The sequence below is a fragment of the Azolla caroliniana genome, unplaced genomic scaffold (genome assembly GCF_043228905.1).
Source record: "Azolla caroliniana isolate FFs.n. ecotype wild unplaced genomic scaffold, voAzoCaro1.0.p SCAF_10, whole genome shotgun sequence".
Lineage (NCBI taxonomy): Eukaryota > Viridiplantae > Streptophyta > Polypodiopsida > Salviniales > Salviniaceae > Azolla > Azolla caroliniana.
The window spans coordinates 10,931,615-11,003,703 of NW_028230445.1; the positions used below are offsets into that span (position 1 = coordinate 10,931,615).

The window sequence follows — 72,089 nt, forward strand, 5'->3', positions numbered from 1 at the left end:
AGATTTAGGTGGTGTCCAAATGAATTGAGTAGTGAAATATTAATCTTTGTCAAGTTATTTGAGTTAGTTGACACCAATTTCAAAGGAATGGTATGTAAAAGAAAGGATCTAGTTAGGAAGTTGCTTAAACCAAGTGATTTGGCGTCTCTATTTGTAGTATCTCTAGCAAAGTTCATTAAACACAACTTCATTTATTCATGGCAAGCCCATCAGTTTAAGACTTGCATATCTGATTTTCCAAATGATGTAGTAGTCTCAATAGTAGATTTCGTAGAGAATTATACTTTCAAGCAGCAGAATGAAATTCAATCTATGCATTGGTGTTCAACGCAGGTAACCATTTTTGTGCACATAACATATTTTCGAGTTTCAGGTGATGTTAAAAAAGTAATTCATTTTTTTATTTATGATGATAAGAAGCATGATACCTTGTTCGTCCAACATTGTTTTAACTTACATTGGCAATGGTTATTAGCTAAACATTTGGAGCTTACTCAACATTGGATCTGGTCTGATGGAGCTACATCACAATTCAAGGGTAGACGTCCATTTTATTTGTGGGGAGGTATCCTGTTATAACAGGTTTGGAGATGAGATGGAATTTTTTTGGGTCTGGCCATGGTAAAGGTGAACATGATGGTGCAAGTGTTGTTATAAAGCGGGCAGTTACCCATGAACAACTAAAGGCAAATGGTGTGCAGATGAATTGTGCAGCACATGTAGTTGAATTTTTAAGAGCTAATATGTCAACGAGTGCAACTAGTGTTTATTCCTCACAGGTCCGAGATATCAAACGTGAATTTTGGGAAGTGAAGATAGATGAAGTAAATAGGGAGAAGACCTGGGAGTGCCAAGGAATTCCCGAATTGCGATCTCTCCATGTTGTTCGCAGTTATTCTAGGTTGGATGGTCATTGTATTGTGGTTAGAGAATTAACTTGTTTTTGCTTCCATTGTGTGCAAGGAAATTGGAGGTATTGTTTAAACAAAGCATATATTCAGAATTGGGAGTATCATACATTGAAAGATAAGGAAGCAGTTGATGGAGAAATAGAAAACAATGTTGATTTCACATATCAAGGACGTGGAGATACTCTAAGTGATGTCTTAAATGTTGGGGATAATTTCACTGTAAATGTAGAAGAAGGCAATTCAGAGTGTGTTGATTTCTATATATTGAAGTGCACGGTTAGTAAACAGTGTGCAATGCAAAATATATTAGATGCTTGGGGAAATGTTGTATCTACCGGGATATTCTACATCGAAGGTATTTTTTATGAAAGACTAGATGATTACGATTATGTGTATAGGCTATTAGAAGACAAACCAGTGGCGTACATGTACTCTCATTTGGTCAGGTGCATCAATGTCCCAATGTTGCAATACAATAGCTGCTCCGGTTTATACACAGTTAGTGCTAATGTGTATGAATGTATTTACAACAGTATGTCATGGAATCTATAGTTACAAGTAGCAATTACCAGTTTTCTTGTAAAACAAACAAAGCACATGTATTGCAAATAAACAGTTTAATGGACCTGTTTGGGAGTTTTTTTTTTGATATACAGTCTACTTTTTGTGCTTCTTTCTCAACAAAATCATGTGTCATTTTTATATACAGTCTTCTTTCTGATATACAGTTTAATAATATCTTTTAGGGTTCTTCTTTTTGAGATACAGATTTACTCAAGTGAACCATGTACAAGTTAAAATAGTTTGCATATAAGAAAAAGCACTATCATGAAATCAGAAATTTAATTACACAATAGATAAGTTACTCAAAACAAGCAATTTAATTCTTCATTGATTAAGTGGTAGCAAATTACATATTTATAACATCCCATTGCCAATGTCTTCAAATCGCCTATAAACAGCTAAGCTCTTGCTAGTCAGTGGAACTTCTCTACATATATGATCTGCATACCGAGCTCGGTATGGACTCCACAACCATGTAGTTAGTTGGCAGGTCAATGTTTTCACCAAATAGTGTTCAAGCATTTCATCGGGTAGAATGAGACAGCATCTGCGAACGTTGAAGTAATGTTGGAAATGTTCTGTATCTAGAATCAACGTATTGTCGGCATTATAATCTGGCCAAGTGTCCCAAAAATCAGAAAGTCTTTTGAATCTTGCAACATCCTTCTACTCACAATTCTCTCGTGTCCATTGACCCTTGAAATGTTGTCACCACTTCGAGAAGAATCTTTCTACACACTTCCACACATCTGTACGTGGTTTTTCGCTCCAAATAAACAAATCAAAGTATTGCACAGCCCACTCCAGAAATTGATTTATGTCCCCCCTTGGTGTCTTATATCGCACACTCATCGAGACTTTATCAAGCTCCAAGATCAAGGCTCTTCTTTCGACTTCTAATGGTTTAGGTTTCCATTCCTGTAATTAACCCTCTGATACACCAATTATTGGTAGCACACGATCAATTTCAATCAACTCAGGTTTTGTCGACACAATTGGTGTCCTTTTCCTCTTCAATCCCCTGGTCGACTGTGTTGGGCCTGGCTTCACATTCTAGTGCTCTTGTGTTGTCGACTTAGTCATTAGCTCGGTGCATGTAGATACTGATCTGGTCGATATCAGCCCACTGGTATCACATGTTGCATCTACCTACAAAATCAGATCATCTGTGCAACATGCTTGATCAACTTGCATGAACAAATCATTTATGTCAGTTGTTACATCTACTTTCAAGATGTGGCCCTCTAAACATGCAACAACATCAACAGTTTCCACACTGCCATCGGCCTTAGGAGCAATAGATTCAAACCCTTTAGACTCTGGAACATCAGAAAACACCAACATATTCACACTCACAAAGTAACTAACAGTCTCACAAAACAACATAATGAACATGAAATATTTTCCATCATAGAACAACATGAACATAATTATCTTGGAGAAACATCATAGAGTTCCATTATATAATGTGCTTAGAGAAACAACCAATCTGAGGTTTTACTTGTCCAAATAGATCATAGTAAAACTTCATAAAACCCTAGGAAAATCGCTAACAATCATATCCCACTAATAAGTATTTCGCTCCAATTCAAGAGCCCCTTGACCAAGTAATTGTTGGGAGACAAGTCCCTCCGGATGGGAAGGGAGAAGAACTGTGCCGATGAACAAACTCGGCCGAGGCCGAAACCGTATGAGGACCCGGCTACGGAGAGCCGGATGGTGCAGACCCGGTATGAACCGGATGAGGAGTACTCGGCTACGGAGAGCCGGATGGTGCAGACCCGGTATGAACCGGATGAGGAGTACCCAGCTACGGAGAGCCGGATGATACAGACCCGGTGAAGACCGGATGAAGAGTACCCGGCTACGGAGAGCCGGATGGTGCAGACCCGGTATGAACCGGATGAGGAGTACCCAGCTACGGAGAGTTGGATGATACAGACCCGGTGAAGACTGGATGAAGAGTACCCGGCTACGGAGAACCGGATGAAGAGACATATTCGTAAATATGTTTCTGAGAGTCCATCGAGGCTATATTTGTAAATAGCCGAAAAGTCATATTAGTATAAATATGACTTAGGGCAAACTTTTAGGTGTTGTCGTCATTTTTTGTTGGTGCAAGAAGAAGAGAGAGCACGTAACAGTGTACCTATGGCGAAGATAGTGAGCACGAGGTCGTTGCCTCCGTGAACTCACTGTTTTTGTACATTCCAACGTAGTGATAGTTTGCAGCCTGTGGGCTGCCGTGGCTTTTCCCTTAGTGTGGGTTTTCCATGTAAAGATCCTGTGCACTCGTTTCTTCTTCGTGTAGTGCTTTATTTCTTGTTTTCTATGTATGATTCTAAGCTCGGTTGTGGCCGAGCGTTGCACATAAGGAGTGTTGAGTTCCCGTCAAGTGGTATTAGAGCGAAACAACACAGAAATATGGACGAATCGTTTGGCGGCATGTTCAAGCTCACCGGCTCCAACTATTCGGTATGGAAGTCGAAGATGAGGGACATGCTCGTGGTTAAAGACCTCTGGCTGCCGGTTCAGTTCGGGGACAAGAGACCGGAAAAAATCGACGCCGCGATATGGGAGGTGATGCACATGAAGACAACGGCGTACATACGGTGCTTCATCGACATGAGCCTGTACAACAACTTCAATGAAGAGAGCCAGGCTCATGAGCTCTGGGAGAAGATCGGCATAATGTTTCAAAACAAAAATGTTGTTAATCAGGTTTTGGTATTCCGGAAGCTAGTAAGACTCCGGTACCAAGATGGCTCCAGCATGGCGGAGCACATGAATGCCTTCCAGGGGGGCTGATACACCAGGCAACATCATTGGAAGTACCTCTCGCCGACGAGGTACTAGCACTACTCCTGCTCGGTTCCCTCCCGGATAGCTGGGAGACGTTGGTCGTCACTTTGGGCAACGCCGGGCCGGAAGGAAAACGGTTATCCCTAGCAAGAGTGAAGTCGAGCTTGCTGGATGAGGAGGCGCGTCGGAAAGATAAGGATACGAGCTCTGACTCCAAAGCGCTCCTTACCGAATCGGAACGCGGAAGACATAGAAACTGTAGTCCCTAGAACCGGGAGAAGTCGGGGACATGGTCAAAGTCAAGGGGGAGGCCTACTTGCTTCTATTGCGGCAAGCCGGGACACTTCCAAAAGAACTGTCGGCATTTCCGAAAAGATAAGGAGACTGATGGTACCGATTCGAAGCGGACCCCGGACCAGAACGGTAAAGACCGGAGGGGGCCGGACCGGAAGGGGACGACGGCAATCGCGGCAAGTGAAGAAGAGTTGATGCTCATCATCGAGGAGAGTGAGATAAACCTTGCCGGCGACGAGATGACCTGGGTGGTAGACTCCGGAGCGTCGTTCCACCTTACCCCGGACCGGAAATGCTTCTCATCCTACTCAACCGGTGATCACGGCTGTGTCCGGATGGGGAATGAAGGTACATGCCGAATTGTCGGCATAGGAGACGTGTGGCTGTCGACACCAACCGGATGCAAGTTGCTGCTGAGGGATGTCCGACATGTTCCGGAGGTTCGACTGAACCTGATATCAGCCGGTTGGCTAGATGATGAGGGCTACACGGGTAGCATCCGGAACGGTGTCATGAAGTTCAGCAAAGGGAGCCTGATTGTGGCTCGGGCCCGGAAGGTAAACACACTATACCTGATGAATGCCCGGTTATGCCCGGAAGAAGTGAACATGGCATCCGACACTGCCGGTGAGCTGTGGCACAAGAGGCTGTGTCATATGAGCGAGAAGGGGATGAAGAGGCTTGCAGACGAAAACCTCATTCTAGTGAAGAACGTGCACTTAGAGAAGTGCACTGATTGTTTGGCCGGTAAGCAGAACCGGACCTCCTTCCGACCAAGGCCACCGATGAGACGTAATGCACCACTGGAGTTGGTGCATACGGATGTGTGTCAAGTAGACACGAAGTCACATGCCGGAGCGCAGTACTTCGTGACGTTCATAGATGACCACAGCCGGAAGCTGTGGGCCACACCGTTGAAGACGAAGGATCAGGTGTTATCCGTCTTCAAAGAGCTCCACGCGAGAGTGGAAAGAGAAACCAGTCGGAAACTGAAGCAGATAACGGAGGAGAGTACCGGGGGCAGTTCGAGGAGTACTGCCGCTCGAAGGGAATCCGGCTCGAATTTATCGTGCCGAAGACGCCGGAACTAAACGGACTGGCCGAGAGGATGAACCGGACCATAATGGAGAGGGTCCGGAGTATGCTAGCGCATGCAAAACTACCCAATAAGTTTTGGGCTGAGGCACTGTCGACGGCGACATATGTGATAAATAGATCACCCTCAGTACCCTTGGACGAAGGCACACCACAGAGAGTGTGGACCGGTAAGGAAGTATCCTACTGGCATCTGAAGGTGTTCGGGTGTCTCGCGTACGTGCATGTAGCTAAGGACTGGAGAGGAAAGTTAGATCCAAAGACCCGGCCATGCATATTCCTCGGTTACGGTGACGATGAGTTCGGCTACCGAGTGTGGGACCTGGTCGACAAGAAGGTATTCTGAAGTCGAGATATTATCTTCATGGAGAACAAGACGCTCGCCGACTGGGAGTCGGAGAAGAAGATAATGAACTCTGAGTCGACCTGTAAGGATCAACTCTACGATGAGCAGACCCAACCGGCAAGAGACTGGTTAGCACTCGAGGGACCAGCCGATTACGGTGAGGATACCGAACAGGCTGAAGAAGAAGTAGAGGAAGCTGAAACCGGAACCGGCCAAGACCCCGAATCGGATTCGGATGAAGAACAGATGGATGAGCCGGTCACCAAAGCCCAGAGACGGAGATATCCTCTCAGAGAGAGAAGGGCCCCCCAGAGATTTCCGAATGCAGATCATGTTCTGCTAACCGATGAGGGGGAGCCGGAAAGCTTCGAAGAAGCGAAGGAAGACACCCACAGCCGAAAATGGTTAAGTGGGTGTCTACATCCGGGTATGTAATGACATATGCAGGGGGAGCTGTTTCATGGCAATCGAGGCTGCAGAAGACGGTTGCATTGTCAACCACAGAGGCGGAGTACATGGCGGCTGTGGAAGCCGGCAAGGAAATATTATGGATGAAGGACTTCATCGGAGAGCTCGGTATCCGGCAAGATGAATACCGACTCTATTGCGACAGTCAAAGTGCCATCCACCTTGCTAAGAATGCGGCCTACCATTCCCGGACGAAGCATATCTAGCGGAGGTATCACTGGATCCGAGAAAGAGTAGATGACCAGGAGTTCGCGCTGATGAAGATCCACACGGCCGAGAACGGGTCAGATATGCTGACCAAAGTGCTGATACCCGACAAGCTAGATGCATGCCGGAAGAGAATCGGACTGGTAAGACACCCCATGCCAGAGTGAAGGGGGAGTTTGTTGGGAGACAAGTCCCTCCGGATGGGAAGGGAGAAGAACAGTGCCGATGAACAAACTCGGCCGAGGCCGAAACCGTATGAGGAAGACCCGGCTACGGAGAGCCGGATGGTGCAGACCCGGTATGAACCGGATGAGGAGTACCCGGCTACGGAGAGCCGGATGGTGCAGACCCGGTATGAACCGGATGAGGAGTACCCAGCTACGGAGAGCCGGATGATACAAACCCGGTGAAGACCGGATGAAGAGTACCCGGCTACGGAGAGCCGGATGGTGCAGACCCGGTATGAACCGGATGAGGAGTACCCAGCTACGGAGAGCCGGATGATACAGACCCGGTGAAGACCGGATGAAGAGTACCCGGCTACGGAGAGCCGGATGGTGCAGACCCGGTATGAACCGGATGAGGAGTACCCAGCTACGGAGAGCCGGATGATACAGACCCGGTGAAGACCGGATGAAGAGTACCCGGCTACGGAGAACCTGATGAAGAGACATATTCATAAATATGTTTCTGAGAGTCCATCGAGGCTATATTTGTAAATAGCCGAAAAGTCATATTAGTATAAATATGACTTAGGGCAAACTTTTAGGTGTTGTCGTCATTTTTTGTTGGTGCAAGAAGAAGAGAGAGCACGTAACAGTGTACAGAGAGAGAGAGAGAGAAATAGTTTGATGCCTCTGTTGTAACCGCCGCCTGTGGCGAAGATAGTGAGCACGAGGTCGTTGCCTCCGTGAACTCACTGTTTGTACATTCCAACATAGTGATAGTTTGCAGCCTGTGGGCTGCCGTGGTTTTTCCCTTTGTGTGGGTTTTCCACGTAAACATCCTGTGCACTCGTTTCTTCTTCGTGTAGTGCTTTATTTCTTGTTTTCTGTGTATGATTCTAAGCTCGGTTGTGGCCGAGCGTTGCGCATAAGGAGCGTTGAGTTCCCGTCAGTAACTGCCCCGATCGTGGCCCCTTCTTCAGCCTTTTTCTAGCTGGTTGCCTATTTAGCCTTGCTTCTTTGACCCATTGCGCAAGTGTGTCCTCCTCCGACAACCTTTCCATCACCTCAGTAGCGGCTTGCAGGTCAGACGCGTCTTGCACTAGCTTTTCTAGTACAGTGGGATCTGTTTGGACATTATCAGTAGTTGGGCTCAATGGGGTGGAATCAAGGTTTTGGGATTCGAAGAAATGTTGCGTCAAGTGTTCAAAAATACTATTGTTGTGAACCTTAGATTTACATGTTGTTTCCAATATTTCATGGCTTTTCACATCGTTGCCTAATTAGCTACCACATAGCTAATTAGCTATTGTACTAAACTATGGTAGTAGCTAATTAGCTATTGTACTAAACTATGGTAGTAGCTAATTAGCTTCCACTTAGCTAATTAGCTACTCAGCTGAAGTATGGTAGTAGCTAATTAGCAATTACTTCGCTAATTACCTATTGTACTAAACTATGATAGTAGCTAATTAGCTACCATTTAGCTAATTATCTACCATTTAGCTAATTAGCTATTGTATTAAACTATGGTAGTAGCTAATTAGTTACCACTTAGCTAATTAACTACTCAACTACTTAGCTAACGTATGGTAGTAGCTAATTAGCTACCACTTGGCTAATTAGCTATTGTACTAAACTATGGTAGTAGCTAATTAGCTACTCAACTGAAGTATGGTAGTAGCTAATTAGCTACTACTTAGCTAATTAGCTACTGTACTAAACTATGATAATAGTTAATTAGCTACCACTTAGCTAATTAGCTATTGTACTAAACTATGTTAGTAGCTAATTAGCTACTGAGGTAAAGTATTGTAGTAGCTAATTAGCTACCACTTAGCTAATTAGTTATTGAACTAAACTGTGGTAGTAGATAATTAGCTACTATATTCAACTATGGTAGTAGCTAATTAGCTACCACTTAGCTACTTAGTTACTCAACTAAACTATGGTAGTAGCTAATTAACTACCACTTAGCTAATTAGTTATTGTACTAAACTATGGTAGTAGTTAATTGGCTACCACTTAGCTAATTAGGTACTCAGTTAAAGTATGTTAGTAGGTAATTAGCTACCTCTTAGCTAATTAACTACATGTTAGGTAATTAGCTACTACACTACAACCATACTAGCTAAATAGTTTCCACACTGTATACAGCTTACCTAATTAGCAAAGATGGAATTAATTAGCTACACTATGGTCAAAAGCAGCAATTTTACCTGTGTGCTTTCTCCACTCAACTGGGAGAGCTGTACTACAATCCCCCAAACAGAATGTGACAGGCATATTGAAAACAAATGATATGGTATGTGTGCTGGCATGGTTGTAGGTGAACCAATAAAGTAGCAGATCTGTCCTCTACACATAATCCACAAGCGATGCAACATGCTTGAACAGTCAATATATTGTTTCCTGGTTCTCCTTCATTTGGTAAGGAAGCAAGAATGTTCAGGTCCAATTCTTGTCTGCTCCTTACCATCCCCTCCATAAAATGTAGCTGCTTCTTAAGGCAGCTAACTACCTGTTCTTGATGGGAGTATTGTTCCTTCAACGTAGCTGAGAAATTTACCGATTAATTATTCCTTAATGAGGAAGATACAACAACAAGAAACAAGAATCATTAACTTACTTGTAGCTTTTCCAAATTGTAATCAGCGACAGTATTTACACCTAGAAGGTCCAGGTTCATTGAAAGAACCTGGATCTCTGTCTGCAGTTGAATTTTCCGTTGGGGATCCAGCGACCCCTCAATTTCAAGTTTATGTTGAGCAACCTGTTCCAGATAATGCCTTATTAGCACATTTTCATGTACAAGTTATTTCTTGACAGATCTGTTTCTTCGGTTCTCCTCCTCTCTTTTTCCACTAATACCTTGGGAGTGTTCACCCTTGTTATCTTGGCAGTCGTTGTCAAGGAATCTACTAGGTCATTCCACCCAGTACTACTCTTCATCGGCACTCCGAATACATATGGTTGGATTCTCTTTTCACTAGTTGACTTGATCACATTTTCCTAGAATCTTGATACAATTGCGATCACCACTCTTACAAGAGGAAGATTGGTTTGCCAAAAGGATTCTTTGGGTGGACTTGAAGTCACATTCTTTCCTTGAGAAGAAGGGCTTTTGCAATAAACCACTTTAACATCTTTTTTTCACTCATGTTTGCAAAAAAAAAGTGAAAAAGAAGTGTGTGGTAGAACTCAAACTCACAATACCTCTTTGGAAATGATTGTTCAAGGTAAACCACTTCGATACTCCTCTTTTTCTTTTCTTTATTTTCCATTGTTTTATGTAGGCAAAATGTCTCTTGCACAAACCATCTTCACGACTTTCCTTCTCTCATGGCCTCCTTGATGTCGCGCCTTCTTCATGCTTGTGAGCTCCTCCTTTCCTCAATTTCCATTCACTTGCTTTTCGTGCATGTTCCCACCATGGGAGATGGGCTTTATGGGGGGGCAAACCTCCTCTTCTCCCTTTGTTACCCTCCTTGAGGCAGCTTGCTCACCACCTGTACGGATAGGTAGTTGAGAGGTTGTGTCTTGGGCTTCTAGACTCTGATTCACGAACAATAAAGTCATACAAACTCCTTGTCTCAAGAACTACCTAGTGCGTAATCTTGTTTTTAGCTTTTTGATATCGTGAAGCTAAGGCTTCACGACATCAGTTTGTGTCAGCTTCCTCCATTATCTAGGAGCCAAGTGTCTCGTGATGCATGCACACTTGAAGACACTTCATTGAGGCTTGGAAATCCAACATTATTCACTTCCTCCATTAGCCACTAAACAAGGTTTAATATAACAAGAGAAATATTCCTTGTGCTCCAACATGGGCATATATAGGTATAATTCAACTGGTGAAGTGAGGGATTAACCTTAGATTCCATTAATGTCACCTTTCCCTTTCATAGAATAGGTTGATCTACCCGATAGGGCTTATTCACACCTAATCGTGCTGACATCTTGTCCATGCTACATCTAAGACTCTTGCAACCCAAACCTTTTCAACAATAACAACTACTACTTGATCATCAATGAGAACTTTTTTCTTTCCATTCACATTGAACATTTGGATAATACTCAACTTATTGAAATGGAGTAGTAATACAATGAATATCATGTTCAATAAGACATGTTTTAAACATAAAACATCAATGTCAATATTTAGCTTTGACTTGAATTCCCTCATACAAGTATCAAAATTCAATTACTTCATGCTCGTTTCAAAACTATTACGGCATCATATTCTAAAGGAACTGAACGATCCATCATCCATTATGATTCTTCAATATTCTCCATAAGGTAAATTTGGTGCTTAAAAAACTTATTTACCTAGAAAGCAATTTCTTGGTCTAATATCACTATGATGACTTTATTCACCATCCCTAGAGAACATAAAGACATGATACAAACTTACCTCTTAACCATCATAGTGTTATTTCTAGTATTTCACACACAAACACTTTATGTTGAGCCAGAAGCCTTGATACAAATGCGTGTTTGGCATGTCGGTAGTATTATAGTTTGTGCATCGATGTATCAATTCATGTGGAATACACGATGCTTAACGTCACTAAAGCAAAGCATATGGATTCAACAACATGGACTATAGTGAATAGTTGAAGAATTATAGAATTGCTCATAACTATGACCTAAGAGGGCTTCTTTCTAAACAGAGCTACTTTTGTTGTTGTCTATGGATATGGACACCTTGCAATGTGTCTAGGGAATAGATTGTAATTATTGGATTGTTTTTTCTATGTTGGAGTACATAGATTTGTTTCCTCAGCCATTATCTTACACAAGACGGGTTTGGGAAAAAATACTTTTTATGTTGAATCGTTATGACCTTTCTATATAACTAATGGAAGGATATTTTGTTTTGGAAAAAAAAACATGAACTATAGTGAAACGTTAGAACAAGATGTCATGTTGGGAGTACCATAATCCACATGACAATGTAAAAATGTGAAGGACAATGTGATGTTTGGATAACCTTCTTGAGGAATGAAGGAAGCCATTGAATGATCACCCAACAATAGTGAGTATACATACATACATATATATATATGCATGCATGCATGCATGCATCTTTAATAACATAATAAACATACATAAAGTTATTTCCAAACTTTCCACCATATGATCACCTACGTTTTTAAAGTAGCATGTTTTGTGCATGCGATAGAGACAATACATGTTTCAAAGGAGAATGGTTTCTCAATTATGAATTTTACATAAGAAAGATTTTAAAGGTCGTGGAATTTTGGATATTTGTTGAACCTACTGGACACGCGTCTTTCATTTTTTAATAAATCCTAGTTCTTTAGGGTTAGTAAAACAATAATTATTTTAATTGTCTATGTTAAATGACATCAACATCATAATCTATTTACTCTATATATACCTACAAAATATATTTCATAAAGAGGAGTCAATATTATAAAAACATGTATTTGGAGAACTTATTACCAAAAGGAAGTTTGAGAAAATGTGTACTCATATGTATCGATAAACATGATTGATTGATATATTTCCTATTTCCCTCCATAGGTGGGAGGTGTGTGTGTGTGTGGTGTCACGTGTGTATGTGTATGTGTTTGGGGGATGGGGTGGTGTCGCAGTGTTGCAGTGTGGCAATGTGACAATGTGACAATGTGGCAATGTAGCAATGTGGCATGGGGGAGTGGGCGCGATGGGGGGTCTTTCTTAGAAATGTGTTGGAGAGAAAAGAACATTGTATCCAAAAACACCTCCTCAAACTTGAATATGATGCTCAAACTTGGTCATTTCATGGGGTTCTAATGCAATAAGGAGATTCACTCCACCCTCATCATCTTCATTGCAATTAGAGACAATGAGAACAATTTCCACGGTACTACCCATGACAGGTCCCGCATAGATTGGATTCCCCCAGCCAAAGTCAAGCTTGTGAAAAGGGAGCTTCCACCATGCAGATAAGTAAAAGTTCCCATTAACTCCTGCAGATGGGATACCCTTGTGAACCTCTAGCCAATCAATTGAAGACGATACGTAGTCCGCTGTTATCCTATCTATGCCTTCTTGAACCTTCTCCACACAAAATGAGAGGGGCTTAGAAACTATCTCATAAGCTAAAGCTTCAGCATGAGCCGAAACCACTCCATTTCCGGTATAGTATTTAGACAAAGGAGGATCTACACGTTGGCGTATATCCATTGCAAACAACACTAAAGTTGGTTTATCCATCTCAATCGATTCAATAGACTTCACGCGTGCTTGCCAAACATGTGCCAACATTGCCTCAAAGGTTGAGCACTTTTTCACTCCCTCCTCTAAAGCCCTCTCTTTTAGCTTTTGCAACATGTGTGACTGAAAAGGGAATGAACGATAAGCATGGTGAGGGGATATTTCAGAAGCATAGGGCGTTGTAATTTGTTCTCTTTGAGTAAAGGATGTACGAAAGATCGGTATCTCCACTAACTCTGGATGTGGGTATTTGATTATAGGAGGATTGCGTGCCTTTAAACGTGTACGATCAAAAGTAGGATGATAAAGTATACTTTCTCCCTTTGTTAATGCGGCCAGATTGTGAAGAAAATGCACCGAGGAGGTGCCATCCAACATTATGTGACTTGTGCAAAGTCCAAGTACAAACCCTCCACATTTAAATGTTGTCACCTATCAAGGAATAGCTTCTAGAAATTAAATCATATAAAATTTAAAAGGGCTTCAATTATGTATTCTTGTAAAAGGTACATTACGAATATGAGACTGAATGGGAACCAAACCCATTCAATAGGAACAATCATTCTCAAAATGATAAGAGAGTTACTCTATTCTTGAGCATGTGTGTGCATAAAATTGATTTTATATGCTAAAGCAAATAAATGCAATGGATAGGTGTCATGTTAATGTGTTTCTCAGTAGCAATAGAGGACATTCATATTCATAGTTAAAAAGGGACTTGGTAAATGTATCAATATTACAAAGTGAGTTTGAACCAATGCAAACAAATTATTAATATGTGTCTCATTAAGTTGTGATCTATCCTATGCTACTAGTTTCCTAATAATAAGTTAAGTTTATTCGTTCCAGCTAGCATGAAACATTTTGTCCCAAAAAATGACCCAAATGAGAGTTGTCATAGCCTCAATATACACCTACCTCGAGGGGGCTAAATGAGACATGCCCCAAAAAGCATACCATGCTAGTATGGTTGGAAAGATCTTAGTGGGAATATTGTAGAACGCCAATGATCATTCCTTGTGAAGGTGTATAGTGAAAGTTGTTCCTTAAATCAACCCCAAAATTTCCAAAATAATAGCATCTTTCCAAGTGGTGGAGAGATTCCAGTTTTCCCAAAAACATATTGCCTATAGATTTATAAAGTTAGTTTTATGCTATTGAAATTTCAATTTCCAATATAAAAAATGCAGTTACCACGACATTGTTGAAAATGAATATAATACAAATTTTATCAACATGTCTACAAAATAAAATTGATAGCAAAGATAAGAGGTAAACCTGTAGAGTAACAATTGGTGGGTCTACTTCATTTGTCGGTGTTAAAACGAAGCTCTTGTATCCAGGATTTACAAAACTTATTTCACCCAAGTCATCTAATGAATGTTCTGAAGTGGCTGAAGCTAGAAATACTCCTTTTGCATTGCAATCAATTTCCATTCTATCTTCATCTACATTGAATTTTACCCTACCAGCCAATGGATAATATGTCACTAAGAGTTCACTCAATGCATCACGTAGTCTACCAACTAAAGACTTAGGATCCATACATGGTTTAGCTCTATAGAAATAGGCAGTTTCAACTGGGAAAGCTACTGTTTGATCTATATTTGATAGAAAGAGGGGTTCTTGTGGTGTAGGAAATGAAGGAATGATTGTCAGAACCTCATCAATCGTAACCTTAAGATCCGTCAAAGGAGTTTCGTATAATGTTTCATCCATTTTGTCAAAAATGAAATGCCTACAATCTCATTTAATGAGCTTCAATTTTCTTTATACAAGTTGAAGGATGTAGACTTTGTGTGCTTATCTTGCATAGATCATACATGATCATTATAAATATTACTCACACATAACATGCTTTAGGAAAAGTGTGTAAAATTATTAGTTAGGCATGTTCTTATGCGAGTGCAAGTGAATTGTAGACTTTCTTAGGTCATACTCTTTCCAAGATGAAATATTCATAAAACATCATGCAAACAATATGATATAAGACATCCAACCAACTTGCCATCAGGCCTACGTCATGTTTACGGCATGATGCAACATTGCTTACGAGCTCCAACATGGATCATGTTATTTCAATGAGCTTGTCTAGAGTTATTGAAGAGCTTGGTAATAACATAACCCTCCTCGAAAAAATATTAGTATTAACAATATGAATTTTCTTGCTTTGAAAGTTCAAGTGAGCATAAATTTTAATATCCAATACACTTTGCTAATCCTTTGTATTCATAATACTTTAATGTTTGACAAACATATTAGCTATCAGTTATCAAATTTAACATTATAGCAATAAATCGAATCGACACCCTTGATATATTGACACAAGAAAATTATATTTCATATTACATACCTTAGTAGAATAAATTATTTCTTTGTATTGCACTTCATATTTTCATAATTCCTTCATCACATTGATGAAGTTTTTGTATGATACTTTCAGCATTGGTGATACTCTCATTGAAGGACAAGAAATTGACTAGCCTTCAAGAGTTTGGTGAAAGAAAGGTTGGTAAACTTAATATTATGAATTTTGTATATTAAAGAAACTAAAAGTTTTGACCCATAATACATAAATACTTTATGCATATATCCCCTATGAAAGAACATGCTAGTCATTTTAATCATAGTTATCCAAAAAGGATGCAAGAATGTTGAATGAAACATTTCGTCATGTTGTCAAAAAGGCTCCCAAAGATATGGTCCATGATCATCCTTTTTGTAACAACAGTTCAAATAAAATATAATCCATGGGCATACTTTTTGATCCTAATCAAACAAGTATTCCTATAGCACACAAAATAAGATCACCATTAGATTCATAGTTATTTATTAAACATATTAGTCAAAATAAATGCCAAATATATCTTGTCAACAATTGTCCTTGTGTACCGCATGTAAAGCAAGTGTTTCTATAGTATTGAAAACAAACTTTAAACCCCTTGTTTTATTTATGTTCTTGTTAAAGACTAGAATTTATTGCTTTTCTTTGTACTTTTTTTGTGCATTTGCACATGTTAACGTCTAAATGGAGCTCCAACAATGCTTTCATGATATCATATCAAAGACTATGAAGTAATGATAGGTTGGCCATTGGTTCCCTTTTTACATTGGAGTTATTTTACTTACAACAATGTCTCTTACTAACAATGATGCTACCGTTCTTTGGCAAGTTTCAAAGGTTACCCATACATACCTCCTCCACCCCATCTAAAAACGTTTCTAGTATGTCAAACAAGTTAACATTTATTCAATATGTGAAAACCTCTCTTAAATGGTACCCTTTGTATGCAAGAAATGTATCAAATACATCTGGATTTAGAAAAGCCTTTCTATTGAACCCATGTGTTGTGATGACATACTAATAGGCATTGATGCCCCCTATGAACAGTTGAGATGTATCTTATAACTAAACTAGAATCTATGCCATCATGACTTTCTTAGGGTATCTAGAGAAGTTAGGAACATTGTCTCTTCCTTCATATTTTGGCACAAAGTAATCTATCCTAGTGCTTGCAACTTCTTCTCTTGTATCCTTTTCGTACAGCTCTTCCAACTTGTTCCGTAGCACCATTTCGTTTCCTAATTTTCTAGTTTCTTAAGTTAAGCACACTCTTCCATTGTACATCTCATTCCTTACAAGTAATTGAACATCCTTGAGACCATATTCTTGCATAATTAAGCATTCCTTTTCGTACAGCTCTTCCAACTTGTTCCGTAGCACCATTTCGTTTCCTAATTTTCTAGTTTCTTAAGTTAAGCGCACTCTTCCATTGTACATCTCATTCCTTACAAGTAATTGAACATCCTTGAGACCATATTCTTCCCTCAACATTGTTTTAACGGATAGGATCATTTAAGTTTGATATAACATATTTCATTATAAGCATAATAAGATCAGCATGTTTAGTATACAACTAGTTATTCTATCGCATCCCATTTATTACAACTTGTTTTCTTTCCACTTTTGACTATTTTGGTATTTACTTGAGTACAAATTGGAACTCATTTGGATTTTGCATGATAATAATACATGTATGAAAATGTATCCCAAATTCTTTTTTTCTATTCAAAAGATCAAAGCCATCTAACTTAAGGAAAACTAGAGTTGTACATAAACATGTACTAGTCTTACAATATATTTGCGTGATTTGTACACACATAACCAATTCGACTCACGACTCAAATTTTCTTGTAAGGACTTTAATTTGTTAGCATCCTTGTAAAAAACAACACTACCATTTTCACTCTTTGTATATTGTTCATGAACTCAAGCTATAAATTATAAGTAAAAACAAGATAAGAGGGCTTCTCATTTTGCAACATCAAATAGGTGCTCAACATTTGAAACCCATGAACTTAAGCTAGAAATGAAAAGTGCATGGCTTTTCATCACCATCATGTTGCTGCATTCATACCTTAGAATTTGAATATTTCAATGCATATAAGTGATTCTCTACAAGAATGTCTTACATTACGTAATTGCATGAATATTAATGTTTTCACCATTTTTTGTTCTTCCATAATTTCTCATTACAAACACATATTTCCTTAATGGTTTTTGGCTTCTCATTACTAAGACCTATAAAAACACATGTGAAAGAATGTAGCAATATCAGTTGTTTATTTGTTGGTTTATTTTTTCTTTGGTATGAAAGGAAAAGTGACCTAATGATATCTAGAAATAGCTGTAAAAAGACATTACCAATGCTAAAAATATCAAAATGTTATACCACTAGATATTAGTTTTTGACTTGAGAGATACATTAGGTCATCTGTTCAACTTGCTTTTTCAATTAGAAAAAGACGAGGCATACAGTCTTATATTGATTACCTTCACCATTTCTCTATTGGATCACTGTCATTAGATTACAATTTCTCCACTCCTTTTTCCAACACTTCACCTAGAACTCTAATCTTCGCCAATGCTTTCTGACACCTCTTAGAGGGCCTTGAAGGAAGAAGTGGGAGGAAGCTGACTTATTATTATGTATAATGATTCGATCCACTGCAACCAATGAAGTGGATTTGGTGTAATGCCTAGAATGAAGTCAATGTCAATGTGATACGAGAACAATAATGTGTTATAAATGTGCATAAACACAATAAATCCTGGGAACAAATGGTGACAGACATCCCAAACGAAGGCCATTGTTGGTATTCTTTTCCTTGCTATTTAGCCAATGTACACATCCCTTGAAAATGTCAATCAGCTAAATTATCCTAAACATGATATGAATCTCTCTAATGAGGGTGCAGATGATGACCTTTCACATCATCATGCCTTCAAAGAATGAGCAAAATGGTTTTCATATAAAACAAGACAGCCTACAGTTAAATCTCCAGAAACTCAAGTCCAAAAATGCAACCACAAAAATGTGTCCGCACCCAGGCCTACAACCTTCAGAATGACTTCTATAAATTGCTCTCTAGCATATAAGAGAGATTATTAGGCATCAAACTTCACGATAAGTTATAATACCTCATGCATACAAAACAAATATGCAATAAAATGTTCAAGAGGATCTCATCCTTTTCAATCTACAAAAAAGGAAGAAAACATTTGTTTTTATACTGTAATCGATGGGTTTTATATTTTATTGTATGTCATCGGCAATCAGCACCAATTGCATCTCGAATAGATTTGAAGCCATCCCTTTGAAGACACGCTGCCAATTCTTCCTGTAACGATTGAAGGTGACTCTATTGCATTAGATTGAACATGATAAGTATAATTTTTTGATGCTTAGTGTGTCTGCTTTGTACATATAGTGAAACAAATTAACCTTTACAAGAGGGATGCAAGAATCAAATGAAAGCCAAACTACTTTAGCAGAAGAAAAGTTAGAAAAAATTCCACTTACATTTACATATTCTGCCTTGACAATAGACAGTGTTCTAACAAACAAAGCAGAAAATACCTTTATCCGAGGAATTACTGAGGGGCCTTCATAAACCAAGGCAGTGTAAAGCTGTACAAGTGTCGCCCCAGATCTTATCTTTCGATATGCATCTTCGCCACTAAAAGAACAAACATGTCACATGATCTCAGCCACCCTAACACATCGAGTTAATACATTTTTTGCATATAATACTATTTAGTTATTTTCGTTATATAAATTTGTTAGTATGAATTATATGCATGAAATAGATTCATCCCCTATAAATGTGATACCTGCTAACACCTCCACATCCAATAAGAGGAATTTTGCCCTAAAATTGAACAGTACAGTTAGCAGAGCAGAATTCTATGCCATGCCGGAAAGCAAGTTATTGGGATGATGAGATGTATTAAAACCTTCGTCAATTGGTACATGTGCCGTAAAACCTCTGTGGAAAGCTGAAATAGTGGTTTCCCACTTAGTCCACCGATTTCATCTGCATGGGGAAGACCCACAACCGAATCTGGCCGGGATATTGTGGTATTAGAGATTATCTGCAAAACTAGTTCAAATTCCTAATTAGGTGGGTAAATGTTGGCAGTAGACATCAATCAAGGATGGATAAAAACAAGTAAGAAAATGTCATTGCAAACAGTATACTGTTACCATCAAAAATATCGAGAATGTAAAATTCACAGAGGCAAACATGGTCATTGACGTCAAAGGCACTGAAAAATGGGTAGGTTTTTCAATTAACAATGCCATGAAGGTATTTAAACCAAAGAGGCATTCAGCAACATCATCAATTTAGTATAACATCTGCTAAAAGACAGGGAAACAAATCTGAGATTATGCCTGTGCATCAAACTCCCAGTAATCCATAAATTCCGAGATTCTCATTGAACATGTTTGTCATCAACATCCAAGGTACACGAAAATGGGCATGTTTTCAATTAACAATGCGAAGAAGGTAAATAACCAAATAGCTATTCAGCAACATCATCAATTTAGTACAGCATCTGCTATAGACACTGAAACAAATCTAAGATTCCGGCTGTGCATCAAACTCACTGTAATCCCCAGATTCTGACAGAGAGAGAGAAGCAGAACAAATTTACTCACCAAGGAAAGAGAAAAAGAAGTAGTGGGCCTGATATATACAATGTCAATAAATTCCCACATTTCTTTCAGGTACAGACTTTACACTCCATGGTGCCTTCGAGAAGAAAATGGCAAGACAGACATTCACAAGCCATGCTTTTGTGCTTTGCATCGAAGAAGTAGTGGGCCTGATATACAATGTCAATAAATTCCCAGTATTTCTTTCAGGTACACAGTTTACACTCCATAGTACCTTAGGGAAAAAAATGCCAAGGTGGACATTCACAAGCCATGCTTTTCAGCTATGCATCGAAGAAGTAGTGGGCCTGATATACAATGTCAATAAATTCCCACATTTCTTTCAGGCACAGAAGTTTACGCTCCATAGTGCCTTAGAGAAAAAATGGCAAGGTGGATACTCACAAGCCATATATGCATGTCCATATAAGGTGACCTGATGATGAATGCATCCGCCGATGTGTGTAAGAAGTGTGTCTTATAGTGGGCCATCTTCGTACCAAGTGATATTTTGGGGTTGATCCATGCTATCTTGTTTTCCAAGTTAATAATATCAGTTTGGATCACTCTATTCTTTTCCACTTTGGTCATATTTAGATGGGGACAGTCCAAGCTATATTGGAACGGGGGTAGTGCATCGATACTCATGCCATGTGACTTGAACCATTGCTGCATTTCAGCATACCAACATTGAATGTCTCCATTTTTAGCCAGTTGTCTTGACGACATAAGTGCCAACCTTGGGTAACTTTGTTTAGGGAGCTCCCAAAGACGTTGGATAAATGTCACTAATCAGAACAATGCCTCGGTGATTATAGGTGCTGCTCCCATCTCTGCCCGGATTATATTGTGGTGCACCGATGTTTTGCTCCTTATCATGCAGGCAATCATTGACACTAAAGGTCTCTCTAAGTCTTTCCAATGATTTTCCTTGTTAAGATTCGGTCCCCATGTTTCTACTCCATAGAGAAGAGTTGGCGTGATAAGTGTATCAAATAACCATAGCTTAGTGCGTGGTTCTTGGAACTGCAAATGTGCACATTGTCTCTAGAGAGCACCAAGGGCTGCATATCCACAAGAAAATCAGGCACAAGCAGCGCCCCATAAGGAGAACCTAGGCCCTATAAATGTTACTCCTAGGTATGTGTAGGGGCGTGTGTATTCCACCTTTTCCTCTCCCAAGAAGAATTCCAGTTCTGATCTTGTTAGCCATGCTTGAGTGGTGTTAAACACCATCACTTTAGTTTTATCCATGTTGATTGACAAACCTTAAATCCGTACAAAATAGTCTTAAATCATTTAGATTTCTTTGTAGTCCCTCCGGAGAGTAGAAAATCATCACAATATCAACAGCATATAATAATATTTGTATAGTTATACCTGCTAGGCATGCTCCCGAACCCCCGAATCTCTCTATGTAATGTGATACCTCTGTTAGGGTAAAGGCCCTAAATGACCCCCTTATAGTGTGTACATGTGTATAGGCCTATTTATAAAGGCCGAAAGTCACTCATCACTTTTTTGTTACTTTTTAGCCAACCCTAAATGGGTCTTATAAAACATAAGTTAAAAACTTTTGGATCTCACTTCAAAAGGTGAGCTCCTCCAACTACTGCTCTCTCTCTATCTTTTCCACCATAGCTCCACTGTTGCATCTAAAGAGACTGTACTAGGGTGAATCCTGAGTATTCCTCCGGCCCGGCCTATTGACATCATTCCTAACCTTTACAACTGGTACCACAGCAATTTAGGGTTTTTGAACTTCTGCGCAGGTGCTGTACAACAAAGAACATGATTGTGAGCTATGGTGTCATCCTCCTCAGAAGTGAAGAATCTTTTTGAGATTCGATGATTTGAGGCAACAGGTTTCAACTTGTGGAAGGAAAGAATGCAAGGAATTCTTTTTTTGAAGGATTGTCACATGGCGTTGGAGGCAAAAAAACTAGAGAACATGTCAGAAGATGCATAGCAGATTTTAAACAAAAAGGCTGTCATATATATTAAGATGGCTGTTTCTGATGAGATTTTGGTAGATCTCAAAGGGTTGGTATCTGCTTCTAAAATATGGGCAAAGCTGAAGGCTACATATGAAAACAGTACGCCTGTTAATCAAGTACACCTAATGTGAAAGCTTGTTGGCATGCAACTCAATGAGTTCAAGAGTGCAGCTGAACACTTGTCCTTGTTTACAGGTACCTTATCACAGCTGCAAGACTCAAGAATGGCTCCTTTTGATGATAAGCTCAAAGCCATTTTCCTACTAATAACATTACCTAACTCATGGGAGACATTGGTAGTCTCATTGTCTAATAGCCCCAACTTGACCTTTGATGGTGTTAGGGGCTCTATACTCAATGAAGAGATCAAGAGAAAAGCAAGTGGAGAAGGTGGCAGCTCAGCCAACATGGTTAGAGGTAGGTCAGATAAGAGAAGTAACTATGCACACAGGAGCAAAAGTAAAAGCTAGGAAAGGGGAAATAGCAAAGTTAAAAGCAATGATGTAACATGCTATTAGTGTGGCAGGAAAGGCCACAACAAACCTGATTGCTGCTATTACAAAGCAAAACTTGAAAGAAAAAAGAATTCTGGAGATAAGAAAAAGGACATGAATAATGCACATGACAGCCAAAAGGACGAAGAGAAGGTCAATTTGGCCTCTAATGTAATCATAGAGGAGCTGTCAGATGTCGAGGACATTTTATGTGCTACTTTTTCAGCTGATGATACTTATGCATATGATGCCTCTCTAAATATTCATTCACAAGGCATGTGCATCACTAAGAATGATCTTATTGATGCTTTGTTGACTGTCAATGATGCATTGGCCCAAACATGGATAGTTGACTCTGGTGCTTCATTTCATGTGACTCCTATCAAGGAGTGTTTTTCTACTTTTACTGCAGGCAGCCATGGCCATGTATACCTTGGAAACAATCATGCATCTTCTATTAAGTGTATTGGCATTGTGCATTTTTCTACAAATGGCACTAATGAGCTGGTTTTGCATAATGTGCGTTATGTACCAAGGATCAAGAAGATCTTGCTTTCTGTGGGGCAAATGGATATGCATGGTTATAGCATTCTCTTTGAGAGAGGATCGTGGAAAACGACAAAAGGTTCAAGGCTGATTGTGAAAGGCACAAAGAAGGGAACTCTTTATTGCTTACATGGAAATGCTATATCGGGCAAATTTATTGCTTTGGCTGAAGTTCACTCCCATATGGAGTTGTGGCATAAGAGACTTGGCCATATGAGCCGAAAGGGTCTCACTAGGCTTTGTAATCTAAAGAAGCTTGATGGTGAAGGCACGAAGCTTGATTTTTGTAATGAATGCCAATATGGAAAGCAAGTGAAGCGTTCCTTTTTCTCTAGTGTGTCTCGTAAGTCTTGTGTACTTGATCTTGTTCATTCTGATGTGTGTAGGATGCCCACCAAATCTATGGGGGGTGCAATGTATTTTATCTCATTTGTCGATGATTTCTCTAGAAAAATTTGGGTTCAATTGCTTTAATCTTAAGGATGAATCCTTAGCTACATTTAAGCGTTTTCATGCATTTGTAACCACCCAAACCGGCAGAAAACTGAAATGTTTGCGTACAAACAATGGTGGTGAGTATACAAGTGCTGAATTCAAGAAATTTTGTAAAATTTTGGGTATTCAGAGGCAGCTTACCGTTCCATACACCCCACCCCCTCTTCTAATGGTGTGGCTGAACAATATAACAGGACATTTTGTGAGAGAGTGAGATGCATGTTGTCCACCGCTAACCTCCCTCATGGATTTTGGGGAGAGGCATTCAAAACTGCAGTACATGTATGCAATAGATCCCCTCACACGTCTTTAAAAGGCGACATCCCTAAAGAGGTTTGGTCTGGCAAACCTGCTTCATATGATCACTTACGTGTCTGTGGCTGCGAGGCTTTTGTACATATAAGGCCTGAGCTGAGAAACAAACTTGATGCCAAGTCCATTACGGGCCTCTTCATGGGATATGGTGAAGAAGGCAAAATGGGTTACAGGATTTGGATACCCCAGCTCAAGAAGGTTATACGCAGCCGAGATGTTGTTTTCAATGAGGCAAGGCTGCTTCAAAACAATTGTGCCTCAAAAGATGACCATAAAAGGGTTAGAACCTCTTACATATAAAGAGGCAAAAGCATGTGAGCACAGCAATAAGTGGGAGCTTGCTATACAAGAAGCGATTAAGGCTTTGCATTCAAATAATACTGCTGAATTGCCCAAAGGAAAACTATTCCTAACAAATGGGTATATAAAATCAAGACCGTTGATGACAAAACCAAGTATAAAGCAAGGCTGGTGGCAAAAGGATATGCTCAAACTAAGGGCATAGATTTTCAGGAAGCGTTTTCTCCTGTGGTAAAAATGACCACTTTGCGAGTGCTTTTTGTATAGTGGCTGCACTTGATTTGGAATTAGACCAAATGGATGTACATACAGCTTTTTTGCATGGTGACATTGACAAAGAGCTTTACATGAAACAGCCTGAGGGCTTTGTTATTCGTGGAAAGGAACATTTGGTATGTAAGCTCAATAGAAGCTTGAATGGGCAAACATGCTTCTAGACAATGGTACAAAAAGTTTGACGCTTTATGCTCAAACATGGGTACAAAAGAAGCCATGCTGATCACTGTTTGTATACTAAAAGAGATGAAAGTGGCAGCCCAATCATTCTTGTACTATATGTAGATGATATGCTCATTGCTGCCAAGAAAAGGAGCACTGTTGATGTCCTTAAAAAGCAGCTGAAATCTGCATTTTCAATGAAAGACCTTGGGGGAGCAGAACATGTACTTGGAGTAAGAATTAGGAGACAAAGGGAGCAGCACACATTGTATTTATCTCAAGGAAAATACATTGACAAGGTGCTGGACAGATTTTGTATGGCTGAAAAGCCTCTTGGAGTGACATTACAGCCATATGATAAAGTCTCTACAAAAGATTGTCCTAAGACACAAGAAGCAATCAATGACATGCAAAGAGTACCTTATGTTTCAGCTTGTGGTTCACTTATGTATGATATGGTTGCTACTAGACCTGATATTGCCTATGCAGCGGGAGTTGTAAGCCGATTCATGGCTAATCCAAGCAAGGCACATTGGAATGCAGTAAAGTCTATTATGAGGTACTTAAATGGAACTAAAAATAAATGCCTCTGTTATGGAAAAGACCCATTAGAGCTGAAGGGTTTCTGTGACTCTGACATGGCAAGTGATGTGGATACAGGGAAATCCACAAGTGGCTATGTATTCACACTTGCAAGTGGTGCTGTATCATGGTGCAGTAGGCTGCAAAAGGTTGTTGCTTTGTCCACTACCGAGGCAGAATATATCTCAGCCACCGAGGCTTCCAAGGAAGCAATATGGTTAGCACGTCTATGCAGTGAGTTTGGTTTGCTTGAAAAGGCGCCCGTTCTTGGTTGTGATAGCCAGAGTGCCATCTGTTTGGCAGAGAATGCTATGTTTCATGCACGCACAAAACATATTGATGTGCGATATCACTTCATTCGAGAAGTGCTTGAAGATGGCCTTATCACATTGATAAAGGTCCACACATCACAGAACCCTGCAAATGTACTGACCAAGTGCTTACCCAAAGCACAACATCAGATATGTATACAAATGTTGGGAGTCACGTAGCTTAAAGGAGTCATTTATGCCTTTAAGTGGGAGGTTGTTGGGGTAAAGGCCCTAAATGACCCCCTTATAGTGTGTACATGTGTATAGGCCTATTTATAAAGGCCAAAATACACTCATCACCTTTTCATTATTTTTGGGCCAAGTTCAGTGTGAACTTGGACAACCCTAAATGGGTCTTATAAAACATAAGTTAAACACTTTTGGATCTCACTTCAAAAGGTGAGCTCCTCCAACTACTGCTCTCTCTCTATCTTTTCCACCATAGCTCCACTGTTGCATCTAAAGATGCATGTACTAGGGTGAATCCTGAGTATTCCTCAGCCCTATTGACATCATTCCTAACCTTTACAACCTCATTTATATAGAGACCGAAGAGAGTGGGTGATAGTGGGCATCTTTGCTTCACTCCGATTGTGCTAGCCACCGCCCCTGACAACCCCTTGGAAGACCACACTTTTCCTGACATGGATCCATAGAGTGCATAGCTTCCCCATTGCATATCTATAGGAACACCAAGGTCTTCTAGCCGCTACGTGGCACAGTGTCAAAGGCTTTTCGAAAATCCACAAAGCAGCAATAAATCCTCTTATTATAGGCTCTACCCTCCTCAATAAGGACCCGGCGGGTCAATATGTGATCCAAAGTTGTGAACCCCTTCCGAAAGCCTGCCTGTCCAACCAAACGGCAGCCATTCAGCTCTACCCATATACTCAATTCTGATTCTAGAAACGAGCCATATAGTTTAGCCAAATAATGACAAACATGATTGTCCTATAGTTGCTTGGCATCATGGGGCCTTCAAATCTTGAGGATTGGCACAATGGTATGCTAAGTCCATCTAGTAGAGAAACCTTCACACATGGCTCTATTAAATATGTGTGCTAGCAATGGATAAAGTGCTCACCCACCAATCCATCATGATCCTGGGATTGGCACAATGGTATGCTGAGTCCATCTAGTAGAGAAACCTTCACACATGGCTCTATTAAATATGTGTGCTAGCAATGGATAAAGTGCTCACCCACCAATCCATCATGATCCTGGGCCTTCCCAAATTGTAGCCGATCAATGGCATTTCTTACATTTTGTGGAGTAAAAAAGGTTGATTCATGTGGGCGTGAGCCATGTGGGTGGGGAAGAGGAGGTTGCCCCGGGATACCATATAGGACCTTTGCATATTCATGCCACACCTGAGGTGAGGTCAGTTGTGTGGTAGGTTGCATCTCATTAAACATTTTCCATGCTCTTTTACTTTCTTGTCCTAGAAACAAGCGATACAAATTATATTCAAATTTAGCCAAATACAATCACTTCTTCCTTACAAGGCGTTGGAAGGTTGTTCTTGCTTGTTTGTGTGTATAAATGCTTGCAAGCATCTCCTTGTATCACGACATTCCTCATCATACCAACTATTTTTGTATTACTATACCAAGTTTGGGGGGATTGGCCGTTGTGTGAGGAAAGGCATTTGTGGCTACTTTATGCAATGATTTTGACAATCCTTGGATAAGTTCATCGAGGGGTGCGAAAGGATCCAAATCTAGCATGCCATTGTATACTCCACAACTATACACATCAATTGTCTCGCGAGTAAATAGATACTTAGCTAGCCCCCTCTCCTTAGCATATACATCCATTGTGCATCCATCCTTTACCTCGAAGCGCAGGTATGCATGATTTACTGCCAAGCCAATAGGTCTACCCGATATAGTGAACTCTTTTATTTCAAGTATAAGAGATGGGGATCCCATTAGATAATCCACTATGCTTGCACCTCCTTTTGGGTGATAACATGGCCATTGTGACAATCCATTATATATCACAAATCCATGTGCACTTCGCAAGGCTAGAAAATGTTTTCCATATTCAGTTATCGCACTCATATCTTGAGCTTGTCTCTTTAGACCAACCTCTTCTGCCATAACTTCTCTATAAACAGCCGTGTTGGTGTCAAACATAGTTGTTTGTTCATCCTTGGTTCGTGCATTAAAATCTCCTAATAGTATTATGTCCCCCATAGTAGTAAATCTTATGATATCATCATATAATGGTAGATATGGTGATTCACCTAAAGGTGCAAACCTTGAATAGGTAGGTGGAAAGTAGCAAATTGCAATATATAGCTCCCTAAGATCCCTTCTTTTGATTCATATCCACATGTAGCGTGCATCGACATCCTTATGGACAACATGCACTCATGGAGCTCCTTTTTGTATAGCATAACCACTCTCGAAGCTCGAGTGCTTCCTGGTGTCCGAGGTTGGGGATGACAAATTGACTCCCATCTATATCCTTGTACCTCAAAGACTTTCCTAGCCATGCACTGGTGGGTCTCTGTATACAGAGCAATATCTGTGTTTTCGAAGGTATCTTCAAAATATCCAACATCTGTCCGTAGAGAGACATTGCAATTCCATATATCGTCATGCGGTTCTCTTCTCTGTAATAATGACCTTACCATCTCTATATACACCCATTTTCCTTCCTTTCTTGCATCAAGCACTCCTGGCATGTTTTCTTTGCAGTGTGCCACTTGGGTTGGAGTGAGATCGTCATCTAAGTATATTTTCTCACCCTTGAATGCCTTTCTTTTAGAGAGGAAAGCTTTTTTCTTGTCAATATCCATGAAACGGAAAATAAGGGCTTTAGCTCTAGACTCATCTCTTCCCACCCTCCATGCTGAAGCAAATGGAATCTCTGATGCTCCAATCTTTGTTCCGAGAATCTTGGCATCTTCTTGTGGGCTTCCTTTGTCGGCCCAACCAACCACTTGTACATGCAGCGCACGAGCTTTACTCTTGGCTTCTTCTTCTAATGTAGCATTCATGATTTCCATCCTATCCATTGATGTTCCATTTTGCTTTTTCACTACCTCTATCCAAGCAGCATTTGCTTTAACTTCTTTTTGGGTGTGCTCAGCGTGAGCTTTGGTATCTTTGGCCATGTCTGCCCATGTTTGCATTTCCTTAGTGACATTGGCTTTCATTGTAGAGATGCATTTTTCCATTGCTTCTTGTCCTTTTTCTAAATCCACTTTTATAGCTCCTAACTCAACCTTATTTGAAGATATTTCATCCTTAAAGTATTGTGTCATGTCATCCTTGAGCTCCCTAAACAAAGGTACCCAAGGTTGGCACGCACTTATGTCATCAAGACAATTGGCTGAAAATAGACACTCATTGTTGGTATGCTAAAATGCAGCAATGGTTCGAGTCACATAGCATGAGTATAAATGCACTACCCAACAAAAGTATAAATGCATGAGTATAAATGCACTACCCAGACCAAGACATAACAAAAGGTTTACAATTGATTGGGCAATAGCAATTTACAGTGCACGTAAGCCCCAGCCCCATGGACCACAACCTCAACACCCTTGTCATCGACAGATAAAAGCCATTAGCTCTTGCCATCGTAGATGCTTCAATCACTTCGGAGACATTTCCATTCTGGGTCGACCTATGCTAGAGATCTTTCGAAGACAAAAGCTACAATATATCTAACTTGAGAATCTCACATGTGCCAAAAACCAGATTCCCTCATTTCTTCTCATCTTATTTACTGTGTAATATTTATTTTATTTTATTTTGATTTGTTCTCAAAGACAAGACAATGCTTAAAGATGTAATCTCTAGTTTGGTCTTATAGGCCATTTTGGCCTCTTAAAAGACGTTAATATATCTTTCTTTCTTTCTTTCTTCTATCTCCTTTTTCATTTCTTCTTTTAGTGCTCTTTCTATATCCTCTCTTATAAGATTGATCTCTTGCGCAATCAAATGGCGTAATAGATCATGTTTCCCATTTTCAACATCAAATGGAATGTCGAATGGGGCTTGTGTTCTAGGTGCCTTGTGCGCCCTTCTAATGCTATTCGGGGTGCTTCCTTTCCATCCTTTTCGTCTATGGTATCTTCTTGGGGTCTTCCATGGATCTAGGCCTTCTTCGTGCGTGTTAAGATCCATATTTTCATTTTCTATCCATTCAGACCCATGGTGTCTTAGGAAGCAGGTATAGGGTATGAAATGCAAAGGGCAAAGGGGACAATATAGATTCCAGGAATTCCTGCTTGGCAGAAAACAGAGGATCTGACTTGGCAGAAAATGCAGAGGACAGACATTGCCATTGTTCAACGCAGTGGATCAGACATTGCAGAAAATGTAGACAGATATGGCCATTGTTCAACACAGAAGATCAGAGACAGACACAGAGAAGAGTAAAGCTTAAGCAGATCCTTAGTCGTGTTGAAACCTAATGACAGCCTTACCTATTGTCATCATCACAATGTATCAACAATACCTACATATTTGGTTATAACTATATGAGAAATATATGCTAATAAAAAATAGCAAAACATAGTTATATGGGCAATAAAAAACAGTATTAAATCCCAACCAATCCATTATCCAGCTCAACTAGAGCTGCATCAAAGTTTTTCTAGCAGCAATATGGTGAATTTATAGTCAAACTTCTCTGATGCACCTCAGAGTGACCTAAACAAACAACTTCATGTATGATGATAACGAGAATAATAGCACAAAGAAATTATTTGTTACAGAGTGATTTCAACTCACCAGGCCATCCAACTGAAGAGTAAGTGCCACCTGAAACACCAAAAGGGCAGAGTTGAGGCAAGCATAAAAGAACTCCATGCAAAGGATTTGTTCTATAATGACTCAGCTTACCGCAGCAATATCAGCTAGATCTTGCCTTGATAAATCTGGAGCTATCTTAACAAGCAGTGGAGGAGGACCTTTTTCACCCCATTGCATTTCATCTCGAGCTTCTAGAACCTAGCCACGGTATTAGTGTTAGTTCGGGACACAAATTCTATCTGCACAATTAGATAAGGAAGTTCTATATGGCATATACCTTCTTGATCAAATTTTTAAGCTGCTTTCTCCCTTGCAGCTTCCTTAAACCAGGTGTGTTGGGTGAAGACACATTAATAACCTGTCATAGGAATGATTCGTTGCTTAGAAACAAACAAGATTCTCAAGATAAGCTCATCAGTGAGTGAGATAGACAAGGAAGCCTAAACAAAATATGTATACCAGATAATCTGCATATGTAGATAACGTGTGTACACCCTTCACATAGTCTGAAGCTGCATCCTCTGTAGTTTTGTTCTTCCCAAGATTTACACCCAAGAGTCCATAGTTAGTTTTCGTTTGAGGTTTACCATGATCTCCTTGACCCCATGAGAATGGCGATGCTGAAACTGACTCCGCAAGCCTCTTCTTCCCATGTAACGCTCCTAGGTTCTTGGCCACATTCATTATTCCTTGGCTGTTGAATCCATATCTATTGATAATAGCTCTGGTAGATCGAAAAGACAAACATATTAGAAACAGTTCACAATGAATAAGTGCCCTCCTACTAGGTGTAACAACACCTTTGAGAATGTTCATTCAATGACTTCTGCATTGTAAATACTTCTAAACTGTAAGCTAATATGTTGGGACTCTTTTTCAGTTTTTTCTAGCTGTAAAATATTCATTCTCATGAGCAATTTGTCCAATTTAATATTCCATGTAAAAAAGCAATGATGCTCCTGGGCAATAGCATTAGAATGCAAGCCCTTCAGCTAATATTGGATGTAGTGATGATGAACCTGCATCATTAATCCAGACTTAGGGAATATGTTATCATGTTACTAGAATATAAAGACATGAAAGCACACCCATAATATACGCTCATTGTTCATAACTGTGCATATGCAGTGCAACGAAAAACTATAACCAGAAGACATTTCCAAGAGGCAAATGCAAGAAAAATTTAAAGAACCAAAATTCATATACTACATAAAACCATGTATGGGTGACGCACAACCAATTAAAAAATAATTAGTCAATTCTTAAAGCTTATGAACATCATCAGACAAAAGAACTCAGGAAAACATACATACATACATGCTTACCCTTGCTCCTGTAGCCTAAACACGCGTGGCTTTGGATTGCCTTCCTGTGGAAGAGGGGTGATAGATCCAACCTCTACAAACCCAAAACCCATACCAAGCAATCCTTCCATAGCTTCTGCATCCTTATCAAAACCAGCTGCCAGGCCAATCGGATTGGTGAATTCTCTCCCCCAAACCTCCACATGAAGGATAGTGGGATCTGGCCTATTCTCACGAGGTACAAAACCATGCCTCGCAGCAAATATCGCCACTTTATGTGCATCCTCAGGATCTAACAATCTAAATAGTGGATTCAAGTACTTTGAACCTTCGAAAGACCACGAACTGCCCATACAAAGCATATGCCAGAACAATATAAATATCTCATGCATACATATGAAATTTACTGACAAAATAGAAATGACAAAATGCATTGAAACAAAGCACTCTGAGATGCATACAAAATAAAATGTGATGAGGGTAATCAAATGGGTGAATCACAGTCAGTGGGTTTACCTGATCGTGGCCTCATCTAATGTGCCTACATAGGCTCCTGCCGCAATGATTGATCCAAGAAATGCTCCAGTTAGGGCTCGTCTCTGCCAAACACAAGATTGCAAATCTCAATCTCTCTCTCTCTCTCTCTCTCTCTCTCTCTCTCTCTCTCTCTCTCTCTCTCTCTCTCTCTCTCTCTCTCCTTACCAACTGAGCTATATCTCTCTCCCTCTCTCCCTCTCTCTCTCTCATAAATAGTAATCACAAAAGTTGAAGTACAAGCTATGGAATAAAATATCTTACCAATTCCCTACAAAATTAGCCTCATCACTCCTACTCAGGCTACCATTCAATCAAGGGCTACACGAATTGGCTCCCAACCAGGACATCTCAAAGAGATTACAACAGATTAGGCAATGGAAAATTTTCGTGCACGTAGGACCCAGCCTCCTGGACCACGTTTTCACCATCCATATCATCGACAAATAAAGGCCAATATCTCCCACCTTCTAGGCGCTTCCCTCGCTTCAGACACCTCTCCATTTTGAATGGACCTATTCTAGAGATCTTTCAAAGAAAATGTTGCTTGAGAATCTTACATGTATAGATAACAAGATTCTTTACTAACATCTTATTCTAACTCTATTTACTTTTTTACTTAGTTACATTTATTTTAGTTTGTTTTTCTCAAAGACAAGACAATATTTTAAGATGTAATCTTGTGTTTGGTCATATATGCCATTTTGGCCTCTTAAAAGGCATTAAAAAATCATGACTAGCAGCAATGAAAGTACCCACCTTATGCACATCAAGAAGCTTGAGGGTGCACATAACTTTGTGGTTTGGAAAAAGCAATGCTACAACATCCTGTTGCAAAAGAAGCATGCAAAGCCTATAAAAGTCAAAGGGGTAAAGCCTATAGATATGGACCAAGATGATTGGCAAGAGTTGAACGAGCTTACACACTCGACTATTGAGTTGTCAATCTCTGATGCCTTGCTTTTTAATATCGAAGGTTTGGACTCCACCTATTCTATATGGACTAGACTAGAGGAACTGTATGCCCAAAAGACGGCAACTAGCAAAGTTTATTGGCTTAAGAAACTTATGGATTTGCGTATGACAGAGGGCACATCCATGTCAACTCACCTGAGTGAGTTCAATTCCATTTTCAGCCAGCTGGTTTCCTTGAAATATATCATTGATGATGAGTTTAAGGCCTCATTTTTACTTTGCACCTTGCCAAAAAGTTGGGATACTTTCAAGATTGCTATGAGCAATTCAAATGCGATGCTTCTTTATGTCGTTGTAAAGAGTTCTCTACTCATGGAAGAGATGAGTCAACAAAACAATGCATCCAATAAGTCCTCTAGTGTGTTGCATATGAGGGGTAGGTCACAACAAAGAGGCAAATCTGATAGTTATGGCCGTAGTAAATCACGTGGTAAAGATGTAGAATGCCATCACTGTGGCAAAAAGGGTCACTTTAAAAGTGATTGTTTCAAATGGAAGAAAGAGAAAGGAAAGGGCAAGAAGATAGATGATTTTATAGAAGAAAAGAGAGACATTCAACCAAGGAAAGGAAATACTAAAAATGAAGAGGTGAATGTAGTCATTCATGATAGTGATAGTGGAAATAATGTACTCTTTGTCTCATCATGCCATAGAGAACATGCTTTACTTGCAGATACGGATGGTGACATGCACACTTGGATACTCGATTCCGGTGCTTCTTTTCACGTCACCCCTCATCGTGAGTGGTTTTCAAATTACACAGAGGGTCGACATGGTGTTGTCCATCTTGGGGACAACTATGCATGTGAAATTGCGGGTATTGGCACTGTGCAATTACAGTTTCAGCATGGTTCTGCTTTCACACTTCAGCATGTACGGCATGGACCTTAGCTCAAGAAGAGCTTGATTAGCACAGGACAGCTAGATGATGATGGATTTCACACAACCTTTGGTGATGGGAAATGGAAGATTTGTAAGGGATCTAAAGTTATTGCCAAGGGTAGTAAAAGTGATACTTTGTATCCTCTCCATGTATCTAGTGTGAGTGAACACATTGTTGCCATAACCGAGCAGCCCAGTGTTTCTTTGTGGCATGGCCGGTTGGGACACATGAGTGAAACTGGTATGAAAGTATTGTCTCGTTTGGGTTACTTGCCATATCTTCGTTATGCTGATTTTGAACATTGTGATCATTGCATTTATGGTAAACATGTACAAACATCTCATAAAACGTCTCTTTCGCAGAAGTCGTCCCCACTTGAGTTAGTACATTCAGATGTATGTCAGATGCCAGGGCTATCATTAGGCGGAAAGAACTACTTAGTCACTTTGTCGATGATGCTACAAGGAAGGTATGGGTTTACCCTATTCATAGCAAGGATGAAGTGCTCGACAAGTTTCGAACATTTTTGGCATTAGTTGAGAATCTAATTGATAAGACACTTAAGTGTCTTCGCTCTGACAATGGTGGGGAATATGTGTCCAAGGCTTTTCAAGCATTTTGTGACAGCAAAGGGATAAAGAGGGAACTCACTGCCCCTTATAATCCACCCCAAAATGGAGTTGCAGAGCATATGAATCGGACTATTCAAGCTAAGGTCCGTACTATGCTGTCTCATGCTGCGTTACCCCATGGTTTTTGGGCAGAGGCTGTTATGACAGCTGTTCACTTGATTAATCGGTCACCTAACAGGTCTTTGGGAGGGGGAATACCCCAAGAAGCGTGGTCGGGTAAGCCACCTTCATATGCTCACTTGAGAGTGTTTGGCTATGAGGATTTTGTGCACATTCGTAAAGAAGAACGCAACAAACTTGAGCCAAAGTCCTGCAAATGTATTTTCCTAGGATATGGTGACGAGGGTGAAATGGGGTATAGATTGTGGGATCCTGAGAAAAGAAAAATAGTACGCACCAATGATGTTATCATCCGGGAAAATCGCATGCATAAACAATCCGAAAAGACTGAGGAAGTACGTAGGGTTGTATTCCGAGAAGAAATGCCTTTTAGACAGGAAAATGTGCCCACTGTACAGCAGCATACACCTGCTGTAAACTTACCTGCAAATGCAGAAAATGAGGTTGGAAATGACCAGCCAGCCTTTGCCAATAATGATGAGCCACCAAATGTGCAGGAACAGCTAGAACAGCAAGCTGTGAATGCTGATTTGCAGGCTGAAATGCCTGGACTGCAAATTGAAAATAATGAGCATTGGGTTAGGAGATCGTCTAGAGTTACTAGACAGCCTGACAGATTTGTTCCTGATGCAAACAGTGTGGATGATTATGACATGGTGACTGATTGTGGCGAACCGTCTTGCTTCAAGGAAGCAATGGACAGACAGGACAACAAGAAATGGAATAAAGCCATGTTGTCAGAGATGGAATCTCTTGAGAAAAATGACACTTGGGATTTGGTGCAGTTGCCTAAAGGGCAGAAAACACTTCCATGCAAATGGGTTTATAAAATGAAGGTCATTTATGATTCCTCGCCAAAGTACAAAGCAAGATTGGTTGCAAAAGGATACAAGCAGGAATATGGAGTTGATTTTGATGAGATCTTCTCGCCTGTAGTCAAGATTACTACATTAAGAATCATTTTGGGCTTAGTTGCAGCTGAAGATATGGAGCACATACAGATGGATGTGAAGACCGCCTTTTTACATGGCGATTTACATGAAGACATATATATGCAGCAGCCTGAAGGTTTTGTGGCTAAAGGCAAAGAGAAGATGGTTTGTAAGCTCAAAAGGAGTTTGTATGGGTTGAAACAAGCACCAAGAGAATGGTATCATAAATTTGATGCATTTATGCAGTCTCAAGGTTTTCGTAGAAGTCAAGTGGACCATTGCCTGTACACCAAGAAGGCAGGAGATGGCAGCCTGATTATCTTGGTTTTGTATGTTGATGATATGTTGATTGCTGGCAAGGATATTCATGCCTTGGATTCATTGAAGCAAAGCCTTCATGGCAGCTTTGATATGAAGGATCTTGGTGATGCAAATCACATCCTTGGCATGCGAATACTCCGAAACCGATCGAAAGGGGTACTCTTTCTATCTCAGCAGGAGTATATCTCTAAGGTTTTGCAGCGTTTCAATATGGAGGGGGGGAAACAATTGGGGTTCCATTGCCTCCATATTTGAAACTCAGTGCAGAAGACAGCCCTACACCTGATGATGAGAAGGCTGAAATGGCTAAGGTTCCATATGCTTCAGCCGTTGGCAGTTTCATATATGCGATGGTTGCTACACGCCCTGATATTGCCTTTGCAATGGGAGTGGTTAGTAGGTATATGGCAAATCCTGGCAAAAAGCATTGGGAAGCGGTGAAAGGTATTATGAGATACCTCAAAGGCACAAAGGACTTGTGTATTTGCTTTGGAAAGCAAAAGGCATCTGTCGTTGGTTTTACGGATGCGGACTATGCTGGTCACGCAGACTGCAGGAAGTCTACTTCTGGGTATGTGTTTACTTTCACAGGAGGAGCGGTCTTTTGGATCTCCATACTACAGAAGTGTGTTGCATTATCTACTACAGAGGCAGAGTATGTTGCTGCCACTGAGGCATGCAAAGAGGCTGTATGGCTTTCATATCTAGTGAGAGATCTTGGCATTACAGAGTTACCTATTCTTCATTGTGACAGCTAGAGTGCTATCATGCTAGCTCGGAATCTCGTCTTTCATGCAAAGACGAAGCACATAGAGGTGAAGTATCACTTGATCAGAGATGTACTTGACAGCAAGAACATTGAGCTTGTCAAAGTACATACAAATAATAATCTTGCAGATCTTCTCACGAAGGGTCTTCCAGCTGAGCGATTTGCTCATTGCCGACAGATGATGGGAGTTGGATAGATGTATGTAGTTCAGCTTTGTACATACTTGGACTTAGCTGACTTTTTCTTTTTTCTTCTCACGGCACATTGCCTTTAGGTGGGAGGTTGTTGGGAATAAAGGGCCATCGTGCCTTTTATTAGTGCACGAGTGTGAACGCACTCGTAGCACACTTTTGACTTGTATATACATAATATCTAAAAACCAAAAACGAGGTACCCTCTTTGTACCCAAGACAACGTGCATCTCTCTCTCCCTTTGTCTCTCACTTAGACTCTCTCCCTCTCTGTTTTTTACCTAAACCCTAATCCTCGTGCTGCCTTCAATCTGTATTTTCTCCCTCCTATTGTGACATACCAATGTATATTACTGAACAGATGTTCCTTCTCATTTTTCTTTATGGCATCAGAGCATAGATCCGCCCCTCTGCAAAACCCTAGATCCACCCTTCTACTGGCATGACAGCGATTGGAACAGCATTGTCCTAGCATCCAAGAGAGGAAAGGGGTTTTTTTTCCATTTGGGATGACATTGCTATGTGAATGAGAGGTGACTTGAGAAAAGAAGTCAAAAGAGGAGAGCAGAGATAGGCCCAGTTGAGAAGATGGATGAGGTGTTCTCAAAATTGAACGAGGATGAGGTGAAAACATTGGTGAAATACATGAAGCAGGCTGAGATTGTAGCATCTGGAGGTGTGACAGGAACACAACCACCACCCCAACTTGAACTCCTCCCAGTTGAGTTCAAACTCGATGGACCAGCCACATAATTGAGCTGGTCACGTCGGATTATAGGTGCCTTGGCAGGGAGAAGCCTTGACGGTTATCTAATGGGAGAAGACAAAGAACCTCCTATCATAACGAGCAATGAATGGAAAGCATGGAGAGCTACCCACATGTCTTTGTACACGTGGCTCCTCAACTCCATGATTCCATCAATTGCCACAACAGTTGATGGAATTTTAAGTGTGAAGGAGATATGGGAGAAATTGCAAAAGACGTATGCTGGGAGGGGAAACAACATGAGAGTATTTCAAATTGAGCAAGAGATAAATGTTGTTTGGCAGGGAGATAGGATGATTCAGGAATATGCCATAGAGTTGGAGCGTCTATGGGCAGAATACAATCATTTCTCACCTATGACAGTTTGCAATGATCCTCAATGTAAGAGCAAGGAAATTTCTGCTCAAAGAAGAACCATGCAATTTTTTGAAACATCTCAACCCGTCGTTTGATCAAAGAAGGGCAGTTCTTCTAGCCAAGGTTGAAATTCCCACACTTGATGAGGCAATTGCGACTATGATACAAGAGGAGAGTAGAATGAAGTTGCTCTCAGACACTACCGGACTTCGAAGGGTACGATCAGCACTAATGGTGTCAAATTCAAGTGAAAATGAAAATCGAAAATGCTACAATTGTGGTGAAGCTGGTCATTTAAAGAATGTTTGCCCTAAACCATCTAAGGAGAGAGAATATGGAGGACATGGACAAACTAGAGGTCGTGGTCGAGGGGGCCGAAGAGGTGCATGAGGAGGTCACCAAGCAAACTTGATGGTAGCAAAAGAAGAGGAAGGAACTAAGGTGGTGTTCACCAAAGAGGATCAAGCTCTCTTAGAAATACTTAGGAGGAAGCAAAGAGCCACACATGATACTTCATTAATGTCAAGAGGTAACATTGCCACCTATGCTTATTCAGCCACAAGTACTAGCAACACAAATACTCTTGCCTCTACACCAGAATGGATAATTGATTCTGGTGCATCTAGGCATGTGACAGGTAATGCTAGTGAGTTCTCCTCGTATACTCACTTATCAATACCAGAAAGCATTCAAATTGCTGACGGTACAACACAACTTGCAGTGGGTATAGGTACAGTAAAATGTACCGACTCTGTGACATTGTCTAATGTGTTGCATGCTCCTTCTTTCCCAGTAAACTTATTATCCATAAGTTCTATCATGCACCAACTAAAATGTGTTGTTTCTTTTTATATTCCCAAGGTGATATTCCAGAAGAAAGGGACAGGGTTTAGCATTAGCATCTATGGTAGAGGGAACAGATGTAAGGGGATCTAAAATGAGTTATGAGGAGTTGTTGATACTTTACCACCAACGTATGGGACATACCTCTTATGGTGTTTTGAGTCGGGTGTATCCACACCTTTTTGAAAAGGCTAATAAAACAAAACTTGTTTGTGATGCATGTGAATTTGGTAAGCTTACTAAAAGCTCATATGCTAGTTCAAGTCATAGGAGTACCCATGCATTTGATGTAATACACTCCGATGTTTGGGGACCATGTTCCACAAGTTCTATTAATGGATATCAATATTTCGTCTCTTTCATTGATTGCTTCTCTCGTGTGACTTGGTTATATTTGATGAGGAAAAAGAATGAAGTATTTGCTTGTTTTAAAGATTTTCATAGAGCAGTTCAAACTCAATATGGTGCAATAGTAAAAGTGTTGAGGTCTGATAATGGAACAAAGTATGCTAACATGACATTTAGGGCATACATCAAGGAATACAACATCAAACTACATGCCCATATACACCAGAACAAAATGGAGTAGCAAAGAGGAAGAATAGACATCTTCTAGAGGTAACGAGAAGCATGATGATCTCTATGAATATCCCAAAGCAGTTGTGGGGACAGGCAGTTTTGACGGCTGCCACATTGATCAATAGAATACCCTCTAGAGTATTGGAGTGGAAGTCTCCACGTGAGTTGTTGCAAGGCAATAACTCTGGAATCCTTCCTTTGAAGGTGTTTGGATGTGTGTGTTTTGTAAAGGACAATAGACCATCTGTAAGAAAACTTGATCCTAAAGTTGTAAAAAATGTGTATTTGTGGGATACTCTGCCACACAAAAAGGCTATGTTTGTTGGAGTCCAATAGAGAAGAGATTATTTGTGAGCATGGATGTGAATTTCAGAGAGTCAGAGCCATATTATAAACAAGGGGTAACTTCATCCTTTGATGACTTAATTGAGATTGAAAATATGAGGGAAGGAGATAATGGTGAGAGGTTGCTAAAAATAGGATCAATTCCTTTATTGATCCCTACATCAGCTAAGAAACAAGTGAGCGTAGGAGGTATGGAAGAAGAAGGAAACGAAGACGAGGAGCCTATATGTGTTGGGACTCAAGCTGAGGGGGAGCTAAAGGTGTATACAAGGAAGAGGAGGCAAAAAGAAGGAAATATGAACACATCTTCAGTGCCACATGTGCCATCAAGTTCCATGTCCCGACCTGCCTCGACTTCTGAAATACCTACAAAAATCCCAAACCCAAAAATCACAGGTGATATGATTTCCTCTACTTCTCCTATAGAGATTAGGAGGACCCCTCGCACTGTCATTATGGTTTTCCTCATGATATTGCTCAGTTTATCTCTTATTCTAACATATCAACTACGCATAGAGCATTCATTGCATCATTAGACTCTGTCACTTTACCCAAGTGTTGGCAGGTTGCTAAAGAAGATCCAAAATGGAAAGCAGACATGCAAGACGAACTCGGAGCTCTTGAGAAGAACAAAATTTGGGAGATTGTGTCACTACCACCATGAAAGAAGGCGGTTGGGTGCAAATGGGTGTTTACAATAAAACAAACCCCAGAGGGAAAAATAGATCGATACAAGGCACGATTGGTGGCTAAAGGATATAATCAGACATATGGCATTGACTACGATGAGACTTTTGCACCTGTGGCGAAGATGAGCACTATTAGAACGCTTATTTCCTTAGCAGTGAATAAGGATTGGAAATTATATCAATTAGATGTAAAAAATGCATTCCTTCATGGAGAGTTGATGGAGGAAGTGTACATGGATGTCCCCCCAGGTTTTGGTACAATTCAAACAATAGGTAAGGTTTGCAAAGTAAGGAAGTCGCTTTATGGACTGAAGCAATCTCCTCGAGCCTGGTTCAACAGGTTAAGAAGGGCTATGGTGGGTATGGGATACCAACAGACGAATGCAAACCATACAATGTTTTTTCGACAACACAAGGAGCATACTACATTACTTGTTGTGTATGTGGATGATATAATTATCACAGGTAACGATGAAGGAGAAATTGTCCAACTGAAGGTGCAATTGGGTAAAGAGTTTGAGGTGAGGGATCTAGGATTGCTACGATACTTACTTGGAATTGAGGTAGCTCGTGGAGCAGAAGGAGTTGTTCTATCTCAACGAAAATATGTATTAGATCTTCTCATAGAAATTGGAATGTTGGGTTGTAGGCCCGTAGCTTCTCCAATCGACCAAAAGATCAAGCTAACTAAACTTGCAGGAGAGAAAGTTGATCGTGAAAGGTATCAAAGATTGGTAGGTCAGCTGATTTATTTGACTCACACCCGTCCAGATATTTCATTTGCATTAAGTATGGTAAGTCGCTACATGCATGATCCGAGGAAAGATCATATGGATGCAATGTACCATATTCTGAGATATCTCAAAGGTGCCCTGGGGAAGGGATTAATCTTTAGAAAACATGGTCATTTTAACATTGAGGGCTATTGTGATTCTCATTGGGCCAGTTGTGCTGATGATAGGAAATCCACATCAGGATACTACATGTTTGTTGAAGGCAATCTAGTCTCTTGGAAGAGTAAGAAATAGTCAGTAGTAGCAAGGTCACCAGCCGAAGCAAAGTATAGAGCTATTGCTATAGGAGTTGCAGAGATGTTACGGCTGAGAACTCTCCTAGTAGAACTAAAAGGTGAATCAAGAAAATCAGATGATGTTGTGGTGTGACAATAAGTCAGCAATCAGCATTGCCAACAATCCGGTACAGCACGATAGGACCAAGCGCATCGAAATCGACAAATTCTTTATCAAGGAAAAGCTTGATAATGGAATATTAAAATTGAGTCATGTTTCTAATGAACATCAAGTAGCAGATTGTCTTACAAAGGGACTTGGGCCAGTAAGTCTTACTAGATTGTGTGACAAGATGGGCTTAGTGGATATTTTTCGCCCATCTTGAGGGGGAGTGTTGAGAATGTTTAAAAGTTATAATGGCTAGTTAGTTCCAACAGCTAGTTAGCCCAATGGCCGGATCTTGGCCTTTATAAAGAGGAACTTTCTCCTCATGTAAATATGAGCGATCTCAGTATTTTCTCCTTCCTGTTGTGACATACCAATGTATATTACTGAACAGATGTGCCTTCTCATTTTTCTTTAAAGACACACAATGAAAACCTACTTGCGGAGGAATATAACTTACTTATTGCATGCTCAGCATAAACAGTACTTCGAGCAAAGTAGGGTGACTTGTTAAACAGGCATAATAATTTAAGCCTCATACTCAAATCTCCACCAAGAAAGGTGACCACATTTGTGCATGAATTATTTTAACAAGAGAGTTTTAACTAGAGTAATAATCCTCCTTCCTAGGAAAAAGTCACATACAAGAAGATATGTTTATTCAGTCCATATGTCAAAATTGTCCTCCTAGTGGAGGATAAAAACTCTATGTATTATATTCTCTCCCTCTCCGTCTCCCTACCCATCCCCATCCCTCTCTCTCTCTCAAAAGTATAAACAGCATGACTATGCAAATAACCCTTGCTGTCCCTACAACAAAAGTGAGGATCTTATTGCAAAATAAACATCTAAAGTGTTGCAGGAATAGCTGACATACAGGTAGCTCTTCCAAAGACAAGGCATCTAATGATCTCGGTTACAGGAACTGGCAAATCAAATTTCCTTTTAGCCTATCTACTTATTGTGGTCCCCCAAGGACCATCATCAAAAAAGAAAACATTTTTCAACTTCCAATTGCTCAACAGACTGCATATACCTATGGTAGTCAACCATTGCCTTACATAATGCCTCATTGAAAATTCACTGAAATGGTGACAAAATTTTCTCACTAACAATGCCCAAAGTTGTAACATAAAAAACCCAAATGGCTTTTGCATCGACAGTTAATGTACAAAACACCTCCATCTTGATCCTTGTACAAGAAAAACGTGTCCCACATAAAATGTGTTGCCATCTTAAAGATACCACAACAGAAACACATTGCACATAATGGAATATGAGATTTTCATGCTGGGTTCAACTTCGAATGCCACCATCATATACAACAGGTAACGTGCCATGTAACGAAGCCCTACCTTCAATCAATTTCTGGAAGACAGCATCTCTCTCTTCCGTAGTTAGCTTATGCTAGTGGTATGTTGTTAGACTACCGAGACAAGACCTTGGGTTCAAGGCACAGCGTTCTTAATTCACTAGATGCCACAGTGGAATGTAGGGGTTGAGCGCATGACCTTCTGGTCTCCGCCAGACAACCTTACCGACTGAGCTACAGAAACAGACATCATATCTCTCTCACACAGAGATTAATTTATATATACATAGAAAGGACATACCAGAGTAAGGCGAGATTTTGTGGAAGAAGAAGAAGAAGAAGTCGCAGCTGTAGAAGCGTCTTGAGAGATGTTCAGTAGATACCATCGCTTGAATCTCAATGCACAACAGTGTCTGCTAAGACGAGGTGTCCGAGCCCACGACATCGCCACGCACACCCAGCAGAAGGAAGGCAGGGGCAGACAGAGAGAGAAATAGAGAGAGAGTGCGTTTTTTGTTGGATGGGGTTTTAAACCTAGAGAATTATATGTGTGTGTGACTTTGTGTCTTCTTCTTTATGTTGTTGTGTTTGTTATGTTATTGAGGAATTAGGATGCATGTGTTTAATATGTTATGTTATGTTATGTTACGTAACACGTTATGTTATCTTATGTAATGTATGTATGTATGTATGTATGTATGCATGTGTGTGTGTGTGTGTGTGTGTGTGTGTGTGTGTGTGTGTGTGTGTGTGTATGTGTTGTAGTTTGGAAATTTATGCAATGGTTCATGCATGGGATGTCACACACAGTCTTGGGACTTGCTAGCTTTGAGCTTGTCCAACTGCAAGTTTTTCTTTTAACGACATGTTTACGTCAAAGAAGAGTGAAAGAACCTACAAATTTATTTGTTAGGACCAGTTTTCTCTGTTCCTTTTTTGAAAAGATGTCATCTAGAACTTTATGGATTAGTCTCCATTTCAAGCAGTCTATTCAACGGTCAATCAAGAAACCTAATAGTTGATTCAACAAGACTTTTTAAGGCTACAAATTTAACACTCTCACATGTTCAACCAAAAATAACTATTTAATGATTTACCTCTTTCATTATTATAATACTCTAGAACGTAAACAAAACCTAGGTTGGTTTCGAAAGTTAGTGGTAAGTGTCTTGGAGAGCCATGTAGTAACCTTCGATTTTGACTCTTCAAAAGGGTCGTAGTTTGTTTTTTTTAGCTCGAAGCCACCATTATTTAATAATGAATCATTGTATTATTTTTTCACAAACTTGAGAATTGGAGTTGTCAAATGATAACATTTATAGTTGTAAATAGTTGTAGGGGTGTTTATTGTTCAATTAGTTGTTGACATTCAAGGGTGTTATGAGAAATTTTGCAATTAGTGATTTGGATATGTAACATTTGTTTGCAATCAAATGAAAAAAACATGTTTATGGGTGGCCTTTTTTTGTTTACTCCATTGAAGAGAAGAATTAGGGTGGCCAAATGTGTGGAAGAACCCAAAAATGAAGATTGAATACCTAAAGGTCAGTTAACCAACAAAATACTCCTAAAATTCCATGAAACACCGAAACTACCCACCCATTTTCAGAATTCTCAAGGTATCATTTTAGTTGTTAGATTCTTAGATACTCTTTCCTCTTTCTACAATCTTCCGCTTTAACCTAGTGGTAAGAACCATGCCTATAATAAAGAGATCCTGGCCACTTGCAAGTTAGGGTTTTCTCAACGTATCGAGTTTGGAATACTCAAAGGGATAGGAAAATATACACATCATTGGATAGATTATTTGTTTACATGGCATGCCTTATGATTGGAATACATGTTAACAACCTTTTTTATCAAGACCATAATTTATAATAGGTGAAATAATTGTGTGTTATGTTTCTCTTTTATATGACGTTAAGAACCTCTCTTGGTCACAATGATCTTCATCACTCCTTTCTTCATGAATATGACCATGATGATCTTGATCTCTCCTCTCGTGGCCACAACAATCTCTGTCGCTCGCTTCTTCATGGACACGACCATGATGGTCTTGACCTCTCCTCTCGTGGTGACCATGATCTTCATTGCACATCCATTCATAACTGCAACCATGAATATCATGATCAATACTCGCATTCACACATTCAGGCTTCATAATAACATGAAAGTTCACCGATATTTGTTAGCATTACAAAATCCATAACTTTGCCTCGTGGTTTGGAGACATGTGTAGATCTCCTTGTTGATTCTTGAACCTAAGAAGATCATCAAATTGTGCATGGGAAACATTAGTCTAAACACCATCATTCTACACATCACCATGTTGAGCATCATCATTTTGGGCATCATCATGTTGGCTAGCCACATTTTTGTGTGGTTGAGCATATGTAGAACCGTCAACATTAGTGGAAATTTAAAGCTTTATGTTAACAAAAGGTATAACATCCTAAAATATCACTTTTCACACTTCCACCTCCTTTATGGGCTCCTTATGCATATTGGTTTCATTGAAAACAACATCACTATTTCTTATTACAATACATGTGTCATGATCTCATAAGAGATATTTGAATTGCTCATCGAATTCTATAACAAAAAAAAAGTATTTTATACATGGATTGTTGTTAAAACAACTCTTGCCCAAAACCTTGTGAGAGGTTTGTGTTAGAGTCTGAGACCATCAAGAGTAGAACATAGACAACATCACAACATAAAGAGCAACAAATTGATCTTAGATACAGAATCAAATGAACAAATTAATCAAGACAACTTAGTAGTAAACGAGATCAAGAGCCAATAGAGACACAGACAGACAGAGGCATAAAGATGTGTTGAGATATCAAGCTCAACTATATTTAATTAGTTAGTCAACACACATAACTTAGTATCTAATTAGTGTGTTGACCTTAAAGCCTTAAATAGGATTTTGTACTTAAGTGGGATACATTGTAGATCCTCCACTCCCATGTTCATTTAATATAGGACTTACACCTTTGTACCTATATCCTACTCACACATGGTCACCCTTGCACATGAGATGTATATATACCTCATTATGGGTATTTTTGTATTTGATGATGCCTTTTAATATACACTCTAGTAAATCATCCCCCATTTACATTATTGTTCATAAGTATATCTTCCTCTCTCTCTTCCTCTCACACACATATCACATAATCTTCCATTGCTTAACTACTCACATAATTAGTCACTAATTAACCCTAGTTAATTACCTGATTATTAACATGGTATCAAAGCGTGTGGTTTAGCACATCCACTAAGCCCACCCGACTCTTCGTGATTGTGTGTTCAAGATGCCGACGACAAATCTGGCTATCCGCAACCGTAGTGCTGCTACGTAGCACATGTACGTGGCCAAAGGAAGAAAAGCCAAGAAGGAAGACACTACATCAACATGAACAAACAAACGGGTAGCTTGCTCCCTAGTGAAAACTAGATCGAAACAATTATTCATCTTGGGAGTACAAGATGAACAAATACCTAGTCGGCCAAGGGTATTGGAGCTACATCAATGACGCACAAGAAAATTGACCCGACCAAAAGAACGCCAACTACCCAACATGGGAGCAAGCAGTGAGTCGAGTCATGTATTGCTTAATAACATGTGTCCACGATCACATGCTTAGCCACATTCGAGATGCCAAGATGCCTAAAGAGGCGTGGGAGAATCTCAAGAAGATTTTCACTGCCAATACAACGGCACACAAGCTTCAACTCTGGCAAGAGTTGAACAACATACGACAAAAAGATATGTCTGTGTCAGACTACACTGCTAGGATCAAGAGCATATGTGACTCGCTTGGCTCTAGCAACATAAATGTCGACGAAGACGAGATGGTTCCACTATGCTTGGGTGGCCTCGCACGACAATTTGACTCGTTGAGGCTGGAAATCTTGGCGAGGGAAACCCCTCCTTCATTCTTTGACCTTCAATCAATGCTATTGGTTGAAGGGAACCACGTCCAAACCAAAACCAAGACATCGGAAGGACAAATGTTCTTCTCGAATTTGGATGGTGGATGAGGACGAGGTCTAGACGGTAGAAGAGATTGGTCGAATCCGACGCCTCACATCACATGACATCCCACGAAGAGTGGTTCAGTGATTTGCGCACACCCGATCGACCTGGTCACATAGAGACGGGAGACGACACCACACATCCCATTCGGCACATCGACAATGTCCCATTTGGGAAAGAAGGCGAACAAACTTGCATCAAGAATGTCTTACACATGCCCACAATAACAAAGAATGTGGTCTCGGTCGGCCAAATCGTGGAGCAAGGCATGCAAGTTCGTTTCAACAACAAAGGATGCTTCATCGAGAAAGATGGCCGACTCATAGCTAAAGGATGGAGAGACGACCGAATGTTCATTCTCCATTCGAACGAGGTGAAATCGGCATGTATGCCAAAGGTCTCAAAACCGAGACGAACATCGAGTCGTGGCACAAACGAATCAACCACATAAACCACCAACGGCTTCGAGCAATGCAATCAAAGGGAGTCATCATCTAGCTTCCGACATTCGAGCCGAAACAACTCGACCGAGTGTGCGAAGGGTAAAAGCATGCGAGTGGAAATTCTATTATAGCTAATTAGCTACTAAAATGGCCACATCTAATTAGCTATTTGTTTAGCTAGTTTTTTGTGAGAAAATCATAAGGATGGTTTACAAAATTTTATGTTTTATTAGTTAAATACATGTCATTTTATTTATGAGAATACTCAAATATTTGAAATTTGGTTTCTGACGTAGTGGAACATGGGGAATAGTGTCATCATCTAAGGTCGACTCGAATGTCATCAAATTCTTGATAATCCTGAGTTCGAGTTCGAACTCCAAACAGATGGAGTACTCTGAGCATGAATGCAGACGAAGCCCCTGCAGCAGCACAAAAACTCTGAGATCGACATTGCACCTTTAGAGCTACAACACACGAGCAAGTTGATCCTTGTCCAGGTATGTATTAGTTACATATTAAAAAAACTTTTTTTTTCCTTTCTGATAATTGTCTGTAACTTTGTGCTTGTTCAGCTTTCCCAAAAATCGAATAGGGCGAAGTTGTTGGAGTCCCAAACAAGGATGACTCGAAGATCGGGGTGTAGCAGAAGGTGTGTTTTTGATTGATAGAATTTCGTAGTACGGTTGATTTCTGCCTTTAGTGATGATTAGGGTTTGTGTTTCCCTTAAGTGGTTTAGGGTTTCTAATTACAAATTTCAGATTACAAGTTTCTGGTTACAAATTTCTAATTACAAATTTTTGATTACTGTTGCAATGTGTCGTAATTTTGCACCAATTCTCATGAAAAATTCTGATTAGGGTTTTTGATTTTTTAAGTGGTTGATTTCTGATACATGTTGAAAAGGATAGATTACAAATTTCAAATTATTGTCTCAAAGTGTTGTAATTTTGCACCAAATTCACATTAAAAATTCTGTTTTTGCACCAATTCTAATTACTGATTTTCTATTTCAGGTGGCTCGTTCCTCCCTATCCTAGAGTGCTGAACTTCGCAAAATTTTCCGAGACAAAGGAGGACTTTCACAACATATATGGTCTGTCGCTTGAGGGTATTGGCCCTGCTGTTCTAACAAATAGATTGATTAGTGATGTAGATTGAATGTCAATATATAAAGTGCCTAGAGTGAAAGGCAAGGTCAAGGTCAAGCATGTATGACCGAACTTGTACGACGACTGCATGAGACTGCACTAGAAAGTACATCAAGAGATCCCGGCCAACAACAAGTTGTCCGTTTCATTTGCTAGAGCTTTTGCATACGAGTATTGCAAAACAACAAAGGAATCTCGTGACCCTGAAATGTACAAGGTAGCTTGGGCAATTTATGGTGAGGCATCGATAGAAAGATGTCGGAAGATGGGGAGTTTGCAACAAAAAATGGGAAGATTTTGGAGCATGGCAGTTGATGATGCAACTGCCGACTCCCAACAAACTTGCAAGTATTGTCCGTTTCATTTGCTAGAGCTTTTGCATACGAGTATTGCAAAACAACAAAGGAATCTCGTGACCCTGAAATGTACAAGGTAGCTTGGGCAATTTATGGTGAGGCATCGATAGAAAGATGTCGGAAGATGGGGAGTTTGCAACAAAAAATGGGAAGATTTTGGAGCATGGCAGTTGATGATGCAACTGCCGACTCCCAACAAACTTGCAAGTATATGCCACACCGACACACAATGAAAGCCAATGTCGATGATACAGGTGAGACATTGATTAGCTATATGCTAAAAAATGTCCATGAAGCCTATTAGACATTGGAGGTTTTTAAGACTGATTTAGAGAAAGCAACATTGGTTGCTGCGATGGAGAGCAAAGTCAGTTTGGTAGTTACAACAATCAGAAATAAGATTCAGGTACCTATTGTTTTGCTAGTATGTAATATTTTACATCTGAGACTTAAGAACAAAAGACACAGAAAATAGAACGAGCTGGTGTAAACGTGATGAAGGAATAAAAAGGTCTCCCCATCATTCCAACTCGCCTCCGACACGGGACATCCAACGATATAATGAAGGTGCTAGGTTTATATTCTGGACAACGTTGTTGAGTTCACATTTCGAGAAGTGCTAGGGATCTTGAAGAAAGAGTTCCATGAAGTGTTCATTGATGAAATCTGGAGAAAGAGATAGATGGTTGAAGAAATGAGCGACGTAAATATTGTCTAAATATAGGAAGAAGGTGAGGATATTGAGACTACATTATTAGCTGAAGTACAAAGTACCAACATATAGCGTAGTCACAAGGAATAAATAAGCCATTACACGTGCACACACTAGGTTTGAGCAATAAACGAGGCGCCAATTAGAGTTGAAGATTAGATGAAACCGTGTGTAGACCTCATCAACCATGACTCTAAGATCAACATCATATTGTCTGATTACTACAATTGCGAGAGGTGGCCAATAGAGAGGAATCATGGTTGGAAGATCTAAGTAGTGATCAAGCTTGTGGAGGATTTGTGCTATGCATACGCCAATGTAAATGTTACGATTGGGGATGTGTCTATCAATCAAAACTTATTCATTCAATAGTGGTCTTTGTATCTCGTAATCCTAGGGTAGCTATACATCAAAGTGGTACGAATGGAGACTAAGGTGATTGATAATAGAGCAACATTTGTGAGTATCCGAGTCTAGATGGGAAGAGGTCAATACAATTCCTTATTTTCTGACCGAATCATGAGAGGAACAAGGAGCATTTGCATCATCCACTACAAGAGGTGGAGGATTTCGTACATGATTTCTAGGATAGGCCCTTATAAAAATGGGCTCTGATGGCTTGAGGGAGGTAAGAAGACCTATTCGTAAAGTTGAAGATAAGGGTAGAGTATGTGTAGCTTTGGTAGATGATGCAACTAAAGTAGAAGATTTTGAAGAAAAGAAATTCAGAAAAATAGATTTAAAGACTTACAAAGTAGTGGTCCGATTAATTCGAAAGAAAAACTAGTGAACATATTCAAAGATATAATAGGAGAGCTGGAGTCTCTGATGACTAAGGAGGATGAAGTTAAAGTTGTGATAAAATCTATCAAGATGTCAAAGCAATCAAGGAGTATGCTTAGGATGAAGAAAACTCGAGTAATCACAACATACAAAACTATGGAGAAGAAAGTCTAGCCAACAACAACACCACTTCCAAAAGACAATGAAAAAGTGATGAAGGGGGTGTCGGGCAAGCCAATTCTCTGGGATATGAAGAAAGTAGGGCATAAATTCATGGAAGAAACAATTAAAGAACTGAGAATTTGAGGATGTGATTTTCTATCACCTACGAAATAAGTGAAATTTAGGAAAAGACTAGGGTGACACAAGAAAACATTCTGCTTTAGTCTCGAAGAAATCGGATGAGTGGATCCGAAAATGGTTAAAATGATGGCCATCTCCACGATCCCACACATTCCATTGATTTTGAAGCCAATTATAGTGCCATGAGGAAGGATCTCATAGGTAATCGAGCTTCTAAAGGAATATTAAGTCAAAATGGGTATTTTGGAACCATTGACTGCTCCATACTCAAGTAGGTGGTTTATGTTGAATACGAGTGTATAATGGCCGTATTCACACTGTCCCTTTGGAAAGACTAGGTTTAGGAAATTTATGTAAATATGTTTAAGGCCAGTTTCCCTAACCCAGTTAGTATATAACTGGCCTTGTAAGCCAGTTCATAATGTTGTTGAAGGTTATTGTTTCCATTTGTTGTAACTTCTATTTTGAATAATACAATTTCTTCTTGGGTGCCTTGTTGAGAATCAAGCTCAACATAGTGTAATGTGTGAACACACCTTTTCAGAATCTATGATTACTCAAAGGTCAAGAGTGACACTACTACTCTCTACACATTAACTATGTGTCATAGAATCATATTCTATGACGCATAACTAATGAGTTATATATTCCCCATGACTATGAGTCTTCACATTCCCCAAGAGAGAGTGTTTGTTGTAGTTAGTTAATGAAGAGAGAGGGTGACTATATATAAAGCACCCTCCTCATACTTCATTCTAAGTTGGTTGTGACTCCTTGTAATGCTACATTTTGTATTTGTTATTTTACTTGTCAATATACATCTTCTTCTTCTTGAGTATTTCATTTCTCTAGCTCATCTATCATGTGTTTCTCTTCTCTTCTCTCCTTTCTCTCACATATAACACACATCTCTTCCGCTACATAAGAATCATGTCCGATTCTTTACATGGTATTAGAGCGGTTTGGTAGCTCGATCTAGCCCATCCGCGTGTGTTGTGTTCTACGTCGACGTTCGAGAAGAACCGGTCCATCGATATTGTAGTGCGACTACATAGCTCGTATTCGAGAGAGAAGGAAAAGAAAAGAAGGAAGAAATATTCATTGACAATGAATACTCAAATGGGGAGCGCTCTCCCTAGCGAGAAGCTAGATCGAAACAACTTTGCATCTTGGGAGTACAAGATGCACCAATACCTTGTCGACCAAGGCTATTGGGGTTACATCAAAGGAGCACAAGAAAACCGACCCGACCCAAAAGACGCCGACTATGCAACATGGGAGCAAGCGGCAAGCCGAGTGATGTATTGCTTGGTGACATGTGTTCACGACCACATGCTCGGCTACATTCGAGAAGCCGAGATGCCAAAGGAAGCGTGGGAGAATCTACGAAAGATTTTCACCGCCAACACAACTGTGGAAAGCTTCAACTCCGCCAAGAGTTGAACAACATCCAACAAAGGGATATCACAAGCTACACCTTGAAGATCAAGGAGTGTTGCGACTCACTCAGCTCGATAAGCATCAATGTGGACGATGATGAGATGGTGCAATTATGCCTCGGCAGCCTTGCACCACGGTTCGGTGCGATAAGGACCACCGCATTAGCACAAGAGGATCCACCCTCCTTCTTAGATCTTCAATCCATGTTGTTGGTCGAAGAAAACCATGTTCAAACTGTTGGGTATATGTCCCTCCAGTGGGAGGATGATCCGACTGTTCGGAAAGCCGACAGTGGAAGAGTCGGAAAACAGGAGCCGAGTTGATGAGGAACTCGGCCGAGGCCGAAACCGGAATCGTGTAAATAGCCAACTCGAGAGACTATATTTGTAAATAGTCTTAGTGTGCGCCCCATGAGGGCTACGTATGTAAATAACCAGAAAGTTGTGTAAGTATATATTCAACTAGGGCAAACATGTTGTGTATGGATGAACTGTGTGGGAGAGAGTGTGGGAGAGAGAGAAGCTTTAGCCGCGCCATACTGACAATGGTGCCGAGTACAAAGGGAAGTTCGAAGAATACTGCAAGTGCCAAGGTATTCGGATCGAATACACAGTGCCAAAGACCCCAGAATTGAACGGGCTTGCAAAGAGGATGAATCGAACGATCATGGAGAGAGTAAGGAGCATTCTCTCTCATGCGAAACTACCGAAATCCTATTGGGTTGAGGCGTTATATACAGCTATTTACTTGATCAATAGGTCTCCCTCAATACCTCTAAAGGGTGATGTCCCACAGAGGGTGTGGACAGGGAAGGATGTCTCCTACCAACACCTGAGGGTGTTTGGATGTTTTGCGTATATGCATGTACCAAAGGATCAGAGATCAAAGCTCGAAAGCAAGTCGAAAGCATGCATATTCATGGGATACTCGGAAGATGAGTTCGGCTACAAGCTATGGGACCTAGTCGACAGGAAGGTAGTGAGTAGTCGGGATGTAGTCTTTCTAGAAGACAAGACAATTGAAGACTGGAAGCAACAGAAGTCGGAACTGACCCCCCAGTCAACCTCGACTACCATCGACTTAAGGCCAAGTGAGTCGTCACTGGCAGCTGTAAGGAGACAGTTGGCCGACAGAGCCAAATCCGAGTCGGTCGACCCGGAAAGACCGACAGACTATAAGTCGGAGTCGGTAGATCTGCTAAAATCAATTGAGGAATATGAGTTGGAGTTGTCCAACCTGGAGATGCCGATTGATGAGCAGAATCCCGAGCAAAGAGAAGAGTTGGCAGAGACATCCGAAAAAGAGCCAACAATGAGTGGAAGAAGATACCCACTCACAGAAAGGAAGGCACCGACTACATATGCCAGTGAATATGTCCTCTTGACTGATGACGGCGAACTAGAGTGCTATGAAGAAGCCATTGCCGACGAGAGCAGAGAAAAATGGTTGAACGCAATGCAATAGAAGATGGAATCCTTGCACGCGAATTACACCTATGACCTAGTAGAGCTGCCAAAAGGTAAGAGGGCACTCAAGAATAAATGGGTCTACAAGGTGAAGACTGGAGAAGTTGTCAACGAGCCCATGTATAAAGCCCACATAGTGGTGAAGGGTTTCCAATAGAAGAAGGGCGTCGACTTTGACGAAATATTCGCACCAGTCGTGAAGATGACATCGATTCGAACTGTTCTGAGCATAGCGGCCAACATGGATCTGGAGATCGAACAATTGGATGTCAAAACCACATTTCTGCACGGGGATCTAGAAGAAGAAATCTACATGCAGCAACCCAAAGGCTTTGAGGAGAAAGGAAAAGAGAATCTGGTGTGTCGACTGAGGAAAAGCTTGTACGGACTAAAACAAGCTCCACGCCAATGGTACAAGAAATTCGAGTCCTTCATGGTGGAACATCGATTCCAGAAAACACAGGCCATTCACTGTGTGTTCGTCAAAAGGTATGAGGAAGGAGATTTCTTGATTCTCTTGTTATACGTCAATGACATGTTGATAGTCGGCCAAGATGCAAGGAAGATTGGAAGCTTGAAGAAAGCTCTCGGCAAATCATTTTCCATGAAAGACCTTGGACCGGAAAAGCAAATTCAAGGAATGCACATAACCCGAGACAGATCTTGGAAGGCACTATGGTTGTCACAATAGAAGTATGTGACGAAGATCCTAGAAAGATTCAACATGTCAGACACAAAGCCGGTTGGCTTTGTGTTGCCAACAAACTGCAGATTAAATGTGAAGCAATGTCTGAAGGGACAGAAGGAAAAGGCTAAGATGAAGAAGGTACCATATGCCTCGGTTGTTAGCTGTCTAATGTATGCTATGGTCTATACGAGACCGGACATAGCATTTGCTGTGGGAGCAATAAGCCGATATATGAGTAATCCAGGGAGAGAACATTGGGCAGCGGTGAAATGGATACTAAGGTACTTAAAGGGCACCTCGGGGGTGTGCCTAAGGTATGGTGTCGGAAAACCTGTGCTGGAAGGTTTTACCGATTCGGACATGTTAGGAGATGTCGACTCGAGCCGATCCACATCAGGGTACATGATGACCTATGTAGGGGGAGTAGTGTCGTGGCAGTCACGACTACAAAAGTCTGTAGCTTTGTCGACTACAGAGGCAGAGTACATGGCAGCGGTAGAGGCCGGAAAAGACTTGGTCTGGATGAGAAATTTTCTCACCGAATTAGGCATGAAGCTGTTGGGATTACGGTCCCTCCGGATGGGATGATCGGATGTCCGGAGATGAATGACGGCAAGCCCGGTTGCGGTTACGGAACCGGATGATGAAGAGTACCCGGCATGAAGCCGGATGAAGAGTACCCGGATACGGATCCGGATGATGAAGACCCCGGTTACGGAGCCGGATGACGAATGTACCCGGAGAGAGATCCGGATGCGGGGACATATTTGTGAATATGTTTGCCAAGGGCCCTTGAGGCTATATTTGTAAATAGCCTGAAAGTCATATGTGTATAAATATGACTTAGGGCAAACAGTTTGATGTTGCTACTCATTTTTCTGTTTTTCCACTCAAGAGGAGTGAAGAGAGAGCAGCCGTGAGAGAGATAGAGCGTGAGAGAGGAAGAGGTTGACGCCTCTGTGTATTTCCGCCGCCTGTGGCGAGGACAACAAGCTCAAGGTCGTCGCCTTGCAGCTCGCCATTGTATATTTCTCTGTGCATAGTTTTGGTTCGGAGTCTTGTACTCCCGTGGTTTTTCCCGTACAGGGTTTTCCACGTTAAATCTTGTGTCCACTCTATTTTTCGCATTTCCCATTTTCTGCAACAACGATTCGTGTGTTTCCTTGGTTGTGGCCGAGAGGTGAAGTTTGGAAAGTGATGATTATTTCCATCAATTTGGTATCAGAGCGAGCTGCTGCAGAAAATGGAAGGCGGCGGCAGCGGGCAGCCGGGGATGATGGTGCTGAATGCGCAGAATTACGCCGACTGGAAGATCAAGATGGAGGATCTTCTGATTGTTCGGGACCTGTACGAACCGATTGACAGGTCGGAAATACCGAAGGGGGTACTCGAGTCGGAATGGAGGCTTCTGAACCGGAAAGCCGTTGCAACCATTCGGCAATACGTCGATGTGAGCGTTCTACAACATGTGGCGAACGACATCAACGCATATGAGATGTGGCGGAAGCTGTCGGGCCTCTACGAGAGGAAGAATGCGTTGAACCGGACCTCCCTGATGAGGAAGATAGTGAACCTCAAGTACCGGGACGGCGAGAGCATGGTGGAACATGTAAGCACGTTCATGGGATTCGTGAACCAGCTTGCGGCGATCAAGTTCCCGCTGGAGGATGCAATGCAAGCCATCATTATGATGTGTACATTGCCGGAAAGCTGGGAGAACTTGGTGGTGACTCTCAGCACCTCCTGCACCGAAGATAACTTGTCTCTACAAACGGTAAAGACAAGCATTCTAAATGAAGAAGCGTGTCGGAGAGATAAAGAACCGGTCTCCGACTCGAAGGCGCTGCTTACCGAATCGGATCGGGGAAGACAATGGAACCGGAGTCCGCAAAGACGGGAGAAGTCGGGGACCCGGTCGCAGTCAAGAGGAAGGCCCACATGCTTCCACTGTGGAAAGCCGGGGCACTTCCGGAAGAATTGTCGGCATTACCGAAAGGACAACGGAGCCGACGACACCGATTCGAAGAAGTCACCGGAGAGAAACGGTGCATACCGGGGAGCCACGGACCGGAGAGGTCCGGATCGGCGAGGGCAGGACCGGAAAGGAACGACGGCACTCGCGGCAAGTGAAGAAGAGATAATGCTCATTACCGAAGAGAGGGAGCTGAACCTTGCCGGTGTAGAGATGACCTGGGTGGTCGATTCCGGAGCGTCGTTCCACCTGACCCCGGAGAAGAAATACTTCTCATCCTACACAGCCGGCGAGCACGGCTGTGTCCGGATGGGAAATGAAGGCACGTGCCGGATTGCCGGCATAGGAGACGTGTGGCTGATGACATCAACCGGATGCAAGATGCTGCTGAAGGATGTTCGACACGTTCCGGAGGTCCGATTGAACCTGATCTCGGCCGGGAGGCTAGATGATGAAGGCTACACGGGTAGCATCCGGAACGGTGTCATGAAGTTCAGCAAAGGGAGCCTGATAGTGGCTCGGGCCCGGAAGATCAACACACTGTACCTGATGAATTCCCGGCTATGTCCGGAGGAGCTAAACGTGGCAGCTGACACTGCCGGTGAGCTATGGCACAAGAGACTGTGCCACATGAGCCTGAAGGGGATGAAGAGGCTTGCCGAAGACAACCTGATACCGGTAAAGCATGTACACTTGGGGAAGTGTATCGACTGTCTGGCCGGTAAGCAAAACCGGACCTCCTTCCACTCGAGGCCACCGACGAGACGTAGCGCACCATTGGAGTTGGTGCACACTGACGTGTGTCAAGTAGAAACGAAGTCACATGGCGGAGCCCAGTACTTCGTGACATTCATTGATGACCACAGCCGGAAGCTGTGGACGGCACCGTTGAAGACAAAGGACCAAGTGTTGTGCGTCTTCAAAGAACTTCACGCGAGAGTGGAAAGGGAATCCGGCAAGAAGCTGAAAGCGATACGAGCGGATAACGGAGGGGAATACCGGGGGCAGTTCCAGGAGTACTGTCGCTCGAAGGGAATCCGGCTCGAGTTTACTGTGCCGAAGACGCCGGAACTGAACGGGCTGGCCGAGAGGATGAACCGGACCATAATGGAGAGGGTCCGGAGTATGCTGGCGCATGCGAAATTACCCAAGGGATTTTGGGCTGAGGCAATGTCGACGGCGACATATGTGATAAATAGATCACCCTCAGTACCCCTGGATGGAGACACGCCACAGAGAGTGTGGACCGGTAAGGAAGTGTCCTACCGGCATCTGAAGGTGTTCGAGTGTCTCGCATACGTGCATGTGGCAAAGGACCGGAGAGGAAAGTTAGATCCAAAGACCCGGCCATGCATATTCCTCGGTTACGGCGACGACGAGTTCGGCTACCGAGTATGGGACCCGGTCGACAAGAAGATATTCAGGAGTCGAGATATCATCTTCATGGAGGACAAGACACTCGCCGACTGGGAGTCGGAGAAGAAGATGAAGAGCTCCAAGTCGACCGGTGAGGATCAACTCTACGAAGAGCAGTCCCGACCGGCAAGGGACCGGTTAGCACTCGAGGATCCGGCGGAAGACGGTGAAGAAACAGAACCGGCCGAGGAAGATGAAACTGATACCGGAACCGGCCTGTCGAATACATGTGTATAATGGACGTATTCACACTATCCTGTTCTGGCCATTTATGTAATTAGCATAAAGGGTAGTTGCCCTAAGTCGGTCACTATATATAGTGACCTTGTAACCTTGTTGTAAGGTTGGTTGTTGTATTATTGTTTTGTGAAATAAAGACTCTCTTTTGTGTCTCTCTCTCTCTCTCTCTCTCTCTCTCTCTGTGCAACGACCTACAAACTGTCATACGCAGGTATTCAGCAAGAAACGAATGCTTCTTGATCTTCCGCACAGACGACATTGTCACCAACATCTGGTATCAGAGCATTCACAGTAGTCGGTCCTTCAATCCGCTGTCGGCCGTCGTCTCAGCATTCGGTTTCCTGCGTCATTCGAAGAAGAGAGAAGAAGAAGAAAAACGAGGATTGCACCTCATCGCGTTAGATCATCTTTGCTTGGAGTAAGCCATCAGGTTGTACTCTGTTCCTTGTGATCGTAACCGCTCGAGGTGAAATCCCCTTGTGCATCATTGACACGATCGTGCTCCATTCGGTTAAACGACATCCGAAAAGGTCTTTAAACGCTGCTCGCTGCTCGTTGTAACCACTCGGTGCAGATCGGTCTCAAGACAACAACCCCAATTCGTGCTTCATCCGGCTGATCGACATTCGAGAGGATCAGTTGGATCCATCCCTCTCGTCGCTGCAGTCACCCGAAGCCGAATCGGTCCAGATAATCGGTTTCAATAATCGGTTTCAATAATCGGTATTCGGTATATATATCCGAAGCGAACCGGGCTCACTCCGACTCGGCAACATTCGGGAAGACCAGTCGGTTCTGTCCCTCAAGTTACCGGAGTCAATTCGAGCAAGTTCAACAATACATATATCCGAAGCCGAACCGACTCGGGTTCAAATCCGACTAGAACGATATCGGGTGAGCCAACTGGCTGCACTCCAACAAGGTTCATAGTCAACTCCGAACCGAGCTTCGTCCACAGAAACCAAATTTGATGGCATCAACATCCGGCTCGTCAGAAATGAGTCTACGAAAGTTCGATGGATCGAACTTCAACTTCTGGAAGGAACAAATGCAGGACTATCTCATAGTCAAGGGGCAAATCGATCCCATCGAAAATGAAGAACCTCCAGAAGGATACAAACCAATTGAGTGGCAGAAGCTGGACAGAATCGTCCGCGCCACGATTCGGATGCACCTATCGGAATCGGTATACTTTACGGTGCAATCGTGTACGACAGCATTCGAACTGTGGAAAACACTGTCGGACACTTACGAAAAAAAGGTCGCCGCAACGAAGATGTTTCTGATCCGGCGCCTCTACAACTTGCGGATGAAAGAATCCGATTCGGTTCAAGCACACCTCAATGAGTACGAAAGCATAAGCTCCCAAATCTCGTCACAGGGGACGGCAATTGAGGATGAACTCAGAGCAATGATACTCATGAGCAGCCTTCCCTCATCATGGGAAACTTTCGTCACAACCGTGTGCAACGCGTCAACCACGGCTGTTAAATACTCCGAAGTCACGAGCGCAATCCTGACCGAAGCAGCTCGGAGAAAGTCTTTCGCCAAAGACTCAACAGACGACGCTTATGTAGTACAAGGTTCGACAGACCGATCGAACATACGAGGAAGAGATTCCTCACGGCCGCCGAACAATCAGCGAAGACGGAGCCAGTCACGGGATAACCGAATCTGCAACTATTGCAAGAAACCCGGACACATCAAAGCCGACTGCCGCGCACTCAAGAACAAGAACAACAAGAAGAGTGGCCGGCATGAGGAGATCAACTACGTCAGCTTCTCAGCTGATGTACTACCGGACGACCCGAATATACTATCAATCGAAAATCCAGTCGGATCAGAAGTTCTACTCACGACTGAAGAATCGAGCACATGGCTCTTAGATTCGGGCGCGTCATTTCACGTGACTCCTCATCGATCCCAATTTCGGCAATACACGATCCGTCACTCCGACTCAGTTCGAGTCGGCAACTCACAACACTGTGACATCATCGGAATCGGCACAGTAGAGCTCAACCTTGCAGGTGGCTCTACACTCGTACTCCACAATGTCCGACATGTACCCGAGCTCTCAAGGCCACTGATCTCAGTCGGACAACTAGATGAAGACGGCATTCGTGCCGGTTTTTCTTCGGGAGGGTGGACACTCCACAGGGGGAACCTCCTGCTTGCTAGAGGACCCAAGATACACTCCCTATATCCGTTACATGTTACGCTCAGAGAGGGTAACCTGTTTTTGGTGGATATTCCTGTGTCATCACTATGGCACAGAAGATTAGGACACCTCAGCAAGGCCGGCATCACGCACCTATCTAGAGCCGGATACATCCCCAAACTCTCCTTCTCGGACCATCAATTCTGCGAGCATTGCCAGTATGGCAAACAAGTAGCCGCATCACACCCGACATCAGCACCAAGAGAAACGAGACCTCTTGATTTGGTCCATTCGGACGTCTGTGGCCCAATGCCGCATCAGTCTCTAGGCGGTGCCTCTTACTTCGTCACTTTTATTGACGATTCGACTCGAAAGGTGTGGGCTTATCCAATTCGCACCAAAGATCGGGTCTTCTCGATCTTCTTCGATTGGCTCACTATGGTGGAAAATCAAACCGACCGAAAGCTGAAATGCTTTCGGACAGACAATGGGGGAGAGTTTAAATCCGAAGAATTCGTCAAATTCTGCCGACAACGCGGCATCCGACGTGAATTTACGGCACCACACAGTCCGGAGCAAAACGGGATTGCCGAACGCATGAATCGGACAATCCAAGAACGGACAGTTTCCATGCTCCAACACTCCGGACTGTCGGATGGCTTCTGGGCAGAGGCTCTACTCACGACAGTACACATAATCAATATGTCGCCAAGTAGACCTCTAGGACTTCAAATTTCTCAGGAACTATGGATCGGCAGTAAGCCGAATTACGACAAGCTGAGGATCTTCGGATGCGAGGCGTACGCCCTTATTCCGAAAGATGATCGCCGAAAACTTGCACCTCGGTCCAGGAAATGCATTTTCCTTGGATATGGATCCGACGGCGAAATGGGATACCGACTCTGGGACCCCGAACGCAGACAAATCGTTCGAAGTTCGGACGTTGTGTTCAACGAGTCGGCTATGAATCCATCAGTCGAAAAACCGATCGAAGTCCGAAGGGTAACATTTTCCGATGTGCCGACCCTTCAAGAAGGCCCCGCTCTTAACACACGGTCAGCTTCACGGGTAGCTGAACCTCACACTACCGACTCGGACAACTCCGACTCGGCACAGCAAAATAATTCGCTTTCGGACCATCCGACCTCGATACCCGATGCGACCAGTCCAATCATACCTCGACGATCCGAGAGACTGTCGCAACCTCCGGAGAGGTATTCTCCTGGAATTTTCTTCACCGACGCCGGCGAACCGACGTCTTACGAAGAAGCATCGACATCTGTCGATTCCGCCACCTGGCATCTGGCGATGGAGTCGGAAATGCACTCCATTCGGGCAAACAAGACTTGGGATCTGGTAGAATTACCTAGGAACCGACGTGCTCTTCCTTGCAAGTGGGTTTATCGGCTAAAAGAGACGTCTGATTCGACCACCCCAAAGTACAAGGCCAGATTAGTTGCGAAGGGCTTCCGACAAGAATATGGCGTCGACTTCGACGAGATTTTTTCACCAGTGGTGAAAATGACAACCCTTCGTTTTCTGCTCGGCGTCGTGGCAGCCGACAACTTGGAGCTGATTCAGCTAGATGTCAAAACAGCCTTCCTCCATGGTGATCTCGAGGAGGAAATTTATATGGAGCAGCCCAAAGGCTTCGTGGCAACTGGCCAAGAACATCTAGTCTGCCGACTCAGGAAGAGTCTATACGGCCTCAAACAGGCACCACGACAATGGTACAAGAAGTTCGACGAATCGGCTTCTCAAAAAGCGATGAGGACCATTGTCTCTTCACCAACACAGCTAAAGATGGATCACCCATCTTCCTCATCATTTACGTGGACGACATGCTAATTTCTGGACGCCACGCGGGCGAACTTGCCGATCTCATTCGGCAACTGCGGTTGAAGTTTGCCATGAAGGACCTCGGTCCGGCACGACACATACTCGGCATGAAGATTAGTCGGCATCGCGATAAACGACATCTTTTTCTGTCTCAGACCGACTATATCCGACGTGTCTTAGAACGCTTCAACATGCAATCAGCCAAATCTGCTTCAACCCCGCTCCCTATGAATCTTCGGCTCTCTCAGCGAGACTGCCCGACATCCGGTCCGGAGGGGGAAAATATGAAGTCGGTACCGTATGCACCGGCAGTCGGCTCCCTTATGTACCTGATGGTCGCGACACGGCCTGATATTTCTCACGCCATAGGAGTCGTTAGCAGATTTATGCACAATCCTGGCCGATCGCATTGGAACGCAGTCAAGCATGTGTTCAGATATCTGGCTGGCACAAAAGACCACGGCATTCTTTTCGGTCCGAACCGAACCTCAGGCGTAGTCGGTTACACCGACTCGGACTTCGCCGGCTGTATAGACAGTTGGAAATCAACAACCGGATACTGTTTCAAATTCGGCAATGGAGCAATCTCGTGGAAGTCGAAACTTCAGGAGTGCACAACGACCTCAACGACCGAAGCAGAATATGTAGCTGCGTCCGACGCAGCAAAAGAAGCTTTGTGGCTCGGTCGGCTGGCGCACACGTTTCGACAGGTCGACCATGACTCGGCTCCAGTTGTCTACAGCGACAGTCAAGGTGCTGTTGCCTTGTCGAAAAATCCGGTTCACCACAACGCCTCCAAACATATCGACGTTCGATATCACTTCGTTCGGGACTGCGTCATTTCAGGGAAAATCGGTCTAGAGAAAATATCCACAACCGACAATGTCGCAGATGGAATGACCAAGTGTCTTTCGGCAGACCGTTTTCGGTCTCTTCGGCATCAGATGGGCGTAACGACAAACCAGTCCGGTTAGAGCCGGACACAGAGCAGGATGGTTCCCGACAACCGACATCAGTTCCTTAGTGATCGGCTTCAACTGTTCCGACCCGACCAGTTCGGTCTTCTGCCTTCGGACCCTGCCGACTCGAACAAAGCTGATATGTCCGAGAACCTAAGTCTATACCTGTAATCTTAGATAACCCATGTATACGCCCATTACGGGGGAGTGTCGAATACATGTGTATAATGGACGTATTCACACTATCCTGTTCTGGCCATTTATGTAATTAGCATAAAGGGTAGTTGCCCTAAGTCGGTCACTATATATAGTGACCTTGTAACCTTGTTGTAAGGTTGGTTGTTGTATTATTGTTTTGTGAAATAAAGACTCTCTTTTGTGTGTGTGTGTGTGTCTCTCTCTCTCTCTCTCTGTGCAACGACCTACAAACTGTCATACGCAGGTATTCAGCAAGAAACGAATGCTTCTTGATCTTCCGCACAGACGACATTGTCACCAACACGGCCCCGATCCCGAAATGGATTCGGATGAAGAGGAAACGGAGGAGCCGGTTACCGAAGCTCCGGAACGGAGATATCCTCTAAGAGAGAGAAGGGCCCCCCGGAGATTTCCGGAACTAGAGCACGTGCTGCTAACCGACGAGGGGGAGCCGGAGAGCTTTGAAGAAGCAAAACTTGACACCCATAGCCGCAGGTGGTTAAGTGCCATGCAGGAGGAGATGGATTCCCTGCATGAGAACCACACATATGAACTTGTGGATTTGCCGAAAGGAAAGCGGGCACTTCGAAACAAGTGGGTGTTCAAGCTGAAACCGGGAGATGCCGGAAACCCCCCGAGATACAAAGCCAGGATCGTGGTGAAGGGGTTCCAGCAGAAGAAGGGCGTCGACTTCGACGAGATATTTGCCCCGGTAGTGAAGATGACCTCCATCCGGACGGTGCTGAGCATTGCGGCAAGCATGGATCTCGAGGTAGAACAGATGGACGTGAAGACGACATTCCTTCACGGTGACCTCGAAGAAGAGATCTACATGCAGCAACCAGAAGGATTCGAGAAGAAAGGGAAGGAGCACCTGGTATGCCTGTTGAAGAAGAGCCTTTATGGACTGAAGCAGGCTCCCCGGCAATGGTACCGGAAGTTTGACTCTTTCATGACCGACGAAGGGTACCACAAAACGCAGTCCGATCACTGCGTGTTTGTGAAGAAGTTCGAAGGAGGAGACTTTCTAATACTCCTCCTGTACGTGGACGACATGTTGATCGTCGGACGGGACCAGGTCAAGATACGGATGCTGAAGAAAGCACTCCACCGAACCTTCTCAATGAAGGACCTTGGTCCGGCGAGGCAAATACTAGGGATGCACATCATCCGGGACCGGAAGAAGAAGCAGTTGTGGCTGTCACAGGAGAAGTACGTGACAAAGGTGCTTCACCGGTTCAACATGTCGGAAGCAAGACCGGTCGGGTCAACACTCCCGGCAAACTGCAAGCTGTCCAGCAAGCAAAGCCCCAAGACAAAGGCTGAGAAGGAGGACATGATAAAAGTACCATATGCCTCTGCCGTCGGGAGCTTGATGTACGCAATGGTGTGTACAAGACCGGACATAGGATATGCAGTCGGAGTGGTGAGCCGGTACATGAGCAATCCCGGCAAAGAGCATTGGAATGCAGCCAAGTGGATACTCCGATACCTGAAGGGCACGGCAAACGTGTGCCTCCGATTCGGCTCCGGTAAGCCCGAGCTCGACGGCTTCACCGATTCGGATATGTCGGCTGATGCAGATACCAGCCGGTCCACATCAGGGTATGTGATGACGTATGCAGGGGGTGCTGTTTCATGGCAGTCGAGGCTGCAGAAGACGGTTGCGTTGTCAACCACGGAGGCGGAGTACATGGCGGCTGTTGAAGCCGGCAAGGAAATAATATGGATGAAGGACTTCATTAGAGAGCTCGGTATCCGGCAGGAGGAGTACCAACTCTACTGCGACAGTCAGAGTGCCATCCACCTTGCGAAGAATGCGGCCTATCACTCCCGGACGAAACACATCCAACGTAGATACCACTGGATCCGGGAAAGGATAGAAGACAAGGAGTTCGTGCTGACGAAGATCCACACGGACGAGAACGGGTCGGATATGCTGACCAAGGTGCTCACACCCGACAAGCTGGAAGCATGCCGGAAGAGGATCGGATTGGAGAGACATCCCATGCCGAAGTGAAGGGGGAGTTTGTTGGGATTACGGTCCCTCCGGATGGGATGATCGGATGTCCGGAGATGAATGACGGCAAGCCCGGTTGCGGTTACGGAACCGGATGATGAAGAGTACCCGGCATGAAGCCGGATGAAGAGTACCCGGATACGGATCCGGATGATGAAGACCCCGGTTACGGAGCCGGATGACGAATGTACCCGGAGAGAGATCTGGATGCGGGGACATATTTGTGAATATGTTTGCCAAGGGCCCTTGAGGCTATATTTGTAAATAGCCTGAAAGTCATATGTGTATAAATATGACTTAGGGCAAACAGTTTGATGTTGCTACTCATTTTTCTGTTTTTCCACTCAAGAGGAGTGAAGAGAGAGCAGCCGTGAGAGAGATGGAGCGTGAGAGAGGAAGAGGTTGACGCCTCTGTGTATTTCCGCCGCCTGTGGCGAGGACAGCGAGCTCAAGGTCGTCGCCTTGCAACTCGCCATTGTATATTTCTCTGTGCATAGTTTTGGTTCGGAGTCTTGTACTCCCGTGGTTTTTCCCGTACAGGGTTTTCCACGTTAAATCGTGTGTCCACTCTATTTTTCGCATTTCCCATTTTCTGCAACAACGATTCGTGTGTTTCCTTGGTTGTGGCCGAGAGGTGAAGTTTGGAAAGTGACGATTATTTCCATCAGAAGCAAAAGGAGTTCTTGCTTCACCGTGATAGCCAAAGCGCCATACACCTAGCCAAGAACGTGGCATACCACTCTCGGACCAAGCACATATAGAGGAGGTATCGTTGGTTGCGGGAGAGAGTCGAAGAAGGAGAGTTTTCTCTTGAAAAGATCCATACTGATGACAATGGATCCGACATGTTGACGAAGAACCTACCTATGGACAGACTCAGAGTCTGTCGACAAAATACAGGACTAACAAATTTCCTCCCACAGGAGTGAAGGGGGAGTTTATTGGGTATATGTCCCTCCAGTGGGAGGATGATCCGAATGTTCGGAAAGCCAACAGTGGAAGAGTCGGAAAACAGGAGCCGAGTTGATGAGGAACTCGGTCGAGGCCGAAACCGGAATCGTGTAAATAACCAACTTGGGAGACTATATTTGTAAATAGTCTTAGTGTGCACCCCATGAGGGCTACGTATGTAAATAACCAGAAAATTGCGTAAGTATATATTCAACTAGGGCAAACATGTTGTGTATGGATGAATAGTGTGCAAGAGAGTGTGGGAGAGAGAGAAGCGTTAGCCGCACCATAACTGTGTTGTAATAGTAGATGCAAAGAGCCTTGCGTGGCTGTTACACTCGACAGAGTGTTGTAACCTTCTCGGTGGTGTATATCCACTATTTTGTATAGTGAAGCTCTGTCCCCGTGGTTTTCCCCGTTTTAGGGTTTCCGCGTAAATCTCTATGTACATTTGTCGTTTATCTTGTCTTTGTTATTTTTGGCATTTCTGTGTGACTCGTATTTCAGCGCATTATTTGTCTATTGTGATTTATTCCGCGTCGATTTCCCATCAAACAAGGAGCAACACCTCGGAAGGCCACATGCTTTACTCACACTCAGACGGAGGAAGAGGACGCGGGCGTGCAAGAAGAGGCCGATTCGGCCAAGGACGAGGCGGACGAGGCCCGACTTACGAAAACAACTCGCAATTTCGGCATCAACACGGAAGCCATCGAGGAACCTTCGGAAGAAGGGGGAGCTTCCATTCCGGTCCGAGCCGACAAAACTCAATCGAATATGGATATTGCGGAAAAATTGGTCACCACGAAGAGGAGTTGCATAAGAAGATAAGAGAATCGGCTTCCACTAGCTGACAACTTACCAATTATGCCACCAACTCCGATTATGACGATCGTGGCGGAATGTTCGTGATGAGACATAGAGAAAATTCTATGTCGGCTTCTACTTCAACTAGTGCCTTCGGTTCGGAAGACGTATGGTTCGTCGACTCCGGTGCCTCGAACCATCTGACGTCTCATCAAGAATGGTTCTGAGAAGTTCGAGAGCCAGAACGACCCGACTATGTCGAAACCGGAGACGACACTACGCATCCGATTCAACACATCGGCAATGTCCCATTCGGTGAAGAAGGTAACCAAACTTTTATTAAGAATGTCTTGCATGTACCAACCATTACGAAGAATTTGATCTTTGTTTGCCAAATTGTTGATCAAGGGATGCAAGTACGATTTAACCAAGGTGGTTGCTTCATCGAAAAAGAGGGCCGACTCATCGCTCGCGAACGAAGAGAGGGTCGAATGTTCATTCTCGACTCGGACGAGATGAAATCGGCCATGTTCACAAAGGGCACGAAAGCCGATTTCGACATAGATTTATGGCACAAGCGTATTGGCCATATCAAGCTCCAAAAGCTCAAGGCAATGCAATCGAAAGGAGTTGTCATCGGGCTCCCGACATTCAAGGAGAAAGAGATTGACGACGTGTATGCCGCTTGCCAATTCGGCAAGCAACATCGGCACCTATTTCCGAAGGAGCGGAATGTGAGCAAAGGCGTACTCGACGTAATTCATTCCGATGTATGGGGTCCGGCTCAAACGGCTACATTTGGCGTATGCCGATACTACGTGGCCTTCATCGACGATTTCTCCAGGCATACCTGGATCTACCCCATGCGGCAAAAGAGCAAAGTGTTCGGACACTTCCAAAGTTTTAAGAATGAAGTTGAGAAAGCCACGGGCTGACATGTATGATGTCTTCGGTCGGATGGAGGAAAAGAGTACTTCTCCAACGAATTTACAATGTATCTCCGAAAGGAAGGAATTCTCGTGCCGACACACACCTCAACAAAACAGTGTAATTGAACAAAAGAATCGGCACATCCTCGAAGTAGCATGAGCCATGATGAACGAAAAGCATCTACCGAAATCGTATTAGGCAGAAGCGGATAACACGGCCGTATACCTCATGAATTGGTGTACGACATTGTGAGGAATAATGCAGAATATTGCTCGGTCACAACCGAGTCTTGAACACTTCTTTAAGAATGAAACATAGAAATGGGAAGTGGAGAGTACACAAAGGAAATACACAGGATGTTTACGTTGTCGTAGTGTAATTCGCACACTACGGGAAAATTGCTTTTTGGTCCCTCCGGATGGAACCAATAAGGAGAACCGGTAAGGAGGACCCGGTAAGGAGAACCGGATGAAGGAGGAACCAGTAACGAGGACCCGGTAAGGAGAACCGGGTGAAGGAGGAACCCACAAGGAGGACCTGGTAAGGAGACCTAGTAAGAACCGGATCAAGTAGAACCGGCAAGAGCTGGATAAAGAAGGCCGGTGGGAGTCTCACCGGATGAAGAGACAAATTTGTAAATAGAAGAAAATATTGTTACATGCATAGGGCAGGATTCGAACCCTGTACCCCCATATAAATAAACCCAAACTTTACCATTGTAATAACTTATCATAAGTGATATATGACTTATATTTACGCCTACTTTATCAAAAGGCAAATCATGCACTTTTAGAGTGGGTGAAAACTTTATCTAGAAGAAACAAGCAAACAAAAGAAAAGTTACTCATGCATGCTTAGCGTGCATGAACACTATATTTAGGAAATGGAAAGCATGGTTGAGTGGAGGCAACTCATGCACACCTAGCGTGCATGAACACTTTAGGGAAAGCATGATGCTATGCTTAGCCTCTTCCATCACTATATAAGGAAGAGAGAAAGATGTATTTGGTTGTTGATTTTTTTTGTAAGGATTGACCAATATAATATAGTTGTGGGATTCATGAATTTGTCATCTAAATTGTCTCTTACTATCTAAATATTGATTAAATACACTAAACTCGTGGGATTCACGAATTTGTCATCTAAATTGTCTCTTACTATCTAAATATTGATTAAATACACTAAACTCATGGGATTCACGAGATTCATAACTTACCTCTCTTTCTACCTATTCATTACTAGCTTTATCTCATATTCTTCTTTCTCCTAGTCCAAAACCTCAGTGGTTCTCACCCGACTCACACAACGATCTTGAGCCGAAAGGCACGACACAAGTGGTGAACTCGACGTGAAAACCGGGTGGCAAGGAGATGGAAATTCAACCAGAGGCTAACAACATGATGGCGATGTTCGAGCGGATGCTACAAGAACAACGCGCGATGTCGAAGATTGTGGTGGTAGTAGAGCGGCTCGTGCAACGGAACGGGCAATTCAATGGGAAAGATGTGTCGTAGTATTTGCGAGATTACAAGGTGGAAATGCTACGGTGCGGAATTTCAGAAGGATTACAAGTGACATTCTTCAACCGGGTGGCGACCGGCGGTCTTCAAGGGAGTATCCACAGGATACGACAATAGAATCCGACATGGGAAGCAATTGAAGAGGCCCTAAAGACCACCTTCGCCATCGAGGACTCCTCCAAGGCAACAAGGAGAGGATTCGAAGATTGGGTGGAAACGCCGGACAAGGGGATGAAGGTCCTCGATGTGTTTTCGGCATTCGGAAGTCGGTTCGGGAGGTTGTCTGCGAGAGATCAAGCTATCCTCGCATCGGACAAAGTGATCATGTTCCTACAAGCTGTGGACGTCTGGGACCGGAAAGATCTTGGAGTGCTTCTGGAGGACACAACCACCGAGAGTGGCCTCACCGATACATGGGATAATGTGCGAGATATCTTCGCACGATACACAAAGAGGGGGCAATGGCTGGCTAACGAAGAAAAGAGGGTTTCAGAACCGATTCCGAAACCGAGATCCGTATTGGAAGACCATCAACCGTGGGCTTGGGAGACTACGACCAAGAAGGGAATCGATGCAACCATGGTGGAGCAGTTGCTGAAGGAGATGGAGAATCTGAAAATCACGATGGTGAAGAAGTCGAATGACCATCCCACAAGTTCCAAGTATATGGACCGTTGATGCATATGGTGCGATAGCACCGAACACGATCGGAGAGATTGCGACGAGCACAAGGAGGCGCTACGACGGGATCTTATCTACTACGAGGGAAATCGAATTCATTTGATGGACTCTTGGAAGCCACTTCGACCGAACTTCCGGAAAGGTGACTTGAAGAAGGTCCTAGAGGAGGAAGTGACGGCAAAAGGTAATTATGCGACAACCGCGGGAATAAGTGTGGGTGAGTCATCGGGAGCAAATGCGTCTTTTTGGCCGGATGTGCTAGAAAACCCCGAGAAAACCGACTACAAAGAGATCCTGTCATGATATGGCAAGACTTGAACCCATGACCTTATGCTACATGGGTCGAGCTCTTGACAATTAGACCATACATTGTAATACATAGAATATTATTTTCATTTATGTTTTATTATAGAAAATTGATGTATATTCCAGATTTCTCTGGAACATTCTAGAAACTTCAGGAGTATTCCTTAGAACACTATAAAAGGAGGCACAAGGCATTATTTCGAACCAAATCGGTTCAACGCCAGTCTTAAGCCTCCTAGCTACTACTGTACATTTTCTTCACATAATATATATATCTTTTCTTATCATCACACACAGACACACACACACACACACACACACTCTCTCTCTCTCTCTCTCTTCCTCCCTCTCACTCACTCTTTCCTTCTCTCGAGAGTTCTTCACCTCTCTTAGTACTAATACTTCTTTTAGTACTAATTCCTTCTCTGTCTTAGTACTGTTCCTGACAGTTTGAACCGATTTTCTCGTTCTTCCTTCCGTATCTTCCTTTCCTCCTCTTCCTTTTATCTTCTTACTTATCCTCTGATCCTCCATAGTAAAATGGAAACTGTTAGCGCTCAGGAATACCAATCTGTTTTCTCGGAGCTCCAGTGCTTAAAAGAGAAATTTGTAGCACTAGAACAAGAAAATCATCGTTTGTTGGGGGATCTTCAACAAATAGCGCTAGAAAAACAACAACATGGGGAGCTCACGTTACGTGTACAACAACTCGAAGCAACTATCGTATCATTACAACAACAAGGATCAAGCACTCAAGGGATTCACAAAGAACCCAAGATCGGTCTTCTTGCGAAATTTGATGGGACCCGATCACAGTTTAGAGGGTTTTTGAATCAGGTACGTTGAGTGATACAAATGCATCCTTCTCGATATCCCACCGATGCATCACGAGTGGGACTAGTAGGCACTCTCTTTAGTGGCTCAACATTAGCATGGTTTGCTCCATTGTTGGAAAAGGAATCTCCATTACTAAACAGTTTTGAAGAATTTATAAGTGAGTTTAAGGCCTGTTTTGGAGATACTGATAGCATAAGGACTGCAATCAACAAAATCCGACGATTACGCCAAGGTGACCGTCCAACCTCCGCATACGCTTCAGATTTCCGCCTACTCGCTACTGATATCCCTTGGGATGATCACGCATGGATGGAGCAATTTTGTTATGGTTTACGCAACGATGTCAAAGATTTACTCTTGACCTTCCCCGAAGAGCCAAAGTCATTAACAGAAGCAATCAGTCGCGCGGTGACATGCGACAACCGCTTCTTTGAACGACGTTCGGAACGACAATTCCAGATTTCGAGGGCAAGATCAGCGCCTACCTATGCCTCAGTGGTAGTGAAACCTTTTCTGAGGGAGTCATATAATGCGCCTCCAGTAAGTACTCCAACTCCAATTGAAATTGATACCACACGTCGTCGTGGACCGCTATTGGAAGAAGAAAAGCAATGACGCCGAGCAAACCAACTATGTCTTTATTGTGGTGGACCAGGGCATATCGTTGTAAACTGTCCCCATAGGCCAAGAAGGCAGGTAAACCAAATAGTTGCTAGTTCTGATTGTACTAAACCCGAATCTACTTTAGTAGGGATATCTGATAGTCCTAATAGTACTAATAGCCCAAATCTAGCAAACAAATTTGATGTCCTT

General features: G+C 42.4%; 2 protein-coding genes across 2 annotated transcripts; both read right to left on the reverse strand.

Annotated features, from left to right (window-relative positions):
- Nucleotides 1-12,605: 12,605 nt before the first annotated feature.
- Nucleotides 12,606-14,795, reverse strand: LOC147859023 (acyltransferase GLAUCE-like). The gene is made up of 2 exons (XM_087326271.1): nt 14,355-14,795; nt 12,606-13,508 (listed from the first exon to the last, which is right to left on the reverse strand). The coding sequence occupies exons 1-2, from the start codon at nt 14,793-14,795 to the stop codon at nt 12,606-12,608; spliced, it is 1,344 nt and encodes a 447-aa protein (XP_087182397.1).
- Nucleotides 14,796-18,370: 3,575 nt separating this feature from the next.
- On the reverse strand, nt 18,371-43,563 carry LOC147859024 (pyrimidine d). Its single transcript, XM_087325907.1, has 11 exons — nt 43,356-43,563; nt 32,148-32,230; nt 31,653-31,976; nt 30,787-31,051; nt 30,605-30,685; nt 30,418-30,525; nt 30,307-30,336; nt 19,375-19,512; nt 19,252-19,289; nt 18,998-19,097; nt 18,371-18,758 (listed from the first exon to the last, which is right to left on the reverse strand). Exons 1-11 carry the CDS (start codon nt 43,497-43,499, stop codon nt 18,684-18,686), a joined length of 1,386 nt encoding a protein of 461 aa, XP_087182033.1. The 5' UTR covers nt 43,500-43,563; the 3' UTR covers nt 18,371-18,683.
- Nucleotides 43,564-72,089: the final 28,526 nt, after the last annotated feature.

Coding starts and splice junctions, on each gene's coding strand:
- LOC147859023 (XM_087326271.1), bottom strand. CDS start 14,795: ATGGATGAAACATTATACGAAACTCCTTTGACGGATCTTAAGGTTACG. Junction 13,509..14,354: donor CACCAATTGTTACTCTACAG/GTTTACCTCTTA, acceptor ATTCCTTGATAG/GTGACAACATTTAAATGTGG.
- LOC147859024 (XM_087325907.1), bottom strand. CDS start 43,499: ATGTCGTGGGCTCGGACACCTCGTCTTAGCAGACACTGTTGTGCATTG. Junction 32,231..43,355: donor CAAAATCTCGCCTTACTCTG/GTATGTCCTTTC, acceptor TGTGTTTGGCAG/AGACGAGCCCTAACTGGAGC. Junction 30,686..30,786: donor CTACATATGCAGATTATCTG/GTATACATATTT, acceptor TTCCTATGACAG/GTTATTAATGTGTCTTCACC.